Here is a 72,089-nt window from a genome sequence, read left to right on the forward strand (position 1 = left end):
AGTACTTCACTGTCTCCGGTACACGCAATTGTTGTGCATGGCATCAATGTTTGTGAGAGGAACGGGCGATTCACGAAACTAATTGCTGACAAAGGCATGTCTGCAACAAAATTCTGTAAACCAATAGCGAAAAGTCTTGTCTGAAGTTGACTGATATCGGTAGCTGAATGAACCTATTCGAGACATTGTTATGCTGTTGAAATTTCGAGAAAATTGTAAAAAGTCATGCAACGAAAACTTTCAAGTGAAGTTTCCATTCTTTCTCAACAACTTTTCTTAAATGCTCACAGTCAACAAATCTGAGCTATCTCCTCAGCTGCCAATAATAACAAATGCCAAACAATTAAAATATCACATCTCTTAGTGGTGCAATCAGGTGGTCATTTGTAAATATTTAAAAGCCATTGCTCCCGCAACACTAAGTTGTTCTATAAAATTGAAGTCCACTCCATGCATTGAATTGTTTGCCATTAATGTTCTTAGTCTCGAGAAATGGTCTTTGGTGTGACATCATAAGTGAGTGACTGCGTGTGACATCGCTCTCTAAGTTTTTATATATTTTTAGGTTTCAGATACATATTTTAACGGTTTTTGTGATATTATTTACTATATAAGTGACTTATTAGTGGTTTCTTCATTCACCTCTGCCTTTCTTGTGCTGTGACCTGATATTTGTGAGTGTTTCGTATCGAGCAACTTAACCTCTTACCTGTGTTTACATTCCGCACTGACCAGTTGCAGCTGTAGTGGCGCATCAAAAACTAAGTACTAATTAATTGTGTGTGTATAGTGGTTTTATTTTGGAACTTTAGTAGTCTTCAACCGGTGTTCTTGGTGTTTTCTGGTGAAATAATTTCAGAAGAACCTTTTGGGAACTGTTTTCAGTTTCGTTACTGTGTCATTAGACGTTTGATTCTCTTTCTGTATTAGTATTTTGTGATATTCTCATTTGTTGTTGATTAATACTGTTAATAATAGTAGTTACTTCCCTTGTCGAGTAAGTCTGTGATTGTTGTAGTCAGGCTTTTAACATCTTCTTATTGTAGTAGCGGAACTTAGATAAGCAGTTTTCTTGTTTCAATAAGTGTAAAATTTTACCATGAGTGAGAAGTGGCAATTATATCAAAATGTTAGAAACAGGCAAAATCTAAATGCAGCAGCCCATTACAGACAGTATTGTAAGGTACTTAAAAATGTTATTAGGAAGGCAAAAAGTATGTGGTATGCAGATAGAATAGCTAAGTCTTAGGATAAAACTAAAACCATATGGTCAGTCGTGAAGGAAGTGGTTGGTGTGCAGAGACAGGTCGAGGATATAGAATCAGTGCGTAGTGGGAATGTCCGTGTTACTGATAAGTCATGTATATATACAGTATTTAATAATCACTTTCTGAATATAGCAGGTGAACTAAATAGAAACCTAGTCCCAACAGGGAATCACATAGCGCTCTTAGAAAAAAGTGTTCCGAGACTGTTACCTGAAATGCTCTCCGTGATAGTGACAACAGGGAGGTTGACTTAATAATTAAATCGCTAAAGACCAAGAACTCTCATGGGGTATCTAGCAGAATACTGAAGTATTGTTCTATGTATGTTAGCCCAGTACTTAGCCATATCTGTAACTTTTCCTTTAGGAGTGGTCGGTTTCCTGACCGATTAAAATACTCGGTAGTGAAGCCACCTTACAAAAAGTGGAGACAGGGATAATGTTGACAATTTTAGACCTATTTCTATGCCATCGGTGTTTGCTAAAGTTATCGAGAAGGTTATATATACAAGGTTACTGGAGCACTTAAATTCACATAATTTGCTGTCACATGTACAGTTTGGTTTTAGAAATGGTTTAACAACTGAAAATGCTATATTCTCTTTTCTCTGTGAGGTTTTGGACGGATTAAATAAAAGGTTGCGAACGCTAGCTATTTTCTTTGATTTAACGAAGGCTTTTGACTGTGTTGACCACAAAATATTACTACAGAAGCTGGGCCATTATGGAGTAAGGGGAGTAGCTTACAGTTGGTTCGCCTCTTACTTTAAGAACAGAAAGCAGAAGGTAATTCTCCACAATATTGAGAGTGGTAGTGACGTTCAGTCCCAATGGGGCACTGTTAAGTGGGGCCTTCCCCAAGGGTCGGTGCTGGGGCCACTGCTGTTTCTTATTTATACACGGTGCTACAGAAAGGTACCCCCAAACTTTCAGGAAACATTCCTCACACACAAATAAAGAAAAGATGTTATGTGGACGTGTGTCCGGAAACACTTAATTTCCATGTTAGAGCTCATTTTAGTTTCGTCAGCATGTACTGTACTTCCTCATTCCAACGTGATCAGATTGTAAATTTTCACAATCAACATGTGTGAGCTGATGAGAATCCGCACTCAATTGTGCAATCACGTCATCAACAGAGATTTTCGTGGACGTTTGGGCAGGCATTGTTGGTGATGTCTTGATTGGGCCCCATGTTCTTCCACCTACGCTCAACAGAGCACGTTATCATGATTTCATACGGGATACTCTACCTGTGCTGCTAGAACATGTGCCTTTACAAGTGTGACACAACATGTGGTTCTGCACTATGGAGCTCCTGCACATTTGAGTCAAAGTGTTTGTATGCTTTGCAACAACAGATTTGGTGACCGATGGATTGGTAGAGGTGGACCAATTCCATGGCCTCCACGTTCTCCTGACCTCAACCCTCTTGACTTTTATTTATGGGGGCATTTGAAAGCTCTTGTCTGCACAACCCCGGTACCAAATGCAGAGACTCTTCCTGCTCGTATTGTGGACGGCTGTGATACAATACGCCATTCTCCAGGGCTGCATCGGCGCATCAGGGATTCCATGAGATGGAGGGTGGATGCATGTATCCTTGCTAACGGAGGACATTTTGAACATTTCCTGTAACAAAGTGTTTGAAGTCACGCTGGTACGTTCTGTTGCTGTGTGTTTCCATTCCATGATTAATGTGATTTGAAGAGAAGTAATAAAATGAGCTCTAACATGGAAATTAAGCGTTTCCGGACACATGTCCACATAACATCTTTTCTTTATTTGTGTGTGAAGGATGTTTCCTGAAAGTTTGGCCGTACCTTTTTGTAACACCCTGTATGAATGATATGTCTTCTAGTATTACAGGTGACTCAAAAATATTTGTTTGCTGATGACACCAGCTTGGTAGTGAAGGATCTTGTGTGTAATATTGAAACAGTATCAAATAATGTAGTTCATGAAATAAGTTCGTGGCTTGTGGAAAATAATTTGACGCTAAATCACAGTAAGACTCAGTTTTTACAGTTTCTAATTCATAATTCAACAAGAACCGATATTCTGATCAGACAGAATTGGCATATTATAAGCGAGATGGAACAGTTCAAGTTCCTAGGCATTCGGATAGATAGTAAGCTGTTCTGGAAAGCCCACGTCCAGGATCTTGTTCAGAAACTAAATGCTGCTTTATTCACCATTTGAACAGTATCCGAAATAAGTGACAGTTCAACACGAAAAGTAGTCTACTTCGCATATTTTCATACACTTATGCCGTATGTTATTATTTTTTGGGGTAATTCTTCTGATTAAAAAAGGGTATTTTTGGCTCAAAAACGGACTGTTCGAGCTATATGTGGTGTAAGTTCAAGAACCTCTTGTCGGCCCCTATTCAATAGTCTGGGAATCCTGACATTGCCCTCACAGTATATATTTTCTTTAATGTCGTTTGTTGTTAGCAATATTAGCCTATTCCCAAGAGTTAGCAGCTTTCACTCAGTTAATACTAGGCAGAAATCAAATCTGCATGTGGAATGCTCTTCCTTGACTCTTGTGCAGAAAGGAGTGCAGCATTCTGCTGCATCCATTTTCAATAAGCTACCACAAGAACTCAAAAACCTTAGCAGTAGCCCAAATTCTTTTATGTCTAAACTGAAGAGTTTCTTCATGGCTCACTCCTTCTATTCTGTCGAGGAGCTCCTGGAAGAGTTAAAAAATTAAGCAAATTCCAGTGTTACATTGTTAATTTTCTTTATTTAAACTTAAGACTTATTGCCTGGATATGTTTTTTATATTTCATTTTATCTGTTTCTACTATCATGTTATAATTCCATGTATTGTTTCGTTCCATGAGCATGGGGACGTCTCCTTAGTTTGGTCCCATGGAATAATAAATAAATAAAGAAATGGTTGGATAAAAGGTGAAATCATAGCCCATTTAACTGGCCTTTGGATGTGTACAACCATTAAAGATGTCACCTGCACTGTCCTACAAAGGAATATTGCATGTCTAGGCCTATCAAAACGTGTATCAACAGGCATTCAGATACCAGTACTGCCTAGTTCCAACACATCCCTATCATGATCACTTGATGGACAATAACGTGTTCTGGCAGTATCACCAGATTAGGACACACCAACTGTCGTTTTGAAAGCTAAATTAAGACTTGTCCCTGAAGATCTACGAGCCATTGTAGACTTTGGCATTTGGTGTGCCCACAAATGGCTCTGTTCTGTGATGAGTGCTTATCGGCTTACATAAAAGGGAATGAAGATTAGAGTGTAACATCCCATCAGTGTTGAGGTCATCAGAGACTTGACACAACCTTTGGCTGAGGAAAGATGGGGAAAGAAATCGACTGTGTTCTTTTTTAAAGTAACCACCAAGGCATTTCGATCTAAATCGAATGGTCGGATAGCAATCTGAACTGCCGTCTTCCTGAATACGAGTTCAGCATTTTACTTCTGTGTGTGTTTAGAGATCATGTCACACATACATGATACCCGTGAAGTCTTCTCTGTTCTACAGTCGATTGTATCACTCTCGATACATATGGCAACGATAGACCATTGTTCCAATGAAGTCAAAGTTAGGGATGTCGCACTAGAAGTAAATACAAGTAAATATTCGATACTTTTGTTTCGATAACAAGTGCTTTTAGAATAGACTAGTTCTTTTGATACTTGCTTGGTATCAAAAGAGAAGTACTTGTACCGAATTGCTGTTGTGCACATAATCGAGTAGGGAGTGAGTGTTTGCTTGTGTCTATGGTACTGCCTTCCATTCCTCATGTTGGCCTTCATTCACTTCCCCTGCTCATCTGTTCATCAGCCATATTATTTTTTGTAGTTTGTCAGAAGTTTGTTAGCTTTTATTGTGTCATTGGATCACCAAAATCTAAAATAGGGACATATTTTAATAAAATGTATGACAGCATGACACAGTGCAGACAACATTTTAAAGCTCTAAAGTAGCAGTACGTCCAATTTATTTAAATATGCCACTACTCACTTAACTATTATAGAAAGAAATTTACAGAAAGTCAGCAGTGACTCTGAGCCTGATGAAACAATCACAGGGTATGTATGAACCCATAATAATTATCTCAACTCGATTTCTACACTGAAAGAAACACTTCATGGCTTTCGCTTCAGAACTACTACAAATTCGTCGGGCAATAGACCGCGCCGTTGGAACTGTCAGCACAACTGGCACTGCTAAGAGTATCCTACGACTTCCATATCGTTGGCAACGGGCTATACACAATGCTGGTGACTACTTTGAAGGTCAGTAAAACTTTGAAAGACGTATCTATTTTGTACAAGCTGTAAATATTCAATTGCCACTATTAAAGTTCCAACCCTTGTACGAAGATGAGGTGTGGCAAGATTGTTAAACAGTCCTATCACAGGTACAGCTTTGAACACTGCTGTAGTTTCTGAGTCCGGAGAACACTGGCTTACTAAACTAGTGGCAGTCTGGCTTTGCTGACAATGATAGCATCTACACTGATCAGCCAGAACGTTGTTATCGCCAACCTAATGTAGAGGATAATGGAATGTAGTCGAACAAAGTCGGGTGATGCTGGGGGAATTGGATTAGGAAATGAGACACTTAAAGTAGTAAAGGAGTTTTGCTATTTGGGGAGCAAAATAACTGATGATGGTCGAAGTAGAGAGGATATAAAATGTAGACTGGCAATGGAAATGAAAGCGTTTCTGAAGAAGAGAAATTTGTTAACATCGAGTCTAGATTTAAGTGTCAGGAAGTCGTTTCTGAAAGTATTTGTATGAAGTGTAGCCATGTATGGAAGTGAAATATGGACGATAAATATTTTGGACAAGAAGAGAATAGAAGCTTTTGAAATGTGGTGCTACAGAAGAATGCTGAATATTAGATGGGTAGATCACATAACTAATGAGGAGGTATTGAATAGAATTTGGGTGAAGAGGAGTTTGTGGCACAACTTGACAAGAAGAAGGGACCGGTTGGTAGGACATGTTATGAGGCATCAAGTGATTACAAATTTAGCATTGGAGGGCAGTGTGGAGGGTAAAAATCGTAGAGGGAGACCAAGAGATGAATACACTAAGCAGATTCAGAAGGATGTAGGTTGCAGTAAGTACTGGGAGATGAAGAAGATTGCACAGGATAGAGTAGCATGGAGAGCTGCATTAAACCAGTCTCAGGACTGAAGACCACAACAACAACAACAACAACAACAACTGTAGATATAAACCCATCTATGTGAGAGCAGCATCACGTGGCGAGGAATGACTGCTAGGCAGACACACACACACGGTACATGTAGTATCTGTAAGTGTGCTGTCCATATGTGTGTAGAATGAGGAAGACGTGCACTCTGAGTTTGACTGAGGGCAGATTGTGGTGGTCCTGAGGTTTGGTATGAGCACATCAGAAACTGCACTACTTGTCAGGCGTTCAAGCAGTGCTGTTGTGAGTGTTTCAACACATGGAGAACCTAAGGTGAAACAACATCTAGATATCATGGGGTTGGACAGTCGCCGCTCATTACAGATGTCGTATGTTGTAGGCCAGGCGGACCGATAAAACGAGACAGGCAGCTAACTAAGATAGAATTAACATCAGACTTTAATGCTGGGCAGAGTACAAGTGTGTCTGAACACACAGTGCACTGAACATTCCTTGTGGTGGGCTTCCACAGCTGACGACATCTGCAAAGGGCACATGACCATTGGCAGTGGACGCTGGTGAAGTGGCAGAGCATTGCATGATCTGATGAATCACAATACCTTCTTCATCATGCCTATGAGAGGCCACGAATCCATTAAAGTTAACCAGTAATCGCTGCACTCACTCATATTGTAGTAGCGGCACTTGTACTTTTGTGTCTTCCTAGCCTTTATTTTATTAGTCCACTTTGTTTCGTGACACATTGCAAATGTTTCATGACGACTCCGATATTTTTTACACTGAGTGTTCTTGTACTAGAGAGACCAGAAATTTGACAGCGAAAATGATTTTGTTTTTACAAGAATTGAAAATGACTGCACATTTACAGGCTGTAACCAAATTCCCTTTAAGGACTTTGAGGACTTGAGGTGGGGCCAAGAAAGTTCAGTTTAGTGCAGCTACTCATGCTTAGGAACATACCATTTTCCTGTTACACCAAAAATACCACAAAACACGTTGCTCTCGGGCTGCTACTGCTTGTTGCATGGGTCCACTTACAAGTACAGCTCAATGTGACAATCACTGTCATCGACAAAGACACAGTACCTCTGTACCATGTTACGCTCAGTCATCAATCCCAGGTCCTGCAACATCCACCGCAACTGCAAGACGTGGGAGTAGATCTTCCTTGAGTGCCACAGGGGAGCTCCTATATCAAGGATTTCACATGACACCAGAGGCAGCAGTCTAGAGGATTTAAGTTGGGAAACATGCAGGACAAGCAATTGGATCAGCACAACCTATCCACTGTTGCCCAAATCGTTGGTCCAGATGATCTCAGACAGTAGGTGAAAAATGAGGTGGTGCTCCATCGTGCTGCAACCAAATGTGTTGACGCACATGGAGTGGCACATCTTCTAAGATGCTGTCAAGGAATCACAGGTCCACAGCACCCAGGAGGTGTTGTGGACGAAGGTATGACCCAGTCTCATGTCCATCTAGGAACCCTGCCCTAATGTGCAGACAACGTTGGTCCTAAAATTCATAGGGGCTGTAAAGCATGTGGGGTGCCATCAGTGCAGACAAGACTGTTGTAGGAATTTAGGACATCTTCCCCACTTAACTTGGCTTCATCCATGAAATGGGTCGACCATGGGAAGTTGGGATCGTCCACACAATTCTGCAAGAACCACATGCAGAAGTGAGCTAGTAACGCAAAATTCTGTAGCTGCATTGCCTGTACTTTCTAGGGACGGTACATAAGTAGCTGCTGCTCATGGAGGACATGCTAGACAGTTTGGTGATCTACATTCAGTCTACCTGCTACCTTGCTGGTACTCATCGTTGTGCCCTCTTCCACTGCATAGAGTACAGCCTCTTCAAACTGCACTGTGTGACACCACTGTGGAGCACCACTGGTGGTATATGTACCCATCTCTGAGGTCTAGTGGTACCCCGTAACAAAGAGTTAGGGCAAATGTGTCTGACGGTGTGGAAAATGCCTCACATATAACTGCACCGAGCAGCTGAACAATAACATCATGTCTACGTATTTTGCAAACATGTAGTTCACTGTGGTCAATAGTAACACACTAAAAATGAGATGTACATACAGCTTGCATTGTGTGCTGTAGTGAATAATGACTTCTGTACAATAGTGCAGTATAAACAATGACCACAAGCACAACAGTGGGTACAAACCTCTCTGGACAGCTCAGAAACGTATCAGAATTGCATACAAACAAACCTGTAGTGGGCATGGAACATCAGGTGATGGGTCAAAGATGTACATAGTACTGTGATCAGTGCCGCCGAAAACGTGGGAGATTTGAACGTGTGTTGTGACATTTTGCATGTAGCAGGAGAATGGTACATTTCCTGGTGTGAGTTTCTATGCTAAACTAAACTGTATTGGTCCCTGTTACAAGTACTCAAATCTGTGTGACAAATAGACGTCAATGTTTAAAAACAACGTTTGTTATGAAGTTTTGCTTTGGCCATTAATAAACTTTATTATTACTACTTCCTTAATTATGATAGTATATTCGTACTCTTTGTAACATGGGTGGTATCCTATAACCCCAGTTTCACCCCTTGGTACTGAGCTAAGCAAATTGACGAAGTTTGTGCTCAATCCAGTACGAAAAACCCACATTTGAGGTCAGGTCCACACACAGCAGACAACATTGCCGCCAACAGCGTTGGTCCAATGAGTGGATCGGTGAAATATCTTTGGAACCAACATTGACCCCAATGTTGGTACAGCTCCACTGCTTGTCGATATTTCGACCAAAGTGCAAAAGGGCGTTGGTGTCAATACCGATATGTCAAACAACCATTTGCGCCAATGCTGTTTGTTTTGGTTTTCGTTTGGAAATCCAAGTTGTTGATTTTACTTCCAGGTCAGATAGTTGAAAACACAGAGTCTCAGGAACAGCGGAGTAACATGTAAGTCGTTTAGTTTTTGGAACTTTACCAGTGATAAATGCATTTGTGGAATCCTGCTATGAGGAATCACAAAAATCGCAGTGTCAATGGAGATGCCATGCAACTGATGAATCTATTTTTGCAACTGTACTTGCTTAGAGTATAAGTAGACACATACATATCATAAAAGATAGATTACCAGTATTGGTACATATTCATACATGTTCTGTAACAGTTCTGTGTTTTGCATACATTGACGTACAGTATTTGTTTACTTGTGCAATAAAGCCTACTTTATCCAGTTTCTTCCGATACATTAAGCCATACTGTATCGCAAGAATTTTGTGATGGTGATGATGGATTTATGCTTCAACGTTTTCGAAATGTCTGGAACATAAGGTTGTTAGTTTTTGTTTTGATTGAAAACTTTGCTGCTGGATGGGAAGTATTGTGAATAACTTTTTTTGTATGAGTATTATAAAATAAGTGATCCTGTTTTTGAAAAGTTGCTATAGGCATCACTCTTCTAAATATTTTTTATGGTTTGTGGAAATTTGAACGAAGAATGTTTTCACATTAGAAAATATGGGTTACAAACAGAAAGACCTGTAATTCCTATGATGAGGACGATGATGAAGTCCCATTCTCCATAACAGAGCATAAGGGATGATGCAGGAGACCCGCACCGCCGTACTAGGCCAGGTCCTAGTGGAGGTGGGTTGTCATTGCCGTAATGAGGATGAATGATGTTGATGATGAAGACAACACAATAATACCCAGTCATCTCGAGGCAGGTGAAAATCCCTGACCCTGCCGTGAATCGAACCCGAGACCCCGTGCTCGGGAAGCAAGAACGCTACCGGGAGGCCACGAGCTGCAGACAATTCCTGCGAGCATGCAGTTATTTGTTTTAAGTTATAATTTCAAATTGTAATAAGACCCCTTTCTATGCAAAGTAAAACGTACAAATTACTCTATGAAGCACAACTCGGCATTCTTTTGTACATAAGTAGTCATTTTGAATCGGAATAATGAGTGGATGATAAACTAAATCAGGAGAAAGCTAAGTAATGTCTTAAGTATTAATTTCAGAAACTTACTATTGCCCAACATCTAAGTTGTATGTTGGTCTGGTTGTGCTGTGTTACGTCGTAATGTATCTGATCTGTGAGTAAGAGTTTCTGTATTTGATCTATATAAAACACTGATTATTCCAAATTCAAATACAAATTTCACCATGTGATACAGCTATTTATGTAAACTTTTTTAGACAGTTTTTCTTATGATTCTCTTTTTGGAGCGGTGGGTTACATGTATTTCCAACTGATTTTTGAATTTTCCGCATTGAATGTGTGTCATGTATAGTAAACGCTGTATAAAAGCCCTCAAAGGCCGATCCTAAACTGAATTTTTCAGATGATGTCTTTCTGTTCTGAATGTCAAGTAACAGATCGTCTGAGAGGGGAGCATTTTTTGGTATGTGTTACAATCATTGCCCAACATCTTCTTCTACGTGTTTTCTTTTTTTTTCTTTTGCAGTGACAAAATATAGTTATTCACTTTCAAAACCGCAAATGCATCAGCCGTCAGACATGATTACGTTAGCTCAATACAAATTCAACTGAATATCCGCTGCAAAATGTGGTGGTTGTCCTCTAACTATTCGCCAATGATGACACCAACATTGGCACCAATGTATGAACGAAAGATGACGCTGAGTCGGCTGAAGCTACGTACCGTCCCGTTGACGTTGAGTGTGAATCAGCCTTTATTTTCTAAAATCGACTTAAATTCTTAGATAACGTAAAAATATTAGGTCAGCATGTGTTTCTTCAAAATATCAGTTATCTTAACTGCTTGGACTAAATTAACATCTGTCTAACTTTTAGAAATAAAATGTAATGGTTAATTAGGCAATCTTTGTACTCTCTTTCAGGCAAAGATAATCCACACTACCTGCTATGATATTAGTCGAATATCTTTAGAAGGATGCAAGAAAATTCCTTGCTTTCCGGCTCCTGATAGAGGAAGCGTTGGTTTGTGTGGTGTGTTGGAAATAAATGTTTAAGCGTTGTAGTAGTTTCAGAAGCTTACACACTATACGTTTGTTGATTTCTTTACCAAGTATTTGAAGTCTGGAAGAGATCAGTTAATGTAAGTAAGGTCGCTTGTAGCGTATTATTTCAATTTGTATGTGCAAGTGTTATCTCTGTGTAGAAGTCTCATGGCTCCTGGTGGCCATTACATTGACCAATTTGTAAAAATAATGTTTTACCTATTATGTACCTTCCTTACTTTGTACCTAGTTAATTCATGTAGTTTCTTACCTCTGACCATCATTTATATTCAATATTATAGCAAAAGATTTTATTATATACTGTTAGCATTAGTAAACACCGGGCTTGCGCGGTGGGTTGTGCGTAAATACCCTACGTGATGCAAAATTTTGACCGGGATGTCCCATTGTTTATGATGTGGTTTTGAAATTAAAAACGGAAAAAGTTTTCATTTTCTGAGATACTTTTCGGAATTATTTGCACATGTTTAGCTTTTAGTATCACTTAGGTAACTAAACTTGATGCCTATTTTTTACAAGCTGTGTATGGAATTACAAGCAGTCAGTATTGGAAATCATAAATTTCGATATTCGGTATTAATGTGGTCATCATTAATTACATTCGCGGGTTTTTTGAGTGACGTATTTTATTTATTGTTTCCCCACTTCCTATCGTTCCTGCCACCTTGTAGCAGTTTTAAATAAGATTGTAATCAAATTAAGTGGCTGATGTAGGGATGATTTGAGGCTTATGATGTAATTGACTGCTTTTATTTCCTTTAAGAATGGGCACCAGAGTTTTCATTGGTGGCCTAACTTACCGGGTTCGAGAACGCGACCTTGAGAAGTTCTTCAGGAAATATGGTAGAATCAAGGAAGTCGCTATGAAGAATGGATTTGCCTTTGTCGTAAGTATAATTTGAATATGACTTCCTCTTGTCTATTGCAGCATGGTAGGCACAAGGGTGTATGTTGGATGCCTGCCGCATGGCGTAAGAGAGAGAGACCTTGAGCGCTTTTTCAGAGGTTATGGTCGAATACGTGATATACTTCTCAAGAATGGGTATGGCTTTTGTGTAAGTATTGTTTCCCATTTTACATTATTAATTTCGAGTGCATTAAAGTTGTTTTCGTGGGTACTGACTGAATATTGTCAACATCCAGTATCCTGCCATAAGCTGCTTGTATGTTGCTGTGAAAATTTACTAGTTCTCTGGAGACTTTTTAAAATTATCACACTAACACTGATAGGATTGATGCCTATGTTCAAACAAACCCTTTGCACCAAGGCAAAACTAAAGAGCAACATTGTGATTAAAATTGGTGCAAAGTTAGTCCTTGTCGTGATCAATACTGTGTATTATGCAGTAGTTGAAACATTTACCTCAGTTGTTCAGCAGCCTTGGAAGCATTAAATCTTGCTCTGTGTATATTTTCCATTTTTAAATAGATTCCAGTTGTATGTATCACATGCAAGAGTTTTCTTTCCAGTTGAAGTTCAAGCAAAAATTTCATATAGAGAAAGATGTAGTTGCATACATAGGACTAAGTGGAAAAGGAAATCATTGCAGTGTAACATATCTTTAAAGAACTTAGACTAGTACTGCACTCACAAATCATGAGTGTGCAGTGTCAAGTTTGTGAAAGATTCTAACAATATTATGATAAGGGAATTTTCTACTCACCTTGTAGTGGAGATGTGACGCAGATAGGCACAACAAGGAGACTGTCACGAATGAAGCTTTCGGCCAGTAAGGCCTTAAACACACACACACACACACACACACCCCTATCTGCGCACGCGCTGTGACAGTCTTTTTAGTTGTGCCTATCCGTGACTCGGCATCTCCACTATATGGTGAGTAGCAACTTTCCCTTTTCTTAATATTGTTGCATTCCATAATGGGTTTTCCATTATGTGAAACACTTTTATGTATAAATATGCATAGATTTTTATGGTTTAATCCAGACATTACACATTAATCATTTCATGGAAAGTGTGAAGATATGCACTCGGTGAGCAGTTGGTACACTGAGTTGTGAAAAGGTGTATAAACACATCGAAATCTGTGTAATCTTAAGGATAGTGTATTGGCTCAGATATTTTAGTGTGTGTTTGGACTGATGCTGCAGACTGATTAGTAATGTAACTAGAGTTCTAGCTTTGGAAGGAATGTCAGTAATCCCATTTAAAATTATCCTTCCTGTCACATGCATCTTTTGGGGGTATGAAGCATGATGGAAATGCAAATTGGTCCCAATAGATGTTTTAAAATACCAGGATTCTCAATATAGTGGAATTTACTGGAAGTGTTACGGGATTATAAACCTCTCTGGGGAGGGGGCCTGAATCAGTTTTAGTCGTGGTGTTGCATAGGGAAAGGGAAGTAAGTTAATTGAATTGCTGTGTTTGTTAATAAATGTCCATTCACTGCCTCTTTCCATGTGCACAATCACAGATGCACAGGATTAAAAGCTTATACACAAAAACTATTGGAAAGAATGAAGGTATGCATGTGCTTTCTCGTGTCCACACGTTGCCTCATTGTGCAAGCAGTCTGCTGAGTACCTACCCCTTGGGAGATTGTGATGGAAAGGTGACAAAAAGAAAGCAACAAGGTGACTGGATAAAGTATGTAAATAACTGGTATATGAGCAATATGTTGTGATAGACAATTTGTTTGTAGGTTTAAGGTGACAATGAGATTTTGGAATTTTAGCTTGGGGAAACGGCAGTGGTAAAGTTGGCAGTAACATTTTGTTAGCTAGTAACCGGTGACTTATATGCCAGTTTGAACTATTTCACATTTCAGTAACTGTTCTCGAAACAAATATGTAACAGATACTTATTCTTTATGTGCAAATTACTCGGCTTCCAATACATCATTTGTATTTTATGCTTTGTGCGACTTCAGTCATAGATTATATGCAGATTAGCATTCTTGAACTCGACAAATTTCAGAATGTTATGGACTCCAGATTCCACGAGGATGAAGGTTGCATTTTCCAGTTTTGTATTTGTTGCAGCAGCAATGTTCATTTCAGTTTGTAGTAGTCAGTTGAGGAGCTATTAATACCATGTCTTTCCTTTTTCAAGTGTCAGGCTCCTCAGTTATCTTGCTGTGAAAGTGAATAGTGTGCATGTTTGTCCACAGGTTTCACATACACTTTTCATAAACTTGTTGGTCACTTTTCTGTTGTCCTGCTTCGACTTACTCTTCAAACGATCATGATCACACACATCTTACTGCTCAGGGCATAAGCTCTCAAACTTTTTCTTGAAATCTTAAGGAGTTGCATTCCATATGACTTCTAATTGTCTGTAATCATCTATAAATTTCAACATGCTTTCCTTGACATCAACAGACATTCTTGCACATAATTATCTTCAAGCATAAGCTCAACATACTACCAACAAAACGCATGTGGACGCCAGTTGCATGTCATTTGAACAATGTAAGACCTTGCTGCTTACCACAGGAAGCAATTCGCAGTTAAAATGGCATACACTTTGGGAAAATTACGTTTGCACAAATGCACATTTGTAGTTGCACTGTCGGAAATGTTATGTGTTTCTGCAGAGTTAAATGGCAAAAACTGCATCATGTGGGTGCACCTTAACAGCAACACCCAGCACATTCAGACCTTGTAAATGTTCATTGGTGTCTTTAGGGTTCTTGGGGTCTAAATATAGTCATTGAATTATTGAGAGTGTGAAGGAATGTAACATGTTAGAAATTGTCATTTTCTCAAAAGCAAAGGTGAAAGGTTTGGAAAAAAAGAGTACCTACTTTCATGAATTCGTGTTTCTAGATTGACATTGAAATTTCAGGCCTTAGTTTAGTAATTCAGTGAAAGGTAGGCCTGTTTTTTTTTCCCCCCTCCCCTCCCTCGCAGAATTTGCCATGACACTAGGAAGTAAAGCGTGCTCAAACCACAAAATTTTGGGAAAATCTTGTGAAGACTCACCATTTTGGATAGCTTGTTTGAAAGCAGCGAGTAGGTGAGACATCGGGTGTTACGAAATTTAGCTTTTTATCTGATAACATTTCCAAAGGTGAAACAGAAAGCATTGATACTTAACAATGAACTGATTGGTATAAGGGGGTCAGAATAAGAAAGTGATTGAGAGCAGTTGAGTGTTGAAAGGGCAGATGTCGGTTTGCCCGTGTGCGCTAGTGCAGTATGACCACAGAATATTCTGTGGGATAGTTGCAGTAGCAATAGCAGTGCAGTTCTGTACTACCCACCTACTTATGCTGCCATTTAACATGTGTTATTAATTTTGCTTTTAAGGATTATAACATTCCTGTTGCTTAAGATATATGCTCTTGTGTATAAAAGGATACACTGTTCCTGTTACTAGTATATGCCAACAAAAGTGACTGGTCACACACTCTTACAAAATCAGAATGATTGACATTTAGGTGAAATTCCTTACTAAAAGGGTGCTGAGATGTATGTGAATGTTTCATGTAAATACAGCAGTGCACAAATTTACAGTAAGTTCAGTTGCTTGAGTCTTACCAGTAACTGTAGCATGCATGTAGTATGTCATACTTGTTCAGAGGGCTATTCCTTAATGACAAGATGAGATTTATTGTGAAAATGGGGGAGACACCATTCAAACGAAAACATGGAACATAAACACAAAAATAAGATTAATTATGGCAAAGAGTTAATGCTATGTAGTTAAGTCATTTTCTTCCTTGACACTTGTTACGTGTGCTCTGTTCTGTGGAAGGGTGACTAGAATTGCACAGGGGTATAATTATATTTTCGATATTACTTTATGCACTCAATTTACAATGCGCCTTCAACAATTGTTTCTATGTGGTTAGTGTTGCTCCTTTTCTGTGACATCTGTATAAGTGCTGCCTCTAACGGTTCTTGAATTCCTACCACAGTGAAGCTTTTGGTATATGTTGCCATTTAATGTTATATTTGCACCCAAATAGTTTAGATGGTGTTGAAGTAGCAGTGACATGGTGGAAGCATAAGAAACCTACGATCATGTTATTTATCCACCTTGTCCACAACACTTCTAAACTGTGGCTTTTTTCCTCTGTTTCCATGAGCTCAGTGTTTCATAAATTGTTCTGAAGTTTTACATTGCGGTGTTTTAACCATTTAACAATTTTGGTTCTTTCATTACTATGGCTAGAGTTTTAATCTTCAATAACTGATTGCTATGGAGCACATCCATTATAATGACAGATGGCCAGTATGTTTCCCAGCAGTTGCACCATAAACCATGTCAGAAAACTATCATGGGTCATAATCTCACTGTAGTCACTTTCCTTGATTTATAGAGGAGACAGATAGATATGAAACCAGGTAAAGCTTGTGTGTTCAGGACAATAATTCCTGTAGTCTTTCCCCGGGGAACAGCATAACTCCCACACATTCTGTAATTTGTCCTCTCTCCTGATTTTTCTGATGGACTGACTGAAGTTTATCCATATTTTGTCGAGCCACAGTCTCTTCAAATGACACTTCTAACAACATTTCTTAAAAATCGACAGTGTCGTGCTGTATAACCTATTCATTATAATTTTCTGTCGATTAATGCTTTTGTACCAAAAAGTGACGATTTTTTTTTTTTTGAAAAAGGAGTCTTGTTGCCAACCAATAATTCTGCCTTCTGAAGATTATAACAGTTATTTATAGTTTGGTTTCTTTTCTCATAATATCCACATGTGTGGTGACAAATGGCTTCTTGTTGAATTGAGTTGAAGTTGCTACTCGTGGTTCTGTCTTCTTACCATGTGCCCATAGCTTAGATGAACCAGGCTCTTTCTCTTTTGCACAGTATTTTTTCCTTATAAACTTAGAAGGCAGTGTTCTTAAAATATCTTCAAAAGTGTCTGCAGTACTTCAGAGCACCTTCATTAGAGGTAGTAGTCGCACTGTTGCCTCTTCCTCTCAAAATACATGTGTACCGAGCACACAAACTCATGTATGTGACTGTGCAAAACAAGAGATGATCACTGAAATTCTGTTCAGCAACCACACTTCACTACACACTTTAGCTGCAAGCTGCTGCCATTCTGTAGTGCGAGATAAGCGCGTTAGAGAAACAAAGCACCCAGTGAAATGTGTAACTACTGTTTATGTTGCTGTCTGCAACTGGATATAGTAGTGTTAGCAGAGAGAGATTTTGACAGTGGAACAGAAGGTGCGACCGTGTGTGTTTTCGGATCGTCTGTTGCTGTGGTAGCAGTGCTGTAAACAGCTAGATGTCAGTCATGTTGTTGTTGTTGTTCTGATCCAGGTATACTGTTAACAGTTGAGTTCCACTACAGGGTTCAGTTGAAAGCATTTGAAGTGTTCTACTAAAATACCATTGTATTTTATAGATACAATGTATTTAACTTCAGTGTTCAAATACCAGTGGAATGAAAAATCTCGCATTTCCACGTGATATAAATCAGCACATTAAGTGTGTGAATATATTGTTACATGACCTAGGTTTTATTTAAGTGTTGATGATGTGGTATTAAGTCTATATTGCCTGCTAGGGGATTATTAATCAACTGACCAAGAATTGAAGTATGTTTGTTCAGAATAATATTCAGTATGAAACTGCAGCCCTCCAGAATAGTGCACCCACCAAACATTTTTAAGCGGTTTGGAGAAGGGCATCAAAGAATAGTACAATGATAGATCATTCCATGCACATTGACATTCTGCAAGCCACTGTATAGTGTGTGGCAAAGGGTACTCTGTTAATAACTGTACACACGGCCACATCAGTTTTGTCCCTGGAATACCGGTGTGAGAGACATGTATTTGAGAAATTAATTTTACTTTACTAGTCAAAGCCTTTTGAAGTACTTTGAATAAGTGTGTGCGTGAGTGTTTTACTTTATTATTTCCATTTTTTCAGTTGTAATATATTATGCAATTTGTAGCCTTTGTGAAAGTAAAATTGAGTCCTAATTGTATGTTGTTTCATTATGTTTAGTGTAACACTTGAGTTGGTAATATTTCAATGGTGATTAGTGAATGACAGTTACATGAATTTTCATTATGCTGTATGGCTCTTAAACATAACACAATGCAGTTGTGCTTTAATGTTATTGCTATTTGACTTAATTTTTAACCATAGAGGTAAATTTTCAGACTTGACTTTCTTGGATACAAATGTCACCTTGTACATAATGTTCATAGCCAGTATTATTTGGACCTTTGTGTGGCTCTTCCATGTAGTTGTCAGATTAACTTGCGCACAGAAATAACACACTGAAATGTTGTATAGTAAAAGAAAAATCATAACAACCTGAAATATCCTAAATTTGTGGGCATTTTTTCTATTTGTCTTTCACATTATAGAGTACTATACTGTACATTTACATGATAAAAATTTTTAAAAAATGGAAATAAAGATCAGACCTATTATGCTCCAGGACACATTTTGTCCTGGGTAAGTACTACCTGTGACCGTAATTCAAATTGTCTTACTTTGACATCTTTGGCATACAGTAACTAAGGCAACTCATTCAGAAAATTGCTGTTTCTTCGAGTATTAGCTTTATGCACTGTCTCCATTTGTTTCGTCATACACACAAATGTCTTCGTGGAGTTAAATCAGATATTTTTCAGTGAGGGGTGTTTCCAACTATTTCCACCCAAATTTACTCCTCGATAGTCTCAATTCACTGTTCGTAAGTTTTTTGTGTCATATCAAAGCTCTTGACCTGGCACAGTCCACTTTTCTTGCAAAACTCTTCTATGTGCTTGTTGATTTGTTCAAAGTATTGCGTTTGTGTTACACTGCACCAAATGCTGCTGTTTTCATTATGGAATTGTAGCGGACATGCATTGTTAGGTTTCTCCATTACACAGTACCTAATATTTTGTGAATTCACTGGACCGAAAAGATAACTTTATCACTTGTGATGTTATGGAAAGGGTCTAACGAACCATTGTTGATGTTATTCAGAAGCCATGTGCTGTAATCTACATGTTTCTGTTGTCATCCCGTAATTGCTGGCACTAGCCTGACATGATATTAAAAAAAAATTTTCAATATTGGCTGGCAACTACTACTTACATGTTGCTTTTGAGCCAATTTATATGGAGACTCCTTTGGGCTCTGTAGACTTCTGTGGGCTCTGAATAATTGTTTGGTCAATGTCTGCAATAACTTCTGGCGTGCAAACTGAAGGAATTCCTTGTTTTAAATTTTGCGCAGATCCATGGGTGTTAAAATTTTTGTACAGGCTGTGTTGCTCTCTCTTTGCTGGTAGTCTTCTACAGGGAAAATTTCGCGGGTTCCTGTAATCAAACCTATTTTCACATATGCATCCACAGTTTAAATTCTTCTACTGAGAAAGTTATTTCACTTGCAGACTGCAAAGAGAAACATGTCACTTCACTGATGAAATAAACTGAAGTGATTACAGAAGAATGCTAAGTCTATTGTTGCCTAAAACTGTCCATTGTGCTCGCTGTTTACTTCAGAAGTGAAAAGTAGCATTCACATATAGTTTGAAGGAAAGACAACACCAGTAGCAATCAGGTGTCAAAAGAATTCAGTGGTGACAGTTGGAAATTTGTGCCATGCGAGTACTCGAACCTGGATCTCACACTTAACATGAGTGGTTGTCTGAACTGCCTTGGCCATCAGGGCATGCTTCATGTCTAATCCAAATTTTGAACTTGCTACACTAGTAGTACGTCCAATCACTTACCTGCTAGCAGAGAGTACTGTAGTTAAGCAAGATGCTTGTACCCTGTTTTGCATCAGTGTTGAAATTACCAAGGCTGTCATGCCCACAGATCCACAGTACAACGTCACTTTTTCATTCCCAGAGTTAAAGTTTTCCCTCTGTTTACAACATTTTTTCCTTGCTCTCATCAAATTTCCTATGTTAACAATGTTAATTTGCACCCAATTTATAATTTTTCTAAGTGCATGCTTTAACGAATAAAATAAGTTTGTGTGGAAAAAAGCTGACATAATTAACTCAAAATGATGCTGGCACATGGTTCAGTCAAGTAGTTGCATGATTAAGTTTCTTCTTAAGTCCGAACAATTCGTGCTTCATCTCCTGCCCCTGCCAAGTTCTACTTGCCATGGTGGCTGATGGGAGTAAATAGGCTACAAACTCTGTGCGTGTGCTTGGCCTCTTCTAGCACTACTTAGTGCATTTAAGTACTCACTTTGCTGTGTTGCCCAAATGTTTTTGGTTTAAGCACCGTGCCAGTAATATTTACTGCTTAAAATTATCTTTCTCGCATTTTCGACAAGTTTTTGAAGTCCCTTGGAATCTATCTCTCTCTCTCTCTCTCTCTCTCTCTCTCTCTCTCTCTCTCTCTCTCTCTCACTCTATCTGTGTGTGTGTGTGTGTGTGTGTGTGTGTGTGTGTGTGTGTGTGTGTGTGCGCACTAGAAATTTTGTGGTCTAACATGACATGAAACTACAATAGCATAGTAATGATCTGTGACCAGTGTAAGCCCACTAAAAGCTAAAATATGCAGATTTAACATTAATTTTCTAAAAGAAAATCGCATTCTGTGAACTTGCAAATCAAGTAGAATAGGATATGCTGATGGACTGCTTAACCCTGCTGCATGATAAAGGTGTAGCTATTTGTACACTGATCAGCCAGAACATTGACCACCTGCAGAGTAGCTGGTATATCCACCTTTGGCACAGATAACAGCAGTGATCGTTGAGGCATGGAAGCAGTGAGGCCATGGTAGGTCGCTGGAGGGAGTTGGCACACACAAACCATCTAATTCCAGGAGCTCTGACGCCACATTCAATCGCATCCCAGATATGTTTGATTGGGTTCAGATCTAGCAAATTGGGGAGCTAGCACATTAATTGGAAGTCGTCACTGTGTTCATCAAACCACTCCTGACTGTGACATAATGCATTATCTTGTTGAAAAATGGCACTTCCATTGGGAAACATAATAGTCATGAAGGGGTGTACGTGGTTTGCAACCAGTGTGTGTGATACTCCATGATTGTCATGGTGTGTTGTTCGAGCTCCCAACTTGTCTCCATCCTGCAGCACAGGTGTCAAGGAGCTGTTTCCCTTAAGACAACTGATTCATGCCCTAGACCATGTGTGCCTAACATCCAGTGCTGATGGTCATGCCCCATTTGTCATAGTTGCAGATATGGTGTTAACATTGGCACAAGTATAGGTCATTGGCTGTAAAGGCCCTTTGTTAGGATGTTCAGTGCACTGTGTGTTCATACAGTTGCACTCTGCCCAGCATCAAAGTCTGAGGTTAGTTCCACCAAAATTCGCCACCTGTCATGTTTTATTAGTCTGTCCAGCCTATGACATCAGACATGTGTGATGAAGCGTGGCTGCCCAACCCTACATCTCGATTAGATTTCACCTTGTGTTGAAGATACCAAAGCACTCCTCGAACACCGTACAGGTCTTGCAGTTTCCGAAATGCTCTGCAATCTGCGGTGATATTGTTTGTCCGCCTTTCTTATTCAGGCAGTACGCTCAGTGATACTATGTGCTCCATGCACGCGTCTCACGAGGTGACGATACCACCTGGATGGGTCATGTTGGTGGTGATAATGTTCTAGCTGATCAGTGTAATGTTGGTGGTGATAATGTTCTAGCTGACTGGTGTAATTTTAATAGTACATAACATTTTTCTCTCTGACCAAATTATGTGTAATTCCAGGAGTAAGACAGGATTTGCAGTGACAGGTCTTGCAATTCTTTAACATTGTTTCAACATTTCACATCAATTTCAATAGTTTTAAAGAAATGTGTTAGCAGTAGTTAATTTGTTAGCTTCGGATTAAGATAAATGTTGTCAGCATATAGTTGAGCTATAGGAAGAAATCTCTCAAAAAAAAAATCAGCAATTTTCCAAATGCTGACACGTTATTTAATGCAGTTGTATTCTGTGTTTTTTGTGTAATTTGTAGAATGAAGTGTGGCACATAGTATTTTCTTTGCAGACTTGCTCTTGTGAAATAGTATTTTCTTTGTAGACTTGCTCTTGTGAAATACTGTGTACGAAATCACTGCAATTTTAAACTTCGGAAGATTTATAAAAGAAATTGGTTGCTGAATAGCATATCCGAATTAAGTCATCATTACTGCTTGTGTTTACTGATTTTAAGAAAGAAAAGTGCTTGTTGTTTTGAGTCTGTCTTAGTGATCTACTTTCATTCCACATCATCTTGCCACCAGAGTGTTTGTTTATGAATGAGAGGTAGATCCTGAACCTCCAGGATATAATATGCAAAATGTCATGCAGTACAGCATTAAAAGAATTTGTTGCACATCTATTGTTGATAAAGCCCTTTTAATGAATGTAACAACTCATAACTCTTTGTTTGTTTGTTTCTAGGAATTTGACGATTATAGAGATGCAGATGATGCCGTGTATGAACTCAATGGAAAAGAGCTACTTGGAGAGAGGTAAATATTTCCAAAAATTACCTGGGACTCATCTATTTTTATTTTTACTTAATACAACACCTATGAAATGAGTGGCTTAATACTGTTATGGAACATATTTTGGTTGGGCAAAGTTCATTGGATAACTGTACTGTCCATACTTAATAATTGCAGAAGGTAAACAGAAATAAATGTTAGGTTTGCTGGACTGTTTTGGATGCATGGTGCACAAAATTTTGAAGTGAAGAAATGCTGGTGAACTAGATATGAACTGTGACGATTTGCTTCTGTGACATTCCCACTCCCCTCCCGCAGTAATAGAACACTGAAAAATTTCTGGGCTCATATTCAATATGACGTGGCAAAGTGATTTGTTCTCCACATAAATTTTGGTAAGAGTTTACAGCAGCTACTTATTTTCTTTTTTTCCCCCTCTGTTAGTAAGTGGATGATTTTCTAAGTCCTTAAGAAAGCTACACACATTCTGTTTAGCTGCACAGTTTCCCACGTTATTTCATAATTGAGGAATAAACTGGGCGAGTACATGAGCTAACTGTACACTTCAGGTAGCCGTCCACCTCCATTAGCCTAGTAGTGGTAACAGTAAAACTGCTGAGTTTGGTCCGGTAATTGTAGTTGTCAGTCTTGAAGTCATCAATCACCTGAACCTCAATCTGTTAGTGCCATTACCTCCATGGGGAAAAGATGCTTTTGTGGATTTTATTGAAAGCTGGAATCTTCATAGGCTTTGGGGTATTGTTTTTTATTCCAATAAGGCAGGAAAAAAGTGGCCATGTGTGACTTTCGACATGAAAACTGAAATTTTCTGTGGCCTGATGTGAAGGCTGAAAGAGTAGGGGAGAGTTAAATATCTTGAAAAAATACACATTGTACGAAAAAAAAGTTTCATATGAAAAGTTATTTTCAAACGGACATCTGTCTCTGCTAAACCTGTTAATCTCCTAACCCCTCCCATTTTCAAATGGGAACGCATTTCTGATTGCATATTCAGATTCTTTTCCAAAATGTGCCTGGGTTTTATCTGAAGCATTTTTTTCCCATTTGTGTTTCATGCTCTAGTAACAGATGTGAGAGTTATGATGGTTGGACAGAACACTCCGAAATTTGTCACCATGATGGTGAGGTTTAAGGGACTCACCAAAAGAGAGCATTTGGATGGTGTGGGGACCCACTGAAATCAACCCCAAAGGGAACCAGATTTTTAAATATGTTATGTGTAAAAGTTTTATTATTGTGCAATTAAATTTAGAAAACTAAATTAAATTTTTAACAAGAATATTCAATGTTTAGAACAAAAAGTTTCTTTTATTGAAAATGTGATATAGAAGCAAATAAGTCTGTTCTTAATTGGAAAAGCTGGAAAAATTGAATTTTATTACAGTCCCATCTACCCTGAATGGAAGAAAAATGTAAAATTCCAGGTAGTTTTTGGTGTGGAATCTGAATCTGCAATAAAGAAGTCAATTCAGATTTGAAAATAAATGGTTGACCCCTGTGAGAGGGTTAGACAGTCAATTTTAACAAAGTTTGCAAATATTAAAGTCATCATCTGGAAACTTTTATGATCTGATGTGTAATTTTTGAAATATTTAATTGTTCCATGTTAAAAATGCACACACACCGTATTCTGTGCAGGTGATGGTACACAGTCGTATTTGCCATGTCAAAGAGCGTAATGTTCAGATTATCTTCAATGTAGCAAATAATTTTGAGCTTATGTTGAAGTTTAGGCTTTCTGTATATGAGTGTAACAACTTCGTGAACTTTCACAGTGTAGAATTACACTCCAATAAACACAATATGATCAGTTTGTGTGCTAAGACCTGATGGCGAAGTTTTTTGTGATGTCAAATCATGTGACCCATGCGCATAAATATGCTTGTTCAACTTACTGATCAGTAACTATGATTTACCTCTCAGCAAAAAAGAAGTGATTGTGAATTAAGTTTCATTTAGCTCATTTGAAAGTGTTAGGACTTTGGTCATAACTGGGTTTCAGTTTGCAAAGCATTTAATATTTATTCCTTAAAAGCACACATTATCTAAAAGAAGGGTTTGTCAAAACTGAATTTCAGTAACATGGATCCTGTGTGGTAGTTTCATTATGACCAGTGACAATATTCATTTAAAATGGAAATTTGGTAAAAGTGGGTACATTGATATGGCATTTTACTGTAGTCACTTAATTTGAACTCATTTAAGTGACTTAGACGGAAAATCTGCCAACTTGTTCTTCCCATTGATATGTTCAGCATAATTCTTTGCTACCCTTATTGTTGAGCGCTTTGTCCGCTTGTTACCAGTGAAATTGATATTAGTCTAAACTCTAAATTTTTCTTTTCCATCTTCATTTTTTATTTATTTTTGCACCTAAAAAAAGTATTCAGAAATACAGTAGTACTTCCTAGTACCTCCCAGAAATTGGGCCTTTGTCATAAATTTCTACATAAAGTCAATTTCTTTGGGTTTGCAGTAAACTGTGTTATGTTCATTTTGACTTGACTCTGCTTGTAACATGTTTCAAAATTATTAAGTTTGACCAATACAGTTTCATACATGAATGATTTATTCACAATATGGGAACTATTCAGTTACAAAAGGTAGTGCACAATGGATTCAGATATATTTCAAAAATACCATAGTATAAGTTTACACTCATCTCTTGTAAAATTTTTTCTTTTATTACAACAAAGAGAAATGGATCCTCAAATGTACGAATACAGAAGCTGTTGTCTATTTTCCTTCTCTTCCTTCTTCTCTTTATAAAGTACACTGATTCAGTTGGAAATATAGCACATGCGCAACAGAGCTATTATGTAACAGTTATAAAATGGTTGGCCTAGTCTGTACTGTTCTCAGTAGAGCTGCAGCATGGGTTGAAAATGACGATTATTGTTGCTGCTGCTGGATTCAATCTGATATTTTCTTAATGCCCGAAGCGTAGTGTCAATTGAAATTTATCTCCTGTCGAGTGTAGTGTACTGAGCAAACAGATGGTGTGACGCTGGTGTAGGCAATTTTTCAGAGCTCATAAAAGTGCCCATACACTGTCCCTCATCAATGGGGACCTCGTGGAAAGGGTGCAGCAATGCATTTCGCATTAGTCCACAGTTGCGGATCTCGGCACCCATTTCCTGTAGATTCCGTGATCCTTGGATACAATAATTCACTAAGCATCTGCTGTTCAAGAAAGTGTGTGCCACGTGGGTGCTGAAAAACATGACAATGAATTGCTTAGAAGCAACATTGACATTTCTGCAACAGTACCACAATGACAGTAATGGGTTCCTCACTGGGACACAAAATGGACCGCTTAGAAGCCACATCGACATTTCTGCAAAACTTCAAACAGGATCATCATGGGTGATATGAGAGTTATTCACTTTATGCAATAAGCCAAGCAGCAGTCAGTGCATTGGCATCTCAGCGGATCTCTGGTAAAGACAAATTTCAAACAAACTGTCACTGCAGAAAATGACTTGTATCGATGTTCTGAGCCGGAAATGACATTTTGCTCATAGACCTCCTGGCCAGAGATGAAACTAAAAACACTGATGATTACTGTGAAACACTGAAGAAATTGTGATGGGCTGTTTATAACAAGAGGTGTGGAGTGCTTGGTGCAGGTGCTCTGCTGATTGATGAGTGTTCGCCCACATTCACCTTGGTGCACAAAAACTGTTTTGAAGGTGTTTGACAGGGAGCTGTTTGATAATCTACAGTGGAGTGTCCCAGAGATATCTATCTTTTTTTACAAGTTCATAAATTGCTCTGATGAAGATCTGAAGACTACATACACATGCTGCTTTCATCCTCAAGCAGCAGACGTCTGTCAGGGAATACTAATAATTGATCACAATAATAATAATAATAATAATAGTAATAATAATAATAATAATAGTAATAATAATAATAATAGCATAGTCAAGGGAAAACACACTAAACAAGAAGATTACATATTGGATAACCACAGCGACTGCATAGAAGCGATGGAACAAACAGATGCCTATAAATATCTAGGATACAGACAAAAAATAGGAATAGATAATACAAATATTAAAGAAGAACTAAAAGAAAAATATAGACAAAGACTAACAAAAATATTGAAAACAGAATTGACAGCAAGAAACAAGACAAAAGCTATAAATACTTATGCTATAAAGGAGGAGGAAGGGGATTTATTGATATAAAAAACCTACATTATGGACAGGTAGACAATTTAAGAAAATTCTTTATAGAATGAGCAGAAACTAGCAAAATACACTCATATAAATACATTGGCTACACCACTGCAATTTCATAACGACTTCTACAACCCTTTAGATTGGATAACATCAACAGATACGAAGAAAGTAAATTGGAAAAAGAAAACACTACATGGCAAGCACCCGTATCATCTAACACAGCCACACATCGATCAAGACGCATCCAACACATGGTTAAGAAAAGGCAATATATACAGTGAGACGGAAGGATTCATGATTGCAATACAGGATCAAACAATAAACACCGGATATTACAGTAAGCACATTATTAAAGACCCCAATACCACAACAGATAAATGCAGACTTTGCAAACAACAAATAGAAACAGTAGATCACATCACCAGCAGGTGTACAATACTAGCAAATACAGAATACCCCAGAAGACATGACAATGTAGCAAAAATAATACATCAACAGCTTGCCTTACAACATAAACTTACAAAACAACACGTTCCCACACACAAGTATGCACCACAAAATGTACTGGAGAATTATGAATACAAATTATACTGGAACAGAACCATTATAACAGATAAAACACCACCACATAACAAACCTGACATCATACTCACCAATAAAAAGAAGAAATTAACACAACTAATCGAAATATCCGTACCCAATACAACAAATATACAAAAGAAAATAGGAGAAAAAATTGAAAAATACATCCAACTGGCTGAGGAAGTCGAAGACATGTGGCATCAGGATAAAGTTGACATTATACCAATTATACTATCAACTTCAGGAGTCATACCACACAATATCCACCAGTACATCAATGCAATACAGCTACATCCAAACTTATATATACAACTACAGAAATCTGTAATTATTGACACTTGTTCAATTACCCGAAAGTTCCTAAATGCAATGTAACATATACCGTACAGTTAAATGGAAGTCACGCTTGATCAAGGTCCGCGTCACTTTCCATTTTTGACCAGACATAACGTCTGAGAAAAGAAAGAAAGAAATAATAATAATTTAGATTATTCCCCTTTAGGAGAGAGTGGAGAGCCAGTCACAATTTCACTTCCTTTTCTTTCCCTCCTTTTCATCCCAGAACCTCTTCATTAATGCTGTGTGTTTTATCTTCCTTTCCTCTGTCCTTTTTTCCCATATTGTTTCTTTCATTGAGATATGTTAAAGTTGTTTTGTTAACTGTTCTCTTAGAAATTTTCTGTTGTTGCAGTTCTTGTTGTTTCTTTAAGCCACTTTAATTTGCTTGCATTAATGATGTTAAAAATTGTATTGGAGAGTTCTCATCATTCCTACATAGGTACATAGTATAGGCATCTTTTCTTAAATTTACCAGTGATGTTGTCTGTGTGTTGGTATTGCTGCTTTGTGGGTTGTATGGCCCATGTTCCATCTCGGACAACAGTGCCATAGATTTTTCTAAGAATTTTGTATTCTCGTTTCTCTATTATGAATTTTATCGTCCTTCAAAAAACTGTGGTTTCTGCTGCACAACAGGTAAAATAATAGTGTTGTTGTGCTGCAGTTTTGCATTACAGGGTTGTAATTCCATGTCAGTTCGTGCAGCTTTTGCAGTTTGAATATTCTTTGTGTGTTGGAGATTGAGTTCATTCCTGTGGGTTGAATGGCTTCTCCTAAGTACTTAAAATGTGTGGCCTTTTGAGATTTTCCGTACGGTGTTTTCAGTGATGTTTTCCAGTTGATTTGGTGTCGATATACTGAGTTATTTTCATAGGATATTTGGAACCCAGTTTTAGAGATTTCATGTAGTTTACCTAGTGCTAGTTCGGCTTCATCTTTGTTGTTGGTTAATATAACAAGGTTGCTAGTAAAAGCAAGGCATTTCAGTGACTTTTTCTTTTTCAATGTAGATACGTTTGACATAATTTTCTCATTCACTGATTATTTTTTCGGTTTGATAAACTGTATGAATTTCAAATGAGTTTGAGATTTCTCCCATCAATGTTGTTTTTGCGATGATTTCAGATAAAAGTTCCATGGATGATGGCGTTGTTCTTTCTGTCTACTCCTAATTCTTCTAGACTATTAAAATAACCTTTTTTGTCTTCCATAAATGTGATGGTAGTGTTCTGGCATTGTCTGATGGGTAGTATGGTTTTTGGTTCCAGATCTGTTCAATACAGGATCTCCTCTCCTGAATTGCCCCTGGTACTGGCCAATCTGTAGGTCGGCTTTCTCTGTTGAGGATAAAACATTAGAGAGGAGTTATTGGAAGAAGTGATAGTGCACTGTAATTGTTTGGGCCTATTTTGTATTCATTCTTGTGGAGTGCCTGTATTGAGATATCTTCCATTCTTTTGGGCTTTTCTGTTTTCCAAGTGTCTGGTATTATTATATGGCACTTTGGTGTTATGTTTTTGTCATAATTCTGCAATAATTCAATCTTCGCCAGGTGCTCTGTTATTTTTTAATGTTTGATTATTTTCACTAGTTCTTCATGTGAAGGTGAAAACGAAATCGAACAAGCGACCAGGATGGACGAGGCAGTTTGTTTGTAATAGAGTAGTGGACCAGGAAAAATAGACAGGTGGCACCAGACAATAAGTTTAAATCCAGTATACTCATCATGAATATGAGTAGAGCAGCACTAGGGGACCTAAGGTGTTGAATTAAAGAAATTGGTTCATGTTTGCGGTCACCTGATTAATTCCAAACACAAGGTACAAAAACATCTCCAAAATGCCACAATGCCAATTCTAGTCTAATTACACCCTCCACAAAATGAGATCGAAACACTTTATTGGGCATTCTACACTTGCATCATTTCAAAAGAAGCAAAATCAAAACTCTGATCATACAAACCTCCAGTCAGCTACAATCCAGTTTGTTTTTGCATTATTAAAAAATGGTCAGTTGTGTGCTGCTGTAAACAGTGGTGTTTTCGAGATACCTGGCTCCAGATGTTCATTGTACGTAGTTCCTTTTGCAGTGCTATATTGGAAACCGCTTGAAATGGGCCAGCAATTCCTGTTGGGTTTGAAACTTATTGTCGTTGACAAAGCGTGACATTCACCTGATGCCTGATGGCGCTTTTCTGCCATTGTCATTTCCTCATCTCAGTGCTACCCTAGACTTCATTGCAAGGAATTATGTTTGCAGTGGAGGGTCACAAGATCATTTGGGCCAATCCAAAATCTAAAATGCTCCAAAGTGGTTGGTGTGCTCTTTTAAATAGGGTGTGCTCATGCATTATGCCCAGAAATTTTTTATAGGGAAGCCAGAATTGGATCTGAATAACTTTGAATACTAATAAATAACTGTAAAACACTAGACTGTCATAAAGCCAAATAATGCCAAAGGCATCAGAGTGATGTTGACTGATGTACTTTCACTTGTCAGTCTGGTATCTTACACAGAATGTCGCCATGAAGAGAATATTTGCAACTATTGTTTGCATCATAATAGCTAGCTTGAAATTCATCTGCAATATGTGATACAAATCATTCATATCAGAAAAATAAACTACCATTGTATGTATGAAATGCTGAGAAAATGACATTAACAATATCATGCTCGGAAGAAAGTTTCCCATTCATGATTGTAAGAAATTGTGAATGTTAACTACCAGAGAAGTTCCTGGTCTAGTCAGTTTGATTACAAATATTTAAGTGATTATTACCTGTGTATTGAATGACTAGTGCTTTCGCTGATTCGTGAAGCACGGGTTAGGGTGTATACACTGTGGGAGGCAGGGAAGGTGGGGCTTGAATCTCCCCCCCCCCCCCCCCCGCCCCCCCCCCCCCCCCCCCCCCCCCTAGTCCTCACCCAGTGTCTGTCTGTGGTAGCCAGGCTTGCTTCCTTGCATTTCAAAGTTCACACATTACTTGAATCTCTATTTATTCAAATTTTATGAAAGGTACTTGGAAAAGTGCTTGTTTTGTCTTCCTCGAAACTGTGCACTTTTGTGTGTTAGCACTTCTGGATCTTGCTTCTACTTATGACTTTGTTTCCTTTTATCAGGGTTATTGTTGAACATGCAAGAGGTATTGCACGACGAGAACGCAGCTATATGGGAGTTGGGCCTAGAAGATCTTCGTGGATGGATAGGTGAGTAGTTTTATTTGAAATTTTGTTACATAATGTATATAACATGTATGTAACTCATGTGTCTTTCTGGTAACTTTCTAAATATTCGTCATTGGGAGTACACTAGACATAACAGGTTGCAAAGAAATTAGTTTGCTTTTGGAGGTGAGAAACTGGATGACACATTTGTAGTATTGAAAGAATGTTACATTCTTCAGTGGATTATTCTTGGCAGTTTGAGAATTTATGTATACTATTGTTTTTTTATGCAGGGGACAGTAAATGGGACAGTGCATAGATTGTCACGGCATTGGTGTGTCATGTGCAGTGCTTATATTGTGCCTGTGCCAGAATAACTGGTCCAGTGACGTGATTTTGATTCAATGTTTGTGTAAAACAGATTTTTCTATCTTACTTCACACACATCATTGATATTAAAGTATTTTATATGTTTCTAGTTTCTGAAGGAAAAAGTGGCAGTGAAGTTTATGGAATGAGTTTCCAATCTGGCAGAAAAATGTCTTGTGTAGTGGATTGTAGACAAAATGAGTTTCGTGACAGTTACATAAATTTTGCAATGAATGTGGCATTTCATTTATGAAATCTGTGGAAATGATGTGCGCGGTGTTTGTGAAAAAATAATTCCATGTGTGTTTCGTGGCATTTTAGTAAGTTGTGTATATGTTTATATTCATTCCATGATTGATACCCAATGCTGTGGAATGCGTCAGGTATGTTGTGTTGTTTTGTCTTGTAATTGTTAGTCTAGTATGTAACCTTACAAACATGTTACACAGTGTCACACTGTGAAAATGATTAGATTATTATTTTTAAAATTAAAATTTTGTCCGCATTGTTTGTTGTTCATATGGGATCTTTCAAATGTCATGATTTGACCACATAAAGACATAAAGTGAACATCAGGTACAATAACATTTAAAATTTGATAAACAGGAAGCAAAAACCATTTTGAAAATAAAATTTAGAATAATTTCAGATTCTTGAACTATAAATCACACACATTAGTACAGAAACTCGCTTTCCTCCTTTGCCTCTGTAAATTTGTATGTGCATGCATTTCAGTGTATTATAAAGCCTGTGTGAATGTATGTATGCACATTTTACACACAGCTCATATTTTGTGCTGGAGGCAACTTGTACACAAGCTGTGACTTTTAAGTGTGTTATAAATTTAGAACACTTCATATGCATTTCTGTTATTTATACATAAAGAAATATAGGGAAGGTAATTTGTCCCCGTGTTTATGGTCCAATATTAGATGGTTTGCTCTGGTGGGGCTGGGAATTGTTGAGAGTGTAACTACATAATAAAAAGGAAAAACCTTGACTCAGGTGTGTATGTAATGTAATTTGCTAACTTTGCTTGCTGTGTGAGCCTCATAGCTCAGTATTGTAAAATAAATACTTACATTCAGATGGCCTTAGTATTTTAGTGTATCTTTTGATCAAATACAAAAAATTGCATTTAAGTGTGTTAATAAAAACATATAGTGTACATTGCTCATAGGTACTTCAGCATCTTTCAATATGTAACTGCTTTCCAGTGCACCTTGTCACCTTGTCTTTCAGATACAGGGTGAAGTCATTCAGAGCAAATAAGCCATATGTCTGCAACTTGATTGCTATGTATAATTGATAGAAGGTATTTTGGAGTCTTTCACACACACATTTCAGTGCCATTTTTTACTATCTACTAAAATGTCATTTGGTGAATGAGTGACGTGATCATTCATTTTGTTTCTGAATGAAGTGCAGATTGTAATACAAATAAAAAGTGCAGTGAACTTGAAAGATGCATAAAATTATTTGTTTGTGAAATGACGAACCTGACAACTTCATTTGTTTCAGGGATATGGATGTCCGAATGTATGACAGGTATGTTTTGATGCAGTTTATTGTAGATATAGTGCTAACAAATGGGCATCTTTGTGTAACTGCCATTGGTTACTGGTGTAGGTTTTCTGTTAGTGGGTGTAGAGGTGTTTCAGGTGATAGTCATAATGTAGGTCATATTACTTTGTAATGAATGTTCTTTCTGTGATGCGGAATCAGAATTCACATCACTGGGCTGCTCTTGATTATAAATTCTTAAAATTAAGTTCGAAGTGGGATGTTTTTAAATGTGCACCCACATTCCTTGAAATTGTACCATTAGAAGTAAGAGGATTTCCTATTTGTATGAAAATTCATTCTCTCTATCATCTCTATCTCTATCATCTCTATCTCTATCATCTCTATCTCTATCATCTCTATCTCTATCATCTCTGTCTCTATCATCTCTATCTCTATCATCTCTATCTCTATCATCTCTATCTCTATCATCTCTATCTCTATCATCTCTATCTCTATCATCTCTATCTCTATCATCTCTATCTCTATCATCTCTATCTCTATCATCTCTATCTCTATCATCTCTATCTCTCTCTCTCTTTTTTGACACTAGTATAGGAGTAGTTCTGTATATTAACTAGTGCAAAGTTTTAGCAGGAAGAAAGGGTTCTTGACTTTAACGTCTGCATTACCAGATATTTCGTACTGCCCAGTAGGAATGTTCACAATATTGAAAACTCTTGCTGAAGGAGACTTGACTTACATAATATTGGTGCAAACATTGCATTGGGTGGTGTGCACAAACTGATGAAGTACTGGTACCATCACGTAACTGGAAAGATAAATGAAATTTTCTTTAGTTTGAATTAAATAATTTGTGCTGTGAATATGTGCATACATTACATTCAATCTCAGATTGTTATAAATTTGAAACTTGTGTGCATTCTCAACAGCATGCACATACAAATTCTTTTATAGAACATAAGAATTTGTAGTGTTTTTTTTAATTGCTTTGCAGTAGATGTAGTCTGAACTCTTGTAATTTGTGTAGGAAGTTTAGCAATAGAACATCAAAACCTCAAGATGTGCATGAGTTATGGATTGCTGCACACATAACAAAATATAACCATTGGGTGTGTGGGTTAACATAATTTTTCAATGTCTCTTGTGTTCTGTAGAATAATTACATCTATGAAAGAGTGGTAGTTCATAAATTTTTGCACCTGAAGAAAGCATTTGGTTTTAAAAGGCAGATAAGTCAAGAAATTGTGTTTTTCTCTCATACTTCACTATTTATTATAATGATTAGATTGAGAGGAAATTGCACAGGTACAGTAAGAGAAATTTGTGTGTGATGTACATGTATAGTAATAAATCAGTCTGTGCTGAAAGTTCATAAATTTTACTGTAAAAAATCTCCAAATTAGAACTGTTGTTAGCTCTGAAAAGCCAAATTACATTAAAATGGTGGAATCGTGTGGTTGGCAGAAATACTATTTGTTGGACATTAACATTGCATTTTGTCTGTATAGCTTTTCTACATATATCTTGGAGCAATTATAAAGCAAGATTAACTGCTGTTCAGTCAGAATAGCATTTTGTCCATGAACAACATGGTTATTACGACTAAAAGCCCTCAGCTGCAGATGACTTTTGCCTTTCCCATTTCTGGAAATAGTACTCAACCATAGTTTCTGGGTAAGTGCTATTGTGCTGTTTTGATGTTTTAGGTATGGACCACCAACAAGAACGGAATATCGAGTAATAGTAGAAAATCTCTCCAGTCGTGTCAGCTGGCAGGTGAGACTGAGTTAATTTGCCGTTTCATGGTTTAAGATTGTGATATTTAGGATAATTTCATTTGGAAACACTACTCAGATGTATGTTTTCATTGGAATTTCATGTAATCTTTTTTAAAAATGTGACTGTTCACGCCTTATGTTTGTCCATTTTGTTGTTAATATTTTGGTATCTAATGACAGAGCAAGTGGAAAAAGAGAAAGAAATGCATGTTGAAATTGCTAACTTTAAAGTTGTCATTGTTCCTGAATTACAACTTTTGCCTGTGCTAGTTTTTATTGCTGTAGAAGATAAACTTGTAGAAATTTTTCACTATATAAATGTCTATAAAGAGTTGATTATGTGTTGAAAATATTAGAAGTCTTTTTAATGCTTGATACTTGAAAAGCAGAAATGTGAACTTGCTCTGGTTATTAGTTAAATTCTTGTAGGGGCTTACTTTATTAATTGTAATTTCAATGTTTTAAAATGTCTAAAAATGATCGCTGTTTTTTCCAAAGAGTCATGCCCTCTTCGCCATGGAGGGACTGTCCGTGCTCGAGCCATAGGTCCTATTGACTGATGTGACTGATAGTTGAGGGTGTTTGAGCACCCTTGTGCTTTATGATGGCCAACCGATGAGATCTAGGGCAGGCAAGGCGTCGCTTGAACATTTCGCTTGGGGGCCAAGGCTGGACATTGAGATTCAAATGATTACTGCCAACCTCCCGCCCGCTCCGTTCTGGCAAATGGGCATCTCTTCCCTCTCTGACTCCGTGGTCCGTAATGCGTGAGGTGCCTTGATCAGATGATGGGTCACCCACATGGCAAATCCTAAAGAGCTCACAAGGGCTTAAGGTAAATGGACTGACAAAATATTGTACTCTGGTACATGCATTTACAGCTTCCTACAGCTGATGCTCTCTATGAAAAAGTAAAATATTTATAGAAGACGAGAATGTGTTAAAAGTTAAGCTAAGGACAGTTCCTGCTTTTTTTGTTGAAGCTGCAGGTACTATGAGGGAAAGGTGTTATGTGCTTGAAATTAGCTTACATTGTAATTAATGAAGTAGTTTTTGTTGTTTTTAGTTAAAATACTGTTTAACAATAAAGATGACTTCATTGCAAATGTGTTACTTTGTATAAAAATGAAATGAAGTTTTCCACAAGTCTTCACCGTGACTGAAATGTAATAAAAGTATCACCAAGTTGTAGACTGCAGTCTATTGAAGATAACTAACAGCTGTATAGAACATGACCTGCAGCTTGTATTGTTCATATAGATCATCAAGAAATTAATACATTTCACATCAACTGGTTGAAAGTAGCACACAGTTTTCAAGAGTTGCTAGACAAGACAGAAGCATGAAGACCTCACACACACACACAGCCCTCCAGAAGGCTGCAAAAGACCTGGAAATTAAATCGTATACTTGTCAGGATCTATCCACCTGGGAGTTTTGGTGTTGTGGCAGCAAAAAGTACGATTTACAATGATGGAAGCATTCTAGTCGAAGTCTTGGAATTGGATTTGAGCAAACTACCAACTGTGCGCGAAGTGGGCATGATGCAGAAACATAATGAAGAGTTGATAGATCTTCAGTGTGATTTGAAACATACGAATATGAGAAATAACAAATATGAACACCGATGCATTGAATGTCTCGTGGTTTATCCTGTTAAATGTTGGCTGCATGAGGACATCAGTTTGGTACTTCAAAGAGTTAAAAGTACAGTGGATCCGAAGAGATGCCTTGAAAACTGATTTTACTATGTGATGAAGATGCTTGGACAGAAATTTCATGTCATTTAATTGTATTGGTGGCAAGATGACTCCTGAAGATAAGATTGTGTTTGAGTATTTCTAATGATAAAAATATTACAAGGATTCAGTGTAGGCATAGGGCTGGTAACTAATTTCAAGCACAGCTATTGTGGTTATGTATAAATTTTTTGCTAGATGTGTATTTGTGTTGTTGAACAGTTCACTTAATTAATGAGTTTAATTGTTTAGTGAATGTATGACAATACATACAAACATAAATTATTTTGTTTTTAATGCTGTGTATCTGTCGTAGGATTTGAAGGATTTCATGCGCCAAGCTGGTGAAGTTACATATGCTGATGCTCATAAACAACGCAGGAATGAAGGGTGAGTTAATTTCCCATTCACTTCAGTTCTTAGTGCACATAAATATTTGTTTCAGAACTTGACCACATGGAGATTTATATTGATGATATTACAAATAACTTCTCAGATGACTTGTAACTAAATATTAAAACCAGAGGGAAATGATTATTTAAGTTTGATACCATTTATGATAGGACAAGAAAGAGGGAAGTTGGAGCCTCTTTCTCTTCACTTTCCCCTTTTGTTTATTGCATGTTACGGATACTATTTTCATTTAAGTACTCAGTTAGGTACTCAAATAATTGGGTACTTCCTAACTTCCCTTCACTAACAAGGGAGCCTCCCCATCGCACCCCCGTCAGATTTAGTTATAAGTTGGCACAGTGGATAGGCCTTGAAAAACTGAACACAGATCAATCGAGAAAACAGGAAGAAGTTGTGTGGAACTATGAAAAAATAAGCAAAATATACAAACTGAGTAGTCCATGCGAAAGATAGGCAACATCAAGGACACTGTGAGCTCAGGAGCGCCGTGGTCCCATGGTTAGCGTGAACAACTGCGGAACGAGAGGTCTTTGGTTCAAATCTTCCTACGAGTGAAAAGTTTAATTTTTTATTTGCAGACAATTATTATCTGTCCGTCCGATGCGAGGTAACTGCACCGTAGTATGGGGACGCTACACCTAAACAAACATGTTTTGACAGAGCACAGGGAAAATTGTGCGACTGTGAAACTGTTGCATTCATTTGTTGCAGTTTGTGACAAACTCTTACGTTTTCATCAATTTTTTGGGAGTGATTATCACATCCACAAGAAAACCTAAATCGAGCAAGGTGGAAGAATCTTTTCACCCATTCGCCAAGTGTACAAGTTAGGTGGGTCGACAACATATTCCTGTCATGTGACGCACATGCCGTCACCAGTGTCATATAGAATATATCAGATGTGTGTTCCTGTGGAGGAATCGGTTGACCTATGACTTTGCGATCAAATGTTTTCAGTTTCCATTGGAGAGGCACATCCTTTCGTCTACTAATCGCACGGTTTTGCGGTGCGGTCGCAAAACACACTTAACTTATTACAGTAATCAGAGACGTCAATGAATGAACGGACAGACCATAACGTTGCGTAAATAAAGAAAGCAAACTTTTCACTCGAGGGAAGGCTTGAACCGAAGACCTCTCGCTTCGTAGATGCTCACGGGACCACGGCGCTCCTGGGCTCGCATTATCCTTGATGTCGCCTATCTTGCGCATGGACTACTCAGTTTGTATATTTTGCTTACTTTTTCTCATAGTTCCACACAACTTCTTCCTGTTTTCTCAATTGATCTGTGTTTAGTTTTTCAAGGCCTATCCAGTGTGCCAACTTATAACTAAATCTGAGGGGGGGTGCGATGGGGAGAATGATGTTGCTGAAGTCTGCTTAAAGATTTCATGGTCTCACTGTGGGTCCAAAAAAGTGCTAGTATTATCTGATAGTAAATATTTTGTATACTTCGGTCTGTTTGATTATGTAAATCAATATTGTTGCCTACAGAACTCTGTTGCACTGTTGAAACTTCAGTTTCATGACTTGTGTTACTGTTCACACTTTATATTACTGATGATGCTACACAGGTTTTATACACAGTTAAATTCTTCTAATAAGAGCTCTGTTAGTAAGTAAAAGTAATGTGTGGCAAAATACGCCTTGTCATGAGATATACAACCACCCCTCCCCCCCCCCCCAAAAAAAAAATTACATACACACATTGCAAATTACATTACAATTTTCCTTACTCAACCATGAAAGTATTGTAGATCCAGTGTTAGATGTAAAAGGTCGTGGTTACAATTGTGGGATTTTTTTTCCATTATTGTGTTTTGTGTTGAAGGGTATGGTTAGTTTCTGTTTGTAAAAGGTAACATATCTTCTGTATGTCACATTGTTTCATTGGAAAACTGACAAGAACACAAATTGTAAAGTTTAGGTTTTCACAGGTGACATTATTTCTGGACCCAGAGGCCATGGTCGATGTACCAAACTATTCCCCAAAATTTTATCTCCGATTGTGGGAGACAAAATGTGGAGAAATAATTTTATATATCACCCCAGTGGCACAGCCCGTGAATTTTCATTGAAAGAAGACAAATGCTTGCACAAAAGCTAAGCACTTCATTATAGCAGCACACATCAATTATGATAGTTGTATTATGCATACAGTTAACATGTTCTATTAAATCAAATTTGATATGTATTTAGGTAACAAAATTAATGAAATATGTCTGTAGGGAAGCTGACTGAAAGTTTATGTACTAATTTCTTAATTCTTTGCAGTGTGGTAGAATTTGCCACACGGTCTGATATGAAGAATGCTATTGAAAAGCTGGATGATACAGAGTTAAATGGCCGAAGAATTCGGCTGATTGAAGCAACACGTCGTCGGCGACGTTCCCGTTCATCCAGTTCGAGATCCCGATCTCGCTCTTACTCTAGATCCCGCCGCCGCAGCAGATCACGATCAAGGTAATTACGCGTGCCTTACTATTCTACTTGTTTGAAATCTGCGTGCGTGCAGGCATGTGTATTCTGCAAGTTTGGATTGTGCACATATAGTTTCCTTGAGAACTGGGTTCAGATGAATAAAGGGATTTATATTTTAATCTATGTTATGAACAAAGTGTTTTCATTTGGAGGTTTTGTTTAGTGAAGTTGATCCCATTAATAACTTTTTCATTTGTGTGATGTGAAATAAAATATTAATTGCAACTGTTGCTCTAAAAAGTCTGTAAATATTGACATGTAGTTAAATTTTAAAGAATATCTTTGCTTAACTATTATCAACAAATTCAGTGTCATTCTATCTTGATTAAAAATAAAATATTAGCATTGTGTGTGAAGAATGTTAATACAGTAGGCCCCGCTTACTGGGCCCCATGTTTTAATTACAAAAAACTAATCATTTGATTCATTGATCATTTGCAATGAATATCATATTAGTGTTGTGAAAATTTAAAATGTCATCTATGGCACCATTTGTCAAAGCTGATTAGAAGTATCCCGATCTTCAGTAAGGCCCTATAATTATTATTTGAAAGCCGCAGCCTTTATAGTGTTTTCCTCTATATAGTGTTCAGAATTTGTGGTCCCTTGAAAAACGTTATAGAGTTTTCACTGTAATAGTTCTGTGTGATAAAATGCGGATTGATATATCATATGTACTGTACTTTTCCAAAGTTTTAGCAAGTGGGTGCTGGGTACAATACTGTGTAGCCTTTCAAAATGTTTCATGCATTTTTTAGTTTCTAGCACATCTGGAGTCACAGTTAGAAGCTGTATACTTTATTGTTAAATATTTAATGAGTTACTGGGACCACTCAAGGAATGAATCGTAAAAAGTCCTCTTCCACTGCTCAAAAACAGTTTTTCTTCAATTGTACGTCAGACATCTGAACAGCATGCATAGTTAAATTATTGTTTTGTGTGGTCCTCCGTATTTGAGTCCAGAATGGTGACAGATGAGAAACTGTGTGTTGTAATTCAACAGGATTCTGGGGTAGCAGCTTTGGAGCAAGGGGTAGGAAAAGTCTGTTGGAGACTGGGAGAAAAATAAGAGCACAAATTAAAATTGGTGTGCTGCTCAAGCTAGTGGAAGTGCAAAAAAGGAAGAAAATGTTGAAAGATTATCATAATGAAGTTGAGGAAGCTTTACTTTTCTGGAATGAACATTTAAGAGGGAAAGATTTGCACATTACTAGGCAAGTATTGCAGTAAAAAGCATTGCAATTTCAGGGGCAAATAGAAGACTCAGAATTTACTACCTGTGATGGATGGTTGGATCAGCATCAGATTACCATTAGTAGAGAGGCTTTATCTGCTGACAAGGTGCTACACCATTGTTTACTCTCTTTCAGAGTTAATTCGCGAGAAGGGGATTTCTGTGAAACAGATGTACAGTTGCATTGAGTGGTTTAAGTTGCACGATCATCCCATCGGCTTGCAGTAATGTCGTGGGCAACCATAAGCTTAAGCTTACATTGTGCCTGTGCTGGCAAAACATTGCACTTACAGTTCACATAACATCAAGTTTAGTTAGCTATACTGCAATAGCGATGTTGCAATAGCAGTCTCCACACAGATAGCAGACGATATGGTTTTCTGTTCCATCTCGTAAATGTAAGCTATTGAGCAAGAACAGTATATATAAGAATTCATTTTTAGCCTGCTATCACACTAACAGTAAATAAACTGTATAATGTATATATGAGCATAGCAAAGCACACACTTTCGTTGATGGAGCAAAGAAATATAGAAAACAAGCATTTGATGATGGCTGGTATCTTGAAAACAATACAGTACATAGTTACAAAATAAGGAATAACCAAAATTGTAACTAGTCGCTCTGTCTTTCAGTGAAGATGCAATAAATATATGAATGCGTAGCTTTTCACTCACCATTTTCGGTGACAGTTGTGCCATTCCATCCAGCTCTCCATCGTTACTGTAGTCTGCATCAGTACCAAAACCAGCTTCATGATCATCACTAACACACATCATGAGCCACAACAAATGCATATTTTCTAACAGACTTTGTGTTCATCTAGTGCTTTGTAATGGAAATCTGTACTTTCCAGCACAATTTTTAGTGATGTTTCCCACCGCTGAAAAGCTAATTTTCTTTTAACAACACTAGTAACTTTCCTGCCAGGGGTGCTCTTTTCTGCTGTAGTAAGCATAAATATGCTTACGAATTACACCAGTCTTGAAAGAATGCAAATGGGTGACAGGATGAGGCTGCTTTTTCTTCTTTCCAAGAGCCTAAAAAAATACATTACCTGATCCAGACGGCTCTGAATTGTTAGGGCTGAAGTCTACATATTTCAACTTCTGCAACAACACGCCTTCGCTTACTACTGTTCTTGCACTAATTCCACGAACTTTTTCATGTTTGTTCTGCAACTTTTATGAGTAGGATATGATGGTTGTCCATTAGTACATGTGTATTCCTTTTGCTCGTAAGACTAAAGGATTCTCTGTAGTAACTTAAGTGCTTCGCTATCTAGCGGCACACATTGATGCAAAGGATTGTCACTTAGCAAATGAAGTTTTTTAGAGTATCAGAATTTTGTAATGCGCAGCAAAATGAAAGCACATGAAAGAAGTGATACGCAATGCATGTTGTTTATGATCATGCCAAACAAAGCCAGCAATGCGGGAGCTTTGATGTAACGACCAACAGTGATTACCACGCTGGGATTGGTTCACACCCCATGCCTAGTGCCTCACGCTTCTCTCTATTTACCAACCTGTTTCGCTGCCAACTTGAAATACATACATCGAGTGGAAAGTTTCAGTGGCCTGGGTATAATACAGAAATCAAAGGAACATACAGCTTTCTAAAACCTAAAAAAATCGAATCCCTGCCCTTGCATTACACTTGTGGAGAGAAGGTATGGATTAATTGAAATCTTCAAAACTTTGTTCCAAAGTAAATTTGTGCCAGCTGTAGAGGAATATGAGATTACAATTTACTGAGAAAAGATCTGCTGCTTCTTAATAACATGCCTTTGCATCCTGCCAGTGATCGAACTTACAGATGAAGATATCAGAGCATTCCAAAGTTTTAAACATGGCTGCTTGGTTCAGTGACCATTTCTAAATTAAAATTGAAACAAATGTGCCCTCAGTCACTATTATTGACCTGGTTTCAAAGCTTATAAGAGTGCCTTCATCAGAATTAAAACAGCCTATAACAGTTACGAATTTATAGGAAAAGACACTTTTTTATATAAAAAGTGTAAGTTCTGACTAACAATAAAAGACAGAGGCAGTACTTACATGTCACACATAAAATAATTAACAGGCCAGAAGGGCTTTAGTCACAAAATATATAAAAAGGAATGCTGAAGGCAAGCCACTATGGGCTACTCGTACCTGTACAGCCATAGGTTGCAATGGACTCGGAGCATTATTTTACTACCAAATATAACCACTCTTTGTCAGCTGATGGACCATGGCATGCGATTGTTAATTGGGGCCGTAAAAATTTGTATTTGGCAATAATTTGCAAAATAGATGTGAATTCTGCCCCAAAACATAAATTACCAAATAGATGCAATTTCATAGTGAATTGTATCGAGAGAATCTGTTTTATCTATTTTCTGCATACCAATATTAAAATGATATTTTATATCTGCCAGTCCAGTTTGGGAAGATAATGTGTGTTTGAATCTGCTTGTACAATAAAAAGTGCACAAATGCAGTACTGTATCAATGCGCTTGATGCTCCAAGCCATCCCAATTCGTGGGGGATTGAGTGGTCTATTTAATGCAGCTTAGTGCCACATTTTAATATGAGACTGTGGTGGTACTAGCATTTTCTAACAAAGAAACATGCTTCCAGAATGAGATTTTCACTCTGCAGCGGAGTGTGCGCTGATATGAAACTTCCTGGCAGATTGAAACTGTGTGCTGGACCGAGACTCTTAACTAGGGACCTTTGCCTTTCGCGGCCAAGTGCTCTACCATCTGAGCTACCCAAGCATGATTAAAGACCTGTCCTCACAGCTAGCTCTATTCCGCTAGTGCCTCGTCTCCTCCTTCCAGACTTTACAGCTCTCCTGCAGACCTTGCAGAACTAGCACTCCTGAAGAAAGGATATTGCGTTAACATGGCTTAGCCACAGCCTGGGGGATGTTTCGAGAATGAGATTTCCACTCTCGCCGATGGTAGAGCACTTAGCCACGAAAGGCAAAGGTCCCAAGTTGGAGTCTTGGTCCAGGACACCATTTCAATCTACCAGGAAGTTTCAACACACATTTGTTAGCTAAAGATCAAAAGTTGGCAGAATGTGGACACTTTTAACATGGCAGATTAGGTGGTGATGTTTTGAACAGTGGTTGCATCGAATATTGTTAGAGGTCGGGCCTGAATCACCTCGTTAACAATCAATACTCTGCCAACCTCAACAAGCAATTGCACAGCAGCCACTCTGTTGCTTTTTGTTGCACATTGTTTTCTTATTTAGAAATAAGTGAAGCGACTAATCCTAGTCCATCATGGATTCAGATTATGATCCTCACAATACCAGAAGAGACCTGCAATCCCTGTGACAATGTGTCAGTTCTACTTTCACAGAATACAGGTGGAGGCTGCTGCCCTGTGAGTGGGAGTCCGGGCTTGTTTCCTCGCACCACTTCTCTAAGCTCGTGTGGTGAGAATACTGATATGTTTATGCTTGCGGCTTGCTGCCACTGTATAGCATCCACACTCGGCACTATCGTGATTGGAAAGCAAAAGTCAAATTTTTGGGGTGCACCGAAATTCTTCCCCCTACATTTGAAGAGTGTTTTCTGGTTCTACTTCTATGCTAAATGCCTTGTCAGTTCTACCTGTAGTGTTGTCGAGCATGGGTCGGATGTCTATGAATGCCTGTGAAAGATAGAAATTAATAATCCACAGGTTTTATCATTGAATTGTGCAATAGAAAGTATAGCAGTCAAAAAGTTCCAGGTTTGAAGTTATTTCAGAGAACTAAGGCATTTGTCTTCACACATTTATAGTGACAAGCTTTTAAATTTGTGTGTCAAATCATTTACAAACAAAACAATGAAGATTTGAATTTCGCAAAAATGGAATGATCAGAGGTTCAGTTGTTGGTACAGCAGGTGGTAGACTTATTTATTGGTAGAATACTGGATAGATGCAATACAAAGGAGATTGCTAACAAATCACTTATGTGACCAGTTTTAGAGTATTGCCCAAGTGTGTAGGATCCGTACCAGATAGGACTAACCGGGGATATTGAGTGTATACAGAGAAGAGCAGCACGAATGGTCACAAGTTTGTTTAATCTATAGGAGATTCTCAGAGATACTGAAGGAACTTACTGGAAGACTCTTGAAGATAGTTTACGACTATCTTGAGAAAGTCTGTTAACGAAGTTTCAAGAACCAGCTTCAAATGGTCACTTTAGGAATATACTACAATCTCTTATGTATCACTCAAATAGGGATCGTGAGGATAACATTAGAATAATTACTGCATACTTAGAGGCATTCAATCATGCTTCCTGATCTCTATACATGCATGGAACAGAATGAAACTAATAACTAGTACAATGGGACACATCCTCTACCATGCACTGCATGGTAGTTTGCAGAGGACAGATGTAAATGTCTGGCTTTTTTTTTTATCCAGCTTGGTCTTCTGCCATATTAGGCCAGAGGGTAGTGTGTCCTGTGTATACCAGTGTGTTTATGTCCGGGACTCCAGGGAAATTTAGGAAAAACCTGGAAATTTTTTCATCCAGAAGAAATTGTAAAAAAACCTGGGAATTCATCTTGTTTTAGTTTTGTCACGTTTGTATAATTTTCAGTGGTAGTTACCTGTACTCTAACAAAGAATTTCACTTTAGCTCACTACTTCAGAATAATACTGCAGGAATAAAACCAGATTTGCAACGAAAATGCACCATTTGCAATGAAAAAGCACAGTGTACACAAATGTCTGCTGACAGTAAAATGTCATAGAATGTGCAGTACTTCGTAATAGCGGACTGCTTTTGATGTGGGGCTAATGGGATTGTGGGCCTCATTTTGTTGAGTGTGATGTCACAACTTTTACATGTGAAGGACCGCGTGAATGAGACCAAAGTGGACGGTATTACTATGTTGCGACACCGTATCACTAATGCGATTACAACAGTAACAGAGGAAATGTTACAAAGAACTTGGCAAGAAATTGAATATAGACTCAATATTCTTCGTGCTTCAGATGGTTCACATTTGATGATAAAATAATTTATTTGAGATGCTTTACAATGTGGTGCATTTTTCATTGTCTCTACTGTGATATTTTTTCCCTGGGTCTTTGAAATCAGGGATGTTTGAGTGGGACACCCTGTAATTGTGGGTGATTATTATGTGGCCACATATGAAAAACTTATGAGAACAGATAGATATTTGCCATTTTCTAGTCATCTATTAATTGAAAATTAGCAACATAATTTTTGGCTTTACAAAATAGGAAAAACATCTCACTAAATTTCATCAATTAAAACTAATATTAGGCATGTCTCTGTGAAGTGATTTCCTGTTGAAGCCCAGTTGCACTCTCCTCGGGTTGCTTACCTTAGACTTAAAGCTATGATTTGGGCTCTGGGCTAACATATTTGAACCATTTTTAAGCAGCTGATTTATTCTCTTTACAGGTCTCGCAGCCGAAGTACACGTTCGAGAAGCCGCAGAAGCAGCCGATCTAAATCCAAATCACGTGGCCGTTCAAAGACTCCATCTCGCTCTAAGTCCCGATCACGATCAAAGTCAAAGTGAGTTAGAATTCTTCTGTGTTTAGTAGCTAATTAGATGTTTATCTTGGGGCTTAATGTTGGGTTTAGGGCACTCTGTAAGTTTTCTCCATATTACACCAAAATTCTGAGGCTGTGTGAAGTTCTGCATTGTTAATGATTTTCAGTGAGTCCAGCTAGTTATTGTATTTTGGTGATTCCAGGTCTCCAGGCCGCTCCAAATCGAAATCAAAGTCCAGATCTCACTCACGTTCTCGATCACCATCTGAATCAAAGAACAGATCAAAGTCTCGTTCACGATCAGAATCAAAGGCACAGTCCGAACCCAAGTAAGGATTAAGGATTTAAGGATACATTTTTCCAGTATAATTTGTATTTACTATATTCATATATTTTGCTATTCCTTCAGACCACATAACTATTGAGGATTTGTTGTTACAGGGATAGGTCCCGATCTCGATCTGCAAGCAACCGTGATGATAAATCAAAATCAAGAAGTATGTCGAAGTCACCCAAAAAAGATGAAAAGACACCATGAAAACATATTTGTAATATTACGCCATGAAAACATGTTCGTAATGTTACTATCACACTTCATTTAAGGTTTAGCCTAAGAATGTTGTCATTCTCATCAAAACATTTTTTAAGTTCGTGTAAGTTTATTGTAGGTAAAATAGGTACATTTTACATGTAATTTGTGTAGCTTAAGTGTATATGGAAGTGACAGCTATGTGAGAACTATTTCAGCTTTTTCAGCCTGTTGTCATTTAGTATGACTCACCCAATTAAGATTATTTTCACTGTGGAACATGGTTTTGACTGCTCGCAGAAGGTATAAGGATGCAGCCTACAGTGCATATACTGACTAAGGGCATTCTGGTTAAAGAGTCCCACTATTGCGAGAATAAATATGATTAAATGTTAGTACAAAATGAATGTTGACATGAGACAAGGAAGAGATCGTGAAAAGTGATCCTCCCTTCAGTTTTGTTTTCTGCTCCTACTGCATGTCACCATTGAACTAAACTTGTAATTGTCATACTATCAATAAAGTATATTGTACTTTCAAGGAAACATTTGTTTAATTTCCATTTCCCTAAGAAGATGTGAAGTTGCTTTAACTCCTGTGTGTCCCTTCAGTGGTCTATATTTGAAAATGTTCTGCGAAGGGAGGTTCTCATTGTGGTTAACTGATAATACGATTTGTGTGTGTGTGTGTGTGTGTGTGTGTGTGTGTGTGTGTGTGTGTGTGTGTGTGTGTGTTTTGATGAAATTGTTGAGGTTGCAGCCAGTAGGCTTAGGCTGTTGATTGACAAATCCTGAAACTACACTGAAAGAGAGAGATTGCTGTTGAGATTTCAGAAAAAAGTAGAGGTTAAAATTAACCAGTCAATCTACTATATTTGTGATAATCTGATGAGGGCAACAGTAGAATAACTCCTGTGACAATAGTGTTTTCATTGTTTCATGAAAGGGGGTGGCGATTCCCTCTCTTTGCAACAGTGGAGTGTCTAGTCCAACATTAGGTTGTTTAGTGTGCAAAAGTAGAAATATTTTCCTGTAAGATAGTGCAGCATGGATTTTTGTGACAGTGATGGTATTCAGTACTACATCAAATTCTTTGCAAATTTAATTAAATCAAGGTACTTCCACCTTAACCCATTTCTTCCCAGTGTCAAAATGAACTTATCACATAAAACTCATTCATGCATATTTCAAAAGGCTGTCTCTTATATTCACAATTAGTCCAGCACTTCAAAAACTTCTTGTGCCTATATGCAGCACTGGGAAGAAATGGGTTAATTTCTCTTCCTCTGAAATGTACCAAGTGCTAGAGGTGGTGATCATATGGAATCTGAGTAGCCTGCCCTGATTATGATATCACATACAGTGACCAGGAGAAAGGTATATTTTGGCAAATCTCTAAAATGAAGAGCACTGCTGTATTCTGAAAACAATCAGCTTAATTTGAATAAGGAAACGTCATCCACTCAAAATTGTGGTAGTTCAGTTACATAGTAGTATATGCTTTATTTCTAATATGAAATTTTGTAAAGATTATGTGACTTCAACTCATAAAGCCCAGACACTAAATTTTGTAATATGGTCCATTCATTCCTGTTCACTATTTTGAAACAGCCAACCATCTGTACAGCGTGGAGTTGGCTTTCCTTAGCATCAATTTTAGCTGCGTCCTCATAGGCATTGCTTGATGTGTGTGGCCCACAGTGGTGACAGGAGCGGAAACCTTATCACTTCTCATCGAACAGTATCTGCAAAAGCTGGAGAGCGTATTAAGAGATCAAACACAAGCACATTACAGTATATGCTTTTCTGCGCATTTAGAAAGCTGAATTTTTCTCACTATTTGCAGATGTTGACAACTGTACCCCAGGAGGGGGCCTGTGTACATTAAATGAATGAGGTAAATTAGTGGAGTGTTGTGGTGAGATTATTGAAAGCGTTGTTGTCTAGAACTTGAAGTAGGGGGCAGGTGTGGGAGCGAATGGTCATTCTATACAGCATGTGTGTGAGCACAGTATGATGGTGTCAGAATGCTAGACTCTTGAGGGATGGTCGTTCAAAAATTTCTATAGAAGTTACATGTTATGTAGTGTCTTTAAATTGTACACTACCTCAGAGGTGTACTCAAGATTGGAAAGTAGTGTGGGCTTGTAATTACTACACGGTACTCAGGTTTAGAAAAATACAATACCTGTTTGCTCTTGGGGATTGCATGTCAAGAATTGCCAGGATGGGAGGAGATAACTCCAGTAGCCCCAGTCCCTTCTCAAATAAGAAGGGAAAATTCGAAGATGAAGGAATTAAGCCATGTGTCTGCTGTAGAGGGCAGCTCAGAACAGAAGAGAGATTTTTCTGCTGTGGCTCACCTGATGTGATTTGGTGGCATGATTTGACAGACAAGCCAGCTTTGCTATTGACAATTTGGTCTATTCCGGTATGAATGGGTCAGTAGTAGTTTCATCAGCTGAAATGTATCAGACAAAATAGGTGGACTCTTTGTAAATTTTGAATGATGTTACTTGTGTTCCAGGCCTGGGGACACCTTGCACCCCTTCCCTCTCCTTGAAAACGTTCCCCATGGATGAACTTGACAATCTCAGTGGGGCTGTAAATATAGGAGACACTTTGATTTCCATTTAACAATGCAATATTTTAATTTCATTTAACAACTCAATTCTTGGATTGTGAGTATGTGGAGTGTGTCGATAAGTTGAGAATTTGGATCCAACGAGAGGCCTGCCATGGTAGGTAGTTGTGCATTTTGGGATGACGTCTGTGTCCAGATGGCTCATTGGCCAGTACATTGGCCTGTGGTCCTCGACAAATTTTCAGTTTTCCCCATTGAGTTGAATCAATGCCTACTTGTAGCCAGTGTCTGTAATTCCTATGTACATAATTATTGCATCACAGTGTGGTTACAACTGTTGTCGACATAGGACTGATGATGATTGCATTACAAAGGTGGGTCAATCCATATGAAGTGGTACAGTGATGGTTGCTTGACCATTTTTAAATATTTTAATTTTTGTATATGTGATTGTCCTATATTTGAGAAGTTCAAAACAGCGAAAATTTGAATCTCTCTGCACTGGGTTAAGTAACAACATTGCAATGGACATGATTGTTTTTAGAAGTGTCCTTAACAACATTGTCTATTACACAAAATACCCTAAACTCAAAAATAAGCAGTTAAAATGGCCTAAGTTTGCTATCCAAATTTTCAAAAAACCACTTTAAGCCCAAAAAAATAAGTGATTTATGGGAGTCTATTTTTTTGTATAGTTAGATATTATACACTACTAGCCTCATATAGAGCAAGACACTTCCAGATGTTTCCTTAATTTTTGATGAATTTTTGAAATTTGAAATTTTTCATTTTTTTAGTTTGGGGTTAGTTACCTCAGGTGGGACTGAAAATAATGATTTTTCCACAGTTTGTACACCTACATGATAGCAATGTGCTGTAAAAATTTCAACATTGATATCTGACTGTGAACAAAGATATGAATTTTTGGAAATGAGGAAGTAATTCACATTACTATACAACTGATCTTATGGCTGTTGCCTATTTAAATGGTTTATTGTTCATTGTAATACAATTTGTGACATATTTAGTTAACACTATCACCCAATATTCATTTAATTTATTTTTAATAATGCAATATTAAACAATAGGAGCTTTTGCTTTTGTTCTATGGTAATAAAAATGCCCATTTACGTTTAGGTTTATTGTCAATAAAGTAAAATATTGCTGGGTGTAGCATGTTAGAAGTAAATTACTGCTGCATGTGGCATCATTGTAGTCAGTCTGTTCTGAAACCTCTGTTAGTGGATACTTCGACAGTGTAGACTGTGTTATGTGCTTTGTTCTGTGTGTAATTTGTAATTAATTTTGAGATATTAACTGGAGTGCAATAACATGGTTGAACAGTGCTCTGTTGGACAGATAGCAAGTGAAATGTGTCGCAAAATACTTTACAGTTCAGTTTCAAAAAACTTGAAAAAGTCGATGACTTTGAAGTTGGACAGACTTTGTTTAAATTTTGAGTAAGTTCTTTTGTAACATCAGTGTGTCAGTATCATGAGAAGTAGTATATTCTGAAGTACAACCACAATTTTGGAAGAAAGTGCTGTGATCCACTTAAAGTTCATAAAAAGCCTATTACTAAAAGTTTGATGGAAATAAAACTAGAACATTTGTCTTTGTTATGTGAGAATGCTACAGCTTCCCATGTGAAACATAATGTGGTTCCTGGAAATTCCCTATGCCCAAATTGTTACTGAAAAATATTTGTTGTGAATCCTCAACCAGAAGCATGTAACCCTGTTAATGACATTTATATTCTTAATGAGGAAGCTGTTAGCATATTGGATTTTGCTTGTTCTAAGTTAGTTGTTTCTCCTGCTTTGAAAGTAATAAAATTAAGTAGCAGAAAAAGAAAAGCAGCTATTGAAAATAAGGTACAACAAATTTCAGACAAAACTAGAAGACTTGGAATCGTGCTTTAATAATACAGATACCAACATTATTTTTAAAGAAGATGAAAACCTACCATCAGCATCATCTGATACCGAATCTTTGAGCTTAATAGGTTAAACTAACCCAAAAATTAGTGAAAGAGCAAGGCATTCTTCCAGTTTTAGGGAAGAAGAAAGGCGTTGGTATAAGTGAAGAAACAATTAAAAAGTTCCAGCAGTTTTTTGAAGATGATGAAAATGTAGAATGTGTGCAGGTTGCAAAGATAGGAAAGGAGTTGTTATAAATGGAGTTAAAGTAACAAAGCAAAAACGACTACCGAGCGAGGTGGCGCAGTGGTTAGCACACTGGACTCGCATTCGGGAGGACGACGGTTCAATCCCGCGTCCGGTCATCCTGATTTAGGTTTTCCGTGATTTCCCTAAATCGCTCCAGGCAAATGCCGGGATGGTTCCTTTGAAAGGGCACGGCCGACTTCCTTCCCCGTCCTTCCCTAAAACCGATGAGACCGATGACCTCGCAGTTTAGTCTCTTTTCCCCAAAACAGCCCAACCCCAAAAACGACTAGTGCTGTAAAATTTAAATGTACCTTAAGTAGCTTTCAAAAATTCTCACCCTGAATGCAAAATTGGAAGGTCAAACTTTTGTGACCACCCTAAGTGGTGTATTTTGGTTGGATCCTCAGGGACACACCCCATATGCATCAAAATGTCAAACTGCATAATAAATGCCCTGGTAAGAAAACTGTTATTGAATTGTTTCACAAATATGATGAGGAAATGCCAGACAGTGGGTCACACCTGACAGGGCAAAAATGATAACAGTTGTTAAATATCAGGTTGAGTGCTTGGAATCTTTAATTGATAACTTACAATAACTCAAGTCACCACTATGTTTCTAAAATCGAAAGTAAGTTTTTGAATGACAAAAAAAGTGCAACTTCATGAAACTGAATGCGTAGTGCTAGCTGTTTTTTGCAGAAAATTTTACATTTGTGATTCAGGATGCAATACAAGAGTACCACTGGTCAGTGACCAGGCAACAGTGCATCCATTTATTCTCTACTTTAAAAATGAGAAAGATGAAATTTGCAGTTCTTCAGTTTGCATACTAAGCAACTACTTGGGGGGTTGGTTGGAGCACAACATTTTGGCTGTACATGTGTTTCAAAAGTACTTAATAAATTACATAAAAGATAATTTTCCCAAGATCGATAAGCTGATATGCGTTTCAGATGAAGTGGTGGTATAAGAACAAAAAGAATTTTTCAAATTTGTGCAACCACAAAGTAGACTTTGGTTTGGAGGTTGAATGACACTTTTTTGCATCTTGCCATGGTAAAAATGCATGTGATGGAGTGAGAGCTACAACAAAATGTGAAATAAAGCCAGCCTACAAAGACCAACTGCAGACCAAATTCTCACAGTACAGGACATGTATGTCTTGTGCAAGGATAATATTAAAGGCATTACCTATTTTCTGATCAAGAAAGAGGTGGTCCTGCATATGAAAATAACACTTCAAATCAGTTTTGAAAACTGTATATCAGTAAAAGGAATAAGGCATTTCCACGAATTCCTTGGCATTGCAGAAAACTTAGTTTGATTCTATGTAACATGAGAAACCGAAATTTATGAGGCTCATTGTGTCAGTAAAATTACATCTGTCTTTAATGTTGAATGACATAGTGGCATGTGTGTGTTATGGACTGTGATGGCTTGCAGAGGTTGAAAGAATAAGTTTGGAAAACAGTGATGTTTTTGTGCATTTGTATCACCCTGCCGGCCCAAGAACATCATTCAAGAAATCTACTTGTGACAGAGTTTGGATACCAATCAAAGATGTTTTAAGGAAACTTTCAGTGCTTGAACTTACAACAGCAACTGGGAGGTTTTATTCTATATCACAGAAGCTGTCTGAAGAAATAAGTGTTCTTAACATTAACCACCAGGTTTAGGAACAGTCACGCCTCGAACGATATTAATTGAAAATATTTATTTTAAGTATTATTGTTATTTTGACATTGTTGCTGAAGACAACAACAACAACAATGTCAAAATAATATAAACGTTAATTTCAATGATGTTTTCACTTTTTGTATATAATTCAGTCCCTTACTTCAATAATAATTGATTATGTCACACACAATCAATTATTATTGATGTAAGGTACTGAATTATATACTGTACTGAATTGTGTCGCACATACCCCCCCTCCCCCATGAACCGTGGACCTTGCCATTGGTGGGGAGGCTTGCTTGCCTCAGCGATACAGATAGCCGTACCATAGGTCCAACCACAACGAGGGGTATCTGTTGAGAGGCCAGACAAACGTGTGGGTCCTGAAGAGGGGCACCAGCCTTTTCAGTAGTTGCAGGGGCAACAGTCTGGATGATTAACTGATCTGGCCTTGTAGCACTAACCAAAACGGCCTTGCTGTGCTGGTACTGCGAACAGCTGAAAGCGAGGGGAAACTACGGCCGTAATTTTTCCCGAGGACATGCAGCTTTACTGTATGGTTAAATGATGATGGCGTCCTCTTGGGTAAAATATTCCGGAGGTAAAATAGTCCCCCATTTGGATCTTCGGGCGGGGACTACTCAAGATGATGTCGTTATCAGGAGAAAGAAAACTGGCGTTCTACGGATTGGAGCATGGAATGTCAGATCCCTTAATCGGGCAGGTAGGTTAGAAAATATAAAAAGGGAAATGGATAGGTTAAAGTTAGATATAGTGGGAATTAGTGAAGTTCAGTGGCAGGAGGAACGAGACTTCTGGTCAGGAGACTATAGGGTTATAAACACAAAATCAAATAGGGGTAATGCAGGAGTAGGCTTAATAATGAATAGGAATGCGGGTAAGCTACTACAAACAGCATAGTGAACACATTATTGTGGCCAAGATAGATACGAAGCCCACGCCTACCACAGTAGTACCACAAGTTTAAATACCTACTAGCTCAGCAGGTGACGAAGAAATTCAATAAATGTATGATGAAATAAAAGAAATTATTCAGATAGTGAAGGGAGACGAAAATTTAATAGTCATGGGTGACTGGAATTCGTCAGTAGGAAAAGGGATAGAAGGAAACGTAGTAGGTGAATATGGATTGGGGGTAAGAAATGAAAGATGAAGCCGCCTGGTAGAATTTTGCACAGAGCACAACCTAATCATAGCTAACACTTACTTCAAGAATCATAAAAGAATATTGTATACATGGAAGAAGCCTGGAGATACTGACAGGTTTATAATGGTGAGACAGAGATTTAGGAACCAGGTTTTAAATTGTAAGACATTTCCAGGGGCAGATGTGGACTCTGACCACAATCTATTGGTTATGAACTGTAGATTAAAACTGAAGAAACTGCAAAAAGGTGGGAATTTAACGAGATGGGACGTGAATAAACTGACAGAACCAGAGGTTGTACAGTTTCAGGGAGAGCATAAGGGAACAATTGACGGAATGGGGGAAAGAAATACAGTTGAAGAAGAATGGGTAGCTTTGTGGGATAAAGTGGTGAAGGCAGCAGAGGATCAAGTAGGTAAAAAGACAAGGACTAGTAGAAATCCTTGGGTAACAAGAAATATTGAATTTAATTGATGAAAGGAGAAAATATAAAAATGCAGTAAATGGAGCAGGCAAAAAGGAATACAAACGTCTCAAAAATGAGATCGACAGGAAGTGCAAAATGGCTAAGCAGGGATGGCTAGAGGACAAATGTAAGGAGGTAGAGGCTTATCTCACTAGGGGTAAGATAGATACTGCCTACAGGAAAATTAGAGAGACCTTTGGAGAAAAGAGAACCACTTGTATGAATATCAAGAGCTCATATGGAAACCCAGTTCTAAGCAAAGAAGGGAAAGCAGAAAGGTGGAAGGAGTATATAGAGGGTCTATACAAGGGCGATATACTTGAGGACAATATTATGGAAATGGAAGAGGATGTAGATGAAGATGAAATGGGAGATACGATACTGCGTGAAGAGTTTGACAGAGCACTGAAAGACCTGAGTCGAAACAAAGCTCCAGGAGTAGACAACATTCCATTAGAACTACTGACAACCATGGGAGAGCCAGTCCTTACAAAACTCTACCATCTGGTGAGCAAGATGTATGAGACAGGAGAAATATCCTCAGACTTCAAGAAGAATATAATAAATCCAATCCCAAAGAAAGCAGGTGTTGACAGATGTGAAAATTACCGCACTGTCAGTTTAATAAGTCACAGCTGAAGAAGTGCGCTGGGAAACCTGCCGTACTCTGACAAGAACTAAACTAATAAAGTTGAATATCTCGGACTGAGAGAGTCTGTCCCATGAGCTGTAACACTCAAAACTGTATTTCAGAAAAACAGGTACCCGGAGTGACAGATCAGATGCGCTCTTCGCCCCACCTCTATAGTACAGCATGTGGAGATGGACGAAGTCATGAAGGAAGAGATAGCCACCGCCTATATACTGTATACTGGCGCACTATCGGGGAAAATAGGATGAATATTGAGGAAACACCGAGTAGGAACTGTCTTTTGCCCACTCAATAAAACACAAGCATTATTGGGAAGTGTCAAAAACGATCTCTGTTTGCAGAAGGCCGGCATATACCAGATTCCGTGTGTGTGTGTGGGAAGACGTACATTGGAAGACAGTGCGCACCATCGAAGCTCGTTGCCGAGAGCATCAGAGGCACACTCAACTTATGTACCCCAACAAGTTGGCAGTTGCAGAGCACTGTTTGTCCGAAAATCATGAAATGGACTACCAACATAACAGGGTCTTTGCACAGACATCTAAATACTGGGACAGCGTCGTTAGAGAGGCTATCGAAATTCGTACCCGGGACAGACTCATCAACAGAGGTTGCTGCTATAACCTCAGCAAGGCATGGGAACGAGCACCGAGTCAATAGAGGCTCGGCAAAGAAAACGAACGAGTGACCACGGCGGACGAGGCAGGTACACCGACTCCACCACAGATGCCGACGCCAGCCTCTCAGTGACCGTTGACGCGCGGCCGCGGGGACAGACCGCGGAGAGAACGCCTCGTGGGGGGAGGGGATTTAAGACAGCCACCCGCCCTCAAGAGCTCAGTTCTTCAGCGCACCTGATGATGGCGACATGTCTGATTGCCGAAATATATTGTGCCCGTTGGACACTATGGACCGGCAGTACACCCGTGGACTGTTCAAGCAAGAAATACACCGGGAGAAGTTGAAGAACTGAATACCTCTACTACTATCTCTGTCTGCTGTGGCCCAGCCAGAGGTAGTGGTCTCGTGTGTGTGTAGTGTTTGATAAGCCTTTGGATATAGTTTCACCAATTAATTCAGAGGGCAGTTGAATTTGTTATGTATGAGAAACTGTCTTCAGTATGTTCCAAGAAAGAACAGAGTCCACAAAGGGTGCTGAATTGTGTCGCCAAGGTCTATTCAGAGGTGAGGCATTTGGAGCACTGCTTATTCAATGGCAGTTGAACGATAAGTGTTTTGGTTCGATGGAGAGTGGGATTTCATTTCTGCAGTTTCTTTCAAAACAACATGGCAGCCATCTCCATGATGATGGTTTGTGGCCTGTGTTTTTGTAACACAAGTTTACAAATTGCAAGAATTTTGAACATAACTTTGCCATACCTGACAACAGCGAAAAATATGTATGTAGTGAGTCTCTCAACATAACAAAATTGTGCAAACATATGACAAAACCATTCAGTAGTAGAGGGAGATGATAAAACACAGAGGAAAAACTAAAAGAGTGAAACAAGGCTGAAAAGAGTATACTGTTTCATGTAGCTTGGTGTATGATGAAATTACAAGTGACAATAGCCTATTCTAATCTGAGTGTGAGCTGTTCATGTAATAAGACAGTATTTTTACAATTATTTTATGAACGCATTCAACCCTGCCATTACTCTTTGGGTGAAATGGCATAGTTTGCCCTATCTTTGTAGTTGACACACCCGAACGGTAAAATTGGACATAAAGTTTGCTCCTTTTATATGAGTCTCTAGATTTCCAAATGGTAGTACTAAATGATTGACTATTGTGACATTGTTGCATTAAACATTTACGGATAGCCTTTGGCGCAACTATCTGGTCTCGGAGGATTTTTCTTATATAAAAGATCTCTCTTGTAGCAAAATCTGTGAGGTAGCCAGTTTCTTACACTCAGCATTGGATTCTTATGGCCTTTTTAATTCCTCAATTATCACTTGTTCCACTTGCAGAATCTTAATTTTTCTACTCAAGCCATCTGCATTTTGGTTTTAACTTGCCAGGCTTGTGTTTGGCTATGTAGTCATATTCAATAAGTTTTAAAGTCCATGTAACAAGTCTGCTGCTGGAATCTTTTGGACTAAAAAGTAATTGTCAAGTCACATTAGCTGTATTTACTGTGAACTGTTGTCCATATAGATAACACTGAAAGTAGTAGGTGCCAGAAGTTCGTTTTTAGTCGTGTTGCAGTTTTGTTCAGCTTGATTTCGCTGATGTGGTGTGTAACGAGCTGTTTTTTTTTTTCACCATCTTGATTTGATTCGGCAACGGCCTTGCTGCAGTGGATACACTGGTTCCCGTGAGCTCACTGAATTTAAGCGTTGTCGGGTGTGGTCGGCACTTGGATGGGTGACCATCCAGGCCGCCATGCACTGTTGCCATTTTTTGGGGTGCACTCAGCCTCATGATGCCAATTGAGGAGCTACTCGACCAAATGGTAGCGGCTTCGGTCAAGAATACCATCACGACGACCAAGAGAGTGGTGTGCTGACCCCACACCTCTCCTATCCACAGCCTCCACTGAGGATGACGTGGTCGGATGGTCCCGGTAGGCCAGCCTGAAGACGGAGTGCTTTTTTTTTTACTTTTTTTTTCTTTTTATTTTATTTATTTATTTATTTTTTTGCTCAATGTGTGGCCAACAGCTGCATCACGCCAAATAAGCCAAGACAGGTGATGTAAGACCTTTTTTCAGTTTTGACATGGCACTCTCGCAATCTGCTATTCTAACAAATGGAGTTCCTTTCTTTAGTTATTTTGTGAGCAGTTTTGTGGTGAATGTGTAGTTTCCCATGAAACAACAGTAGTAATTTGTTAGTCTGAGAAATGATTGCAGTTCTTTTAATGTTCCTTGGCCTTGGAAAGTCATTCAGTAGGTCCATTAACTGCGGATCTGGCAGAACACCATCTGCTGCAATTATACGGCTTAGATAGTGCAATTGTGACTGTGTGAAACTGCACATTTCGAATTTCAAATTTAGATTAGCATCACTAACATGAGTTAGTACATTTCTCAGTCATTTTGTGTGTTCTATCATTGTACTTGGAAAGACTGTTGCAAAATCTAGAAATGTTAAACACTTCATCAGCTTTAAACAACGTAAATTAGCAAAACGTTAAAATGTAGCAGGTACTTTTTGTAGGTCAAGGGGCACCCTTAGGTACAACAAAAGCTTTCTTTTCCCAATGTTTTAGAGCTTTAAGAATTTGATGGTACCCAGTACACATATCTAAGGTGGTGCAAAATTTGCGTTTGCCAAGGTGATCCAGAGTGTTATCCATCGTTGGAAGAGGTTAATTACCAGATTTCATGACCTTGTTGACTGCTCGCACATCTACACAAATGCGATTAGCCTTGTCTCTGTTATGGGTTCTTTTCAGGACAATCACTGTAGGGTAAGAGCAGGGGTGGGAAGAAGGTTGAATTACTTCTACTTCTAGCAAATCTGAAAATTTTTTCTCTTCTATGGCCTGGAAGTGATAAGGTTTCTGGGCTGTAGGCCTAGCATCACCTGTAAGAATCTTGGGGCACATTGAGGAGGTTGTTGGAAGTTGTTTCTTTTCTTCAGACAAACTCACAAATTCGCATAGGTCAGAGTACAATACAACCTGATCTGCGTTACACAGGTGTTCAAGTTTCTTTTCAATTTCAGTTTCTACAGGTTACATAATTGAAGTAGAGGTTATGTAAACTGTTCGGTTTCTTGGTATGCTGTTATCAGTATGTATCTTGGCTGGTATAGTACCCCAGCGTATTTAACTTCTATGCTTCCAAGATTATCCGCACTCACTCACAAAAAATGCACCCATGTATGTCATATTCATCAGGGATGAACTGAACTTTGCATATGTCTGTTTACCATCTAAAACTTAATTTCTTTTTATTGGATCCATTAAGAAAATATCTTGTCTTAAAAAAATCTTTCTTCATTTCTATCCAAATGCTTTTCCCAGTACTGCCCTATATTTTCTCTGTTTTGTTTAACTTCAAAACTGTGGTTCATGGCTTAGTGGGTTGTTGGAACCTGGTCATTCTTTCTGGACTCACTGCGTGTTTATAGCGGGAACACTGCCAAAATGATGAACATTTCTCCCAGTTTGGACATCTTGTGTTTGGAAGTAAACTGTGCCTTGAATATGGCGCAGGAAGTTGTTGTTTAAAATGGCATCAAGATCGTGGTCATGCTTCCAAATCACTTTGAATATGAACTGGTACTCCTTCTATTTCCCATTTCACATATTGCGAATCTGTTGGGTAAATTACTTTTTTTTCCCAATCCACTCAGTGTGCAGTGCGCTGGTTTTAATTCACAACTGAGAGTAGATTTAATGAACAAAACACTTACTTGTGCGCCTGTTATCAATGATGAAGGTAGACTGTTTACGATTGATTTTACCTTCCAAAGTTGTGTTTGCCATCTTGGTGAGTCTTACCTCTCTTACTGGATTCACTTTTTGGAAAGGGAGTGAGGGGCACTGATGGAACCACTTTTATATGCATTTCTTGTATTAGCATTTATTTGTAGGGTTCTGTAATCTGTTTAGTTGGCTGAGCGTTGCTGTAGAGACCGACAATTTGGTCTCGTGTGTCTGATCTTTCTGCAGTAGGCACATGCCTACACTCCAGTTATGAATGCACATCTATCAGGATTTACTCTGGTGGAAGATTAGACAAATTATTGAGACTCCTTGCGTAGAAATGTGAGTCGAATGGCCCCTCTAGTGTGTTTGGCAAAGCACACTTTACCTCAGCACCTGCCTGTGGGTCAGTCCCACAAGTAAATACATCTACAAAGGGAGTTTCAGCTTCACAGAGTAGTACCTCATTTCTTACGTTACTTTTCCCTAGCACATGTGTACAACATTACACAGCTCTTATTCTGTCAGCAAATTGCACTAAGTCCTCTGTGAAATATTAGTGTAGGGTGGAAAGTTGTCATTTTAACATCTAGCACTGTGCTTATCTTCATATCTGTGCACTAGCCCTTTTGAAGGCCCTCCAAATGCTCTGGTATTTCTGAGCCCTTCCACAGAATGTACATAAGCATGTGCCTCTCCTTGCAAGTTGAGGTTGGTGACTCCTACCAACACTTTCTCACTCCGTGTGGACAGTTTCCGTACATCCTTCATATTTTGTATGAAAAGAGTGAACATTTTAACCTGGTTTACCCACGAAGGTGGGAGTCAGCCCATTGCAATGTCAGGCTGGTCTGGGACCAGCTTTGGGAAACCCGGTAATGGGGAAACAAGGCTGACTGCGGGCACAGTGCTGCTTTTTGGGGCCGCATTTACTAATGCTTCATTAATGTGCCTTTGTAGAACTTCATCCTCCACCTGGAGTTGCTGAAGCCTTGCTTGCGTATCAGGATCCATCTACAGCTACCCCTGTGACCTGGTGGTGGGCTTTGCTTTAATATACACACGTCAAAACAAAAACAAATGTTCGGTGGCAGCTCTCAGCAGCATGTCAGGCAGCATTGGATCCCGGAAACATCTTCTTCCTAAAAGCAAAGCTTGCATCTTATATTTCTTGATCCATTAAAAGCGTCAGGCCGCAACATGATGATATCACCCGGTGTCATCGGACGCTTGACATGGTCTAGTGCGAAGGTAGTAGAGGCAATGGGCGAAATTGGTTGGCCTTGCACAGCTGGAGCAGTGGCGGCTGCAGCTCTGGGTACACTGAGGCAGATCGTCTGAACAGAATACACTCAGCACTCATCCGTCACATTGCAGCCAGCTGAATCTGAACGATGGTTCCACGCATCTGCGCATGGCTTAGAAATTTGTATGCAGCACCTCAAAGCTGAAAATGCTAATTCGACATTCCAATTCCGATGCCAGTTTGTACTCTCCCTAGGAGGAGTAATCAGGATTGGAAAGCAGTGTGAGCTTGTAATCAATACACGGTGCTAAGATTTAGAAAAAGAACTGTAACAGTTTATTTGCTCTTTGGAGGGGGGGAGGATTACATGGTAAGCATTGCCAGGACTGTGTGAAAAGGTAGCTTCAGTAACCTCAGACCAGGTTGAAGGAGAAGGGAAAATTCAAAGATGAAGGAACTAAGCCATTTAGCATCTGTGTTAGATGGTGGCCCGGAACAGGAGAGAGATAGAGATAGATATTTTTTGGTCATAGCTCTGAGAGTCCGCAGTCTCATCAGTCACTTGATCTGGCAACGATATTGGCAATGTAGCTTTGCTGACGATGATTCAGCTTATTCTGATGTGAACCGGAATGTTGCATCAACTGAAAGGAGCCAGACACTTTGTAAAATTTACATAATAAAAGTTACTTGTGTTAGGGGTTGGGGGCACCTTCTACAAAATCACGTAAAGCAAATAAATACTGGGATGGTTCCATGGAAAAGGATGTGACTGATTTCCTTTTCCAATCTCGGGTTGTGCTCTTTTTTTCCATTCACCTACTTATCAATGTAGCATTAATCCCATATATTTATGTTTTTTATCTACATTGGCACTATTGTAGCATTTTTTAATTTTATGTTGAGGAGTGTTATATATCTCAAAGTTTCAGGTTGGCTATAAGCACGTTTAAAAGGATTTTCCATTGTAACCATTGGACAAAACTGTCACATTGTGTGACGTTTCTGAACCTGATTTGTTTGAGGTTTTGTTCCTTAGAGCTCTTATCCTTCTGCCTGAAGAATGAGGCCAATGTTATTTTGGTAGCTTCAGTTTTTGTTTCCATATTTGTTGGTTTGAGATAGGCAAAGCCAGGAGTTCTTTTAACTGCGCACCTACGGGTTAGCATCTTGTGCTGCTGATTCAATCTTAATAATCTTAGATTGTTGAACATGTCACTCTCTGTTCTTTGATTTTTGTCCTATGTAACTTTGCAATCCTTCTTCCAAGCTCTATGTGCACCTTAGCAATTCAAGCAAGCGCTTAGGCCTGAGCATTTTCTCTCTTGTTTGTGAGTACAGCTAGCACATTTTCATGTTGTCTGCAGCAGGTGTTTTCAGGGAAAAATATGGTGGACAAGCAAAATGGTTTCAAGACACCTAGGAAAGGAGGGGCAATTCAGACAGAGCAATACTTACTTGGACCTGTCCCATAGCTGCCGATACTGCCACTGTACTGAGGTGCTCACCATTTACAACAGATTTTGTGGATACTTATTGGATGCCTTTATTAGCTATTGACAACTTTAGTAATTTTCTGTAATTATGCAGCTGTGTTCATTACTAGTCTTTTAAAATTGTCGTGGATCATTTCTGACAAATTTCATTTCAGAATTTTACGTTCACTGTGTGTGCATGTGTGTTTGTGCTATACCACATACTATTTTCACTTCTCGGATTTATGCAATCAGTAACTGAAGTACTACTGGCAAAAATAACCATGTTTATTTTTTTCTGAGACTAATACACTCCTGGAAATTGAAATAAGAACACCGTGAATTCATTGTCCCAGGAAGGGGAAACTTTATTGGCACATTCCTGGGGTCAGATACATCACATGATCACACTGACAGAACCACAGGCACATAGACACAGGCAACAGAGCATGCACAATGTCGGCACTAGTACAGTGTATATCCACCTTTCGCAGCAATGCAGGCTGCTATTCTCCCATGGAGACGATCGTAGAGATGCTGGATGTAGTCCTGTGGAACGGCTTGCCATGCCATTTCCACCTGGCGCCTCAGTTGGACCAGCGTTCGTGCTGGACGTGCAGACCGCGTGAGACGACGCTTCATCCAGTCCCAAACATGCTCAATGGGGGACAGATCCGGAGATCTTGCTGGCCAGGGTAGTTGACTTACACCTTCTAGAGCACGTTGGGTGGCACGGGATACATGCGGACGTGCATTGTCCTGTTGGAACAGCAAGTTCCCTTGCCGGTCTAGGAATGGTAGAACGATGGGTTCGATGACGGTTTGGAATTACCGTGCACTATTCAGTGTCCCCTCGACGATCACCAGTGGTGTACGGCCAGTGTAGGAGATCGCTCCCCACACCATGATGCCGGGTGTTGGCCCTGTGTGCCTCGGTCGTATGCAGTCCTGATTGTGGCGCTCACCTGCACGGCGCCAATCGCTCATACGACCATCATTGGCACCAAGGCAGAAGCGACTCTCATCGCTGAAGACGACACGTCTCCATTCGTCCCTCCATTCACGCCTGTCGCGACACCACTGGAGGCGGGCTGCACGATGTTGGGGCGTGAGCGGAAGATGGCCTAACGGTGTGCGGGACCGTAGCCCAGCTTCATGGAGACGGTTGCGAATGGTCCTCGCCGATACCCCAGGAGCAACAGTGTCCCTAATTTGCTGGGAAGTGGCGGTGCGGTCCCCTACGGCACTGCGTAGGATCCTACGGTCTTGGCGTGCATCCGTGCGTTGCTGCGGTCCGGTCCCAGGTCGACGGGCACGTGCACCTTCCGCCGACCACTGGCGACAACATCGATGTACCGTGGAGACCTCACGCCCCACGTGTTGAGCAATTCGGCGGTACTTCCACCCGGCCTCCCGCATGCCCACTATACGCCCTCGCTCAAAGTCCGTCAACTGCACATACGGTTCACGTCCACGCTGTCGCGGCATGCTACCAGTGTTAAAGACTGCGATGGAGCTCCGTATGCCACGGCAAACTGGCTGACACTGACGGCGGCGGTGCACAAATGCTGCGCAGCTAGCGCCATTCGACGGCCAACACCGCGGTTTCTGGTGTGTCCGCTGTGCCGTGCGTGTGATCATTGCTTGTACAGCCCTCTCGCAGTGTCCGGAGCAAGTATGGTGGGTCTGACACACCGGTGTCAATGTGTTCTTTTTTCCATTTCCAGGAGTGTAGTTATGTGAGGAACTAAAGTGCTGAAACTTAGTGTCATTTTTCCACCGGTTCAAATTTCCACCGATTTGCACGTTCAAAAAATGTGAATGTGTGCTGTGTGTTTTCTCATGAGATACATTGCTGTTGCTGTTCTACAAAGGCATGCTGAAAAGTAATGGCTCTGAATTTTGTGGAAACTCTTAAAGCTTTTTAAATAAAACAAACTTTATTAACAATCGACAACTTTATTCTTCATATCTACATATTTATTTCTGAACATGGTCACCTTGGTGAGGAACACATTTCTCTCAATGAGAGACCAGTTTGTTGATACTGTCACATTAAAATGTTTAACTTTATTGATAGAGCGACAATCTCATATATCACCATCATCACCATCAAAGTGAAGCCCTCGCAGGTGTTCTTTAAGTTTTGGAGACAGATGAAAAATTGAGTGGTGTCAAGTTGAGACTGTATGGAAGATGATTCATGACAGTCAACCTGAAGTGTCAGATGTTGCAGATCTCACAGCACTCATGCATGATCGGTCTTGTTATGCTCTGTGTGTCGACAATCTCTTCGAATTCGAGTTTCCCACGTTCTGACATATTTATGTTGAACACCAACTTGTTATGTGCTACATTTTGGAGGCCTCTAGTGGCAGAGCATTGCAGCTTGTGTCAGTGAAGTGGGAAAGTTCACCAAGTAATATGCTTGGCATGTAATGCCTCACCCGATATTGAGAACAGAATAAACATGTAGGCATTGCATTTCAGCATGTCCTCATATATGTAGGCAATAATTGCAGTTTCTTAAAAAAAAATTCTGGATTCCAAAGTGTTGTACTAAGTGAATTACTGCAACTTTAGTACAGTACTTCTGAGTCTATTAAATTATTGGAAATTACCAAAAAAACATTTAGTAACAAAGTATGATTATTTCTATTTTTCCCCAACACCTTGCTTCAAGCATGGTTCACAGTGGAGCAAATGGAAGCAGACACAAGTGAATGAGGATCACAGACAATTTGCACAGGATAACTACTGTCTTTTTTGATGATGAAAACAATGGCATAGGAAGGGAAGAATTTGGGCGTCTAAATTTTTACATGAACATAAAATGTGTGGAGGTAATTCCCTTTACACATCCAAAACTTTACACATACTTGGCTGATGATTTCTGCTAGCTTCTCATTGCAGCTGAGGAGAAAATTTAAAAATAGAACACTAAATTACCACTAATTTACATAACCTGAAGAAAGCCTGATGTTTACAATCTGGTTATTAGCAGCTGGAGACATTTATGCTAGTGATTTTCTCATTTCAGTAACTTCTTTATAGTTTCTGATGTCGCAGTGACATGCAACACACTGCAAGGATTTTACTGAGGTGCATATAAGGAAGATGGCATAAAACATGGCTATTGAAATGTGAAATATATGTATAAACCATCATGTAGGCTACTTTATAAAGTCAGCTATTAAGGTAAGTCTTTCTGCTCCCGGGATTGGAATGACTTCTTACCCTCTCCCTTAAAACCCACATCCTTTAGTCTTTCCCTCTCCTTCCCTCTTTCCTGATGAAGCAACCATGGGTTGCGAAAGCTTGAAGTTTGTGTGTGTGTTTTTTTTTGTTTTATCTACTAGCACTTTCTTGTTTGGTAAGTCGCAGCATCTTTTTTAATATATTTTAATTATAACTGTAATAGATACATATTTCCACATACTTTCACAAAAGTTATTGTCATTTCCTTTGTAATAACAGGAAATGCAATGCTTGCACTTATTCACACTGTTCATACCTGATGGAAGCATCTAATGAATTGATCATCTTTCTCACATCCACAGTAGGACCATTGAGAACTTTGCAATTTTCTACCAATCATATTTCTTTTCCTTTAGCATTTGTGCTGTGGATCTGTTGCATCCCAGAAGCACTTATGGTATGTATATTCTTCTATCAGCAGTATTGCATTATCTTCAGACCACTCCATGCAGCTCATGTCAACAACAGCAGAAGTACACAAGATAGCAGACGAAAACTTCCTCTATTGTTTGTTAGCACAGAAATGGAGAGGATGTGACCTTTCTCTGATGGTTCATTAAAAGATCAACGACGAGCTGAATACAAGTAAATGCAAAGCAAATGCAGTTCACTAGCACTCACCTCTCTTCTTTCTTCCTCCATTTTCTTCATTACTGCTTCATTCATAAGTCTGTCGATTCACCTTGATCATTCTTCTCCATACCCACACTTCAAAACTTTGGAAATATCTTTATTTTTTTCTTTTAATGTTCATGGTCACTGCTATATAACATGGATACAATAGTTAGCAAATCTTTTCCTCAATTCCACTGGAATTCTTCTTCTAGCTATTAGTTACTGCATTGCCATCTCTATTTACCTCTTTCCCATAGATATCCTTGTCCTTAATTTTTCTGCACACCTTCCATTCCGTGTTGTTAACCTTTTGAGGTACAAAAGGATTTTACTTGTTCTGATTTCTTTCTATCTAGGAATATAACTGGTGGTTCCTTCTTACTTACCCTCATGACTTTCGCCTTTCCTGTATTTATCATCATTCTATACTCGTCATCCATTCCTGCAGTAGTCTTCAACATCTGCTGTAACTTTTCTTCTGATTTTGCGAGATCTGCTTGATTGTCTGTGTATTCTATAGCCTTCATCCTTTCTCCTCCAATTATAATGACTTCTGCATCCTCTATGACTGTGTCTATCTGTTCTTCTCCACAACGTTAAATAACTTTGGTGACGATGAGCATCTTTGCCTTATACCCCTTCCAATGCTCATGTCTTTCTTCTGTGTCAGTTGTTGCATTTTGGACATCTCTTAACCTTTCTTTCTTACAATCTATACCAACATTTTAAAATTCTCAGAAGTATACTGCAGTCAATTCTATCAAACACTTTCTCCCTGTCAATAAAACAAATATACACCTCCTTGTTCATTTCTATCACTCTTTCTCCAATCATCCTCAGACAACGTATAGTATCTCACTTTGCTTTACCCTTTCTGAAATCAAACTAGTCTTCCCCAGTATTTTTCGCAGTTGTTCCAGTTCTCCTTAGTGTGACACTTGTTGCAGCCTTTGTACCATTACTGGCAAAATTATATGTTCTATAGTCTTTGCACTCTTTTGCATTGCACTTTAAGTAAAAAGGTATTAGAATAGTCTTAATAATATCTTGGGGCTAGATTCCTGTGTCATAAACTCTGTTTACTACCTCTATCTGGCTATTCAATTTGGACCTAAGAGTTTTAATGCCACAGATGGTATTCTGACACAGCCAAATGCTTTCTTTTCCTAGAGATGCTGAATTGATTTCTTCAGTTCCCATTTCATTGTCTTAGGACCTTTGTCTTCTTCATTCCCCTTCGCCTTCTAAAACCAGTTTTGTGTTACCCGCCTGTGCACTGCATAACTCTTCGACATAATCTGTTCAAACTTTCTTGTCTTCTTCTCTCTTCTTCCCATGTTTATTTCACATTCCTTATCGGTTTATTTCCCTCACTTCTTTTTGTGTTAAAGATTACACTGTTCTGTTCATGTCTTCTGACTTCCCATTCTTTCCCAGTTCTTTTAATTCATCACATTGTTTCCTCATTCTGGCATTGAATCTCTAATGGTGACTTCTGCATTATGCCTTGCATGTTCCAAATTATTTTCGATGCAGTGACTGTGCTCTTACATTCTTCAATTTCCCATCATCCTTTTACTTTATCTGTTGTCTGAATACACTTTTAATCTCCTGCTAATATCTGCTACGAGTAAATTCTGGTCTGTATTGGTGTCTGTCACTGGAAAGGTTTCTACGACTTTAATACAGTAGGACTTTGATATTCCAGCATGCTTGGGGATCTTTTGGTTCCTGATTATCAAGGTCATTTTTAAAAACTATGTTTAAAAAAGGTGTGTAAGCAAAACCAGTTGCTGTAATGTACAAAAACAAGTAATTGTTATTTACTAAATACAACAGGAGAGATTAGAGTATAAAAAAATTAAAAGTAAAGTAGAGCGTCGCTTATCCAAACCAATTGGGAGACCCGGGTGTTTGGAAAACTGATTTATTCCGCCAATCGAACTGTGTATTTTTATTTGCCATCAAAAACTACATATATTTGTAATAACATGAGTCTCTTTATTATTACAGAGGCCAGTTCAGTAGGATGTATGTGGTACAGCCTAATAAACAAAAAATGTATAATACAAATTAAGGGTATGGGAGAACAACAGTTGAACGCCACTTTTGATGAGATTAAAAATCTGTTACCAATTGATTCTGTGTTTGTAGTACTACATTCCTACATCCTCTTATATGGAAAAAAAAAATTACACATAGTCCATAAGAAAGTGGCACAGAAAAAATGTCAAGGGGAAACAGTACTCTGTAAAATGGAAAAAACAGAGTCCATATACATATTAAATGAGAATAATTTTGTACTGCTTCAGAAGAGTTTGCTTTAAATGTTAGTCAGCTTGGGTTTTTAAAATTTGTTACATGCCTAAGCCCTGTTGTGGCTTATATTTTTACTGGTAGCAAACTGCATTGTTACTGAAGTCTCCGAGGTGACGCAGTGGTTAGCACACTGGATTCGCATTCGGAAGGACGATGGTTCAATCCCGCGTCCGGCCATCCTGATTTAGGTTTTCCGTGATTTCCCTAAATCACTCCAGGCAAATGCCGGGATGGTTCTTTTGAAAGGGCACGGCCGACTTCCTTCCCCATCCTTCCCTAACCCTATGAGACCGATAACCTCGCTGTTTGGTCTCTTCCCCCAAACAACCAACCAACCAACTGAAGTCTCTTTTACCTGCGTGTAGAAAGGCAGTTTACATTTCAACGTGGAACGAAGTGATGGAAATGTTACAGCTGTTCATCTCAGTAGAGCAAAGAAAAGACCTAAACGTGGTAGACTTCATGATGCAAGTAAACATGTAAGAGTGATGAGCTGTGTTCCTGTTGAAGACTGCAAATGTAGGAAACAGTGTTTCACAAAAATTTTAAAACATGAATCTTATGTATTAATCTGTGAATTCAATTTACTTGGAAATATCAATATGCAGAGTTCACATTAATGTACAATAATTTCAGTCTGGCCTGTGAAATGAGGATGACCGTGGACACCAAAAGAAGATTGCAATGACAGAGATAACACTGACTCCTACAAGGTGTGTGTGCAGAAGGACGGAAAAGTTGTTGAAATTCCAGTTTATTACAAATCCCTTATGAGTGGGCATGCTATAACAAACCGGAATATGTTAACAGTCAATAAATCTCTTTCTGCTAGTAGTTGTGCCCCTGTTGACTGATGAAGTAGTCATTCTACTAGATCCATGAAAAAGACAGCTGAGACTTTTGAAAATGTAGTGGAACATTATCTGCCTGAAGAATTAAACATTCAAATATGCATAAAATATACACAGAGACATTTCTAGAGTTCCCCATTTCTTGTGAATTCTATTGACATATTTCAGACAAAATTTAATATTGAATTTGTTTATCCTAGGTCAGATACTTTCTCTGAATGTGATGAATTCAAAGCAAAAAAGGAATCTCTTCTTGCAAGGAAACTTAATGATAGCAGGAGTGCAGAAGATGTAGATAAAGAAATTAAGTGTCTAGTAACACTTAATTTATTGCATAAGAAGGAGGCTGAAGTTTTCTGTCAACAAAAACGTGGAGCCAGATTTTAAAGCTGAGGAAAGTCATGAACATGGGGCAATATGCATATGTTGTTGTTGTTGTTGTTGTTGTTGTGGTCTTCAGTCCTGAAACTGGTTTGTTGCAGCTCTCCATGCTACTCTATCCTGTGCAAGCTTCTTCATCTCCCAGTAACTATTGCAACCTACATCCTTCTGAATCTGCTTAGTGTATTCATCTCTCGGTCTCCCTCTACGATTTTTACCCTCCACGATGCCCTCCAGTACTAAATTGGTGATCCCTTGATGCCTCAGAACATGTCCTACCAACCGATCCCTTCTTCAAGTCAAGTTGTGCCACAAACTTTTCTTCTCCTCAATCCTATTCAATACCTCCTCATTAGTTATGTGATCTACCCATCTAATCTTCAGCATTCTTCTGTAGCACCACATTTCGAAAGCTTCTATTCTCTTCTTGTCCAAACTATTAATCGTCCATGTTTCACTTCCATACGTGGCTACACTCGATACAAATACTTTCAGAAACGATTTCCTGACACTTAAATCTATACTCTATGTTAACAAATTTCTCTTCTTCAGAAACGCTTTCCTTGCCATTGCCAGTCTACATTTTATATCCTCTCTACTTCAACCATCGTCAGTTATTTTGCTCCCCAAATAGTAAAACTCCTTTACTACTTTAAGTGTCTCATTTCCTAATCTCATTCCCTCAGCATCACCCGATTTAATTCGACTACATTCCATTACCCTCGTTTTGCTTTTGTTGATGTTCATCTTATATCCTCCTTTCAAGACACTGTCCATTCCGTTCAACTACTCTTCCAAGTCCTTTGCTGTCTCTGACAGAATTACAATGTCATCGGTGAACCTCAAAGTTTTTATTTCTTTTCCATGGATTTTAATACCTACTCCAAATTTTTCTTTTGTTTCCTTCACTGCTTGCTCAATATACAGATTGAATAACATCAGAGAGAGGCTACAACCCTGTCTCACTCCCTTCCCAACCACTGCTTCCCTTTCATGTCCTTCGACTCTTATAACTGCCATATGGTTTCTGTACAAGTTGTAAATAGCCTTTCGCTCCCTGTATTTTACCCCTGCCACCTTCAGAATTTAAAAGAGAGTTTTCCAGTCAACATTGTCAAAAGCTTTCTCTAAGTCTACAAATGCTAGAAATGTAGGTTTGCCTTTCCTTAATCTAGCTTCTAAGATAAGTTGTAGGGTCAATATTGCCTCACGTGTTCCAATATTTCTATGGAATCCAAACTGATCTTCCCCGAGGTCGGTTTCTACTAGTTTTTCCATTCGTCTGTAAAGAATTCTCATTAGTATTTTGCAGCCGTGACTTATTAAACTGATAGTTCGGTAGTTTTCGCATCTGTCAACACCTGCTTTCTTTGGGATTGGAATTATTATATTCTTCTTGAAGTCTGAGGGTATTTCGCCTGTCTCATATATCTTGCTCACCAGATGGTAGGGGTTTGTCAGGACTGGCTCTCCAAAGGCTGTCAGTAGTTCTAATGGAATGTTGTGTACTCCCGGGGCCTTGTTTCGACTCAGGTTTTTCAGTGCTCTGTCAAACTCTTCATATGCATATATTTTATAAAAAAAATTTCAGTGCTTAATATTAGCATTACTGATGTATACTAAAAGCAACAGCTATCTTATTACATGTTTAATGTACATGTTCTTGCTTCCACAAATGTGTACTTTTATACCTACAATGAGACTATAGCCAAAAGGTTACTCCATCAGTGATATCTCTTTATATCATCTGGACTCTTCAGTCTGACATATATGTGCCTTTTGTGATTCTTAACCCAGCCAGAATAAAAATTATATCATTATTCATCACATCTATTCTATGGTTCATAAATACAACAGATTTGAATCAAAGTAATCTTTCCCATTAGGGGACACTGTTACATGGATTGTGACAAAGATATGGGTTTAATAAATCAAAAAGTCCACATTGAAACTATTAGTAGCTGGAATTACCACATCAAAAGATGCTGAGTGAAATCATGCCCCTTCCTTGTCAGCGAGTGTTCCCAAGACAATTTCAAATCATAGTCTTCATTTCTCAGTAAAGAATTTAGAAGGAAATTCCAATGAAGATGAGACAGATATGAGAAATGGCAGTTGACAGAACTGTTTTGAGAACTATCAACAGTCACATCACCT

General features: G+C 38.6%; 1 protein-coding gene across 2 annotated transcripts; it reads left to right on the plus strand.

Moving 5' to 3' along the window:
- Positions 1 to 11,341: 11,341 nt before the first annotated feature.
- LOC124546732 (serine-arginine protein 55-like) lies at positions 11,342 to 47,235 on the plus strand. 2 transcript variants are annotated; one of them, XM_047125060.1, is made up of 11 exons: positions 11,342 to 11,501; positions 12,188 to 12,311; positions 22,749 to 22,819; positions 31,045 to 31,131; positions 32,980 to 33,006; positions 34,692 to 34,761; positions 36,819 to 36,892; positions 39,192 to 39,380; positions 46,066 to 46,182; positions 46,365 to 46,490; positions 46,603 to 47,235. In XM_047125060.1, exons 2-11 carry the CDS (start codon positions 12,189 to 12,191, stop codon positions 46,697 to 46,699), a joined length of 981 nt encoding a protein of 326 aa, XP_046981016.1. In that variant the 5' UTR covers positions 11,342 to 11,501; position 12,188; the 3' UTR covers positions 46,700 to 47,235. The 2 variants fall into 2 exon arrangements, with proteins under 2 accessions (XP_046981016.1, XP_046981015.1); XM_047125059.1 differs by lacking the exon at positions 12,188 to 12,311 and adding an exon at positions 12,353 to 12,479 and having other exon boundaries at positions 11,343 to 11,501.
- The last annotated feature ends 24,854 nt before the right edge of the window (positions 47,236 to 72,089 follow it).

This window comes from Schistocerca americana, chromosome 1 (genome assembly GCF_021461395.2).
Source record: "Schistocerca americana isolate TAMUIC-IGC-003095 chromosome 1, iqSchAmer2.1, whole genome shotgun sequence".
In the NCBI taxonomy this organism is placed as follows: domain Eukaryota; kingdom Metazoa; phylum Arthropoda; class Insecta; order Orthoptera; family Acrididae; genus Schistocerca; species Schistocerca americana.

What these genes read in the sequence shown, in the direction of transcription:
- LOC124546732 (XM_047125059.1), top strand. Translation starts at nt 12,354, where the DNA reads ATGGTAGGCACAAGGGTGTATGTTGGATGCCTGCCGCATGGCGTAAGA. An exon ending in CCAGTCGTGTCAGCTGGCAG is followed by an intron (nt 34,762 to 36,818) that starts GTGAGACTGAGT and finishes TATCTGTCGTAG; the next exon opens with GATTTGAAGGATTTCATGCG. An exon ending in AAGGCACAGTCCGAACCCAA is followed by an intron (nt 46,491 to 46,602) that starts GTAAGGATTAAG and finishes TTGTTGTTACAG; the next exon opens with GGATAGGTCCCGATCTCGAT.